The sequence below is a fragment of the Apodemus sylvaticus genome, chromosome 1 (genome assembly GCF_947179515.1).
Source record: "Apodemus sylvaticus chromosome 1, mApoSyl1.1, whole genome shotgun sequence".
NCBI classification, from domain to species: Eukaryota; Metazoa; Chordata; class Mammalia; order Rodentia; family Muridae; genus Apodemus; species Apodemus sylvaticus.
The window spans coordinates 86,175,834-86,247,922 of record NC_067472.1 but is presented as its reverse complement, the minus strand read 5'-3'; the positions used below and the strand labels follow the sequence as shown (position 1 = coordinate 86,247,922).

The window sequence follows — 72,089 nt, the reverse complement described above, 5'->3', positions numbered from 1 at the left end:
TGTATGATAGTTGGAAAAGGAGTCAGGCCAGCACTACTGGACTAGAGGGTGGGAAGCTTAGCCAGGTGGACGGGGCAGTTAGCCAGGTGGGCGGGGCATGGGGGGAAGGCAGCCGGATCTTAGTTGGTGGTGAGTTTGTGGGCAAAGAACACAGAACACATGCCTGGGAACAGCTTTGGAGAACTTAATTCAGTTTAATGGTGGAGTGAGGTGGGGTATTTATGTCCCTGGGGAGGTGGCAAGGGTCTCTGGGGCAAGGTTTGTGTGGCTGTGCACCTTTGACCACGTCAGGGGTGTTGGAAGATGCTTTATCTAAATACTCAGGGGCTGTAGAGTCTGGGGATCGGGGGAACCTTATAAGGTCAAACAAGGAGTGAAGCCTGGTAACCTTCAGGGTAACTCATGCTTACTGGTGTTGATGGTAGCGCAGCCATTTTATGGCACCAGGTTGGGAGAGGGGATGGTTAAAACATGCTGGACCCTTCCTCCACAGTCCTGGGCCATTATGGTCCCACAAGGGAGAAGTAAAACACTCTCTAGTCCCAGATATAATCATGTACATTCCTAGAAAACATAACAAGCGTTAGAGCTAACGAGGAAGTTTATCAAGGTTACAGTAATAATAAAATGATTTAGAATCAGTTCTATTTCCGCATACTATGAATGAAGAACCAACAGTGAAGCTTTAAAACATCTACCATAATAGAACTGATTTTTAAAATATCATTAAAATGCCTACTTACTAAGACAACCTTCTCAGTTTATTAGATTTGGTACTGCTTGTTGGATTTCTTATCCAAAAAGTAAAAATGAAAGTTTGCTTTTTCACTGGAAAATTTACTACCATTAAAGAACACGGGTCTGGCCATGCTTCTATAGTGGGTCCCAAGCAATCAAAAAGAATAATAAGTTTAAAATGTGTGGTGTGCTATTGGGAGGTGACACAGCCCTCAGACTTCCCGGAGTTCAGTACACCATTTCAGGGTCCTGCCTTGATTGTATGTAAATAATAAAATACCTCAGCTAAAATGGCTCAGAACTTTTCAAGATTTATTTTATTATATGGGTGTTTTCCTGCATGTCTCTATACCACATGCATGGCTGGTGCCTATAGATGCCAGACTATGGTGTTGAATCCCTGGAATTATAGCTACAGACAATTAATTGTAGCTTCTATGTGGGTGCTGAGAATTGAACCCTGGTCATCTGGACAAGCATCCAGTGTTCTTAACCACTGAGACATCTCTCTATCACATATTTAATATTTTAACCCATGTTTCATTTACTTAGGCCTTCCCTCTATTCCTTAAGAAAAAGAAAATTCTACCTCCAAAATTGTTTTTAAAAAACCACTAGGTCCCTGTTGTGTTTTGTTTTTAATGCCCCTGTTCTATTTCTTCCAAGCATCAGATGAATAATTAAATGTTCTAGCTTAAAAGACTTTTCCTAGGGGCCAGTTTTCTTCCTGCTTTGTACTAAACAGGTCCTGGGGCCTTACCCTTGTCAACCTGTTTGATCCTTATGAAAAGGTGCACTGCACACAACACACTTTCAAACAGTCAAATGGTCAATGAAATAAAGAATTGTTTCTTTGAAAACATACACAGGGGCAAGTAAGAAAAAATAAACTACATAAACGGCCAAATTAAACCAAAAGAAATAAGGCAGGTGTTACTAGCATATAAAAAATGTATGTGCAAATTTGGAAAAATATGAAGAAACAGACATTTCTATACATAACTTACCTACCAAAATTGCTTCGAATGGTAGAGGGGAGGCTAGCATGGCCTGTGATTTCCCCCTCCATCTTTCTCAGAGACAGTGAACAACACTAACTCCAAATAAGTTCTGAACAAGTGTGAAAAGAATATTGGTTGAATGGTGAGCAGGGGGGCTGCAGCGATGGGGAGGGGGGAGGAGTGGGAGACAGAGTCATCACCATCTTCCCCTCACGCCCTCTCTCTTCTCCTAAAAAGAAAAGAAGGATGAAAGTCAGATGCAGATCCTTACCTTAATTATTTCCTTTCTCTGTCTTATAAAGATTGATGGAAGCCCACCATCTCTTATCCATGGTTTCAAACTCTGAAAATCAAGTGTTTTTCACATTTCATCTGACAGAAACCCTGATGTGGTAAAATATGAAACTACAGTCTTTATGCAACTCTATTAGTGAGGACATTCACATACCCCATTACAAAACCTTTTATGTGTTATGAACCAGGATGGTTCCTTGCTTGAGTGACTTGGTTTTGTATGCCATGTGCTTCTGAGCTCTGAAATACTTTAGTCATACAGCTTTTAGATAAAAGGGAAAAAAAAATAACCTTTGAAGATTTGCCCAGTGGTGCAAGTGGGGAAAGGCTCACACAGAACCTCACAGCTCCCTGAAAGCAGGGGATCTGTTTTCACCCCAGGTGAACAAGGAGAAGTTCTCAGAAATCCTCAGGCCGGTGAGCTGAAGCCAGATGCTGTGAATGAAGCCTGGCTGGGAAGTGGGAGCGACTTGCACAACAAACTGAAAGCCAATAGCCCGGTTATATAAGTTCTAAAGGAGGAAAAGGCTAAACTGGGGAAAGGGGGCAAAAGAGATGGCTGGGTGGCTCACAAAGAATGCTCAAGAAATACGCCAAGCATGAAAAATACCAACAAAAAAAAATGTCGATTGGAAAGTATATGCATGAATTCAAAATTTTTGAAAACAGATGTATTTCCTAGTGTTCTGGATTTAAAGGAGCTAGCAGCTATGACTTCTAATGGTAGTGAGCCCATCCAGGTTACAGTTCCTCCCAAGCATCATTCTCCATATAAGGAACTCTTCCGACCAATGTGTTCAAATTATGGCTCCTAGAAAATGCCAGGCGAGCCTTAGTTTCTTGTGTCAAACTGAGGAAAGGCTAAAGACTTTCAGGGAAATGGCCAGAGAACTCAGTGTGGAAACTGACATTATAAGGTGACGCTATTCCTGGGGAGACTTAAATAAACACCTTCTTACCCCAGACAGAGAACTGTTGTCAGACTGTGGTGAACAAGTTTACAGGGTTACTTCAAGAGCATAGATAACTGTGTGACTCAAAGCCCACCGCAGTGTGGAGGACACTCTTGGAAGCCAGAGGCCTGGGGCACTCTGAATGACTTGCAGGTAGCCCCGCAGGTCACAGAGTCTCTCCCTCAGCAGTCTCTATGGGACCTTGTCAATCTGGAAACCTCCAAGATTGACCTCCATTCTGTTGACCTCCAATCTGTTGACCTCCTGAGACCTCATGAGGGTGAAATGCATTGCTTCAGAGAAGACTGCTACACAGTGACCTGCTGCAACTCCTACAAAAATTATAACCAAAACCTGTGTCTGAAATCATTGTCACCAAGTAGGAAATTGTAATATCATTATTGGCTAATCTCTATGGACCTTACAGCAGCATTCTGAGTACGATTATGTCAATATCTTCAGACACAAAAGGAGGGACTGAAGCTAGAAATAAGGGAAATCAAAAATGCTTGAGAATGTCCATGAGAATGTAGAAGATGGAATTTACTGTAAAGACAGACAATATGGGACACAAATAGACATACATATTAAAGAATAGAGAGGTGACATGAACCCATGGATGCCAGGATGAAAACCTCCATTCACAAAAATGCTCCTGAAGGGAACAACAAGGGAGGCAATGTGTGGAGCAGAGTCTGAAGTAAAGGCCACCCAGCGAGTGCCCTACCTGGGATTCATCCTATAAATAGTCAGCAAACCCCGACACTACGGCGAGAAGCATGTACCAAAGGGAGCATGCCATGGCTGTCTCCAGAGGGGCCCTGCCAGAGCCTTACAAATACAGAGGCAGAAACTAGCAACCAAGCTTGGACTGAGCTTGGGGTCCCCAACGGAGGATTTGGAGGGTGGTCCAGAGGAGCTGAAGGGATTTACAGCTCCACGGGAAGAACAATGACTTCGGATACCCAGACACCCCAAGACTCCCAGGGACTGAACCATCAACCAAGGGGCACATATGGTTCCAGCCAAATATGTGGCAGAGGAATGCCTTGTTGGGCATCAGTGGGAGGAGTGGTCTTTGGTCAGGTAAAGGCTCAATAGAGGCCACAACAAAGGGAAACAGATGGGGGGCATTTGGGGGGGGGAGGTGAGACTGTGTTGGCTAGAGGGGCATATACATGGAGGCAGGAGGTGGGAGGAGGGGTAGAAAATCGTTGGAGAGGGGGGCTTTTGGGAGGGGGAAAATTGGGAAAGATTTTACCATTGGCAATGTAAATGAAAGATACTCAATAAAAAAAGAAAGAAAGAAAAAAGAAAAAAAAGGAAAATAAATGCTCCTGAGGGAAGCAGAATGTATTCATTTAACCAACGTTACTAATCGCATATGTGCTTGAAAATGTTGTGGACTTTAGAGACACAGTAATAAACAATAGCAGCTAGAATCCTTCTCTTGTGCAGAGGGGTATATGGGAGAGTTTGGAGGGAGGAAAGGAGAGAGAAAATGTTGTAGTTAAACTATAATATAAAAGGGATGGAGAGATTGCTCAATGGTTAAGGGCACTGCATGCTCTTTCAGAGGTCCTGAGTTCAATTCCCAGCAACCACATGGTGGCTCACAACCATCTGTAATGGGATCCAATGCCCTCTTCTGGTGTGTCTAAAGACAGCTACAGTGTACTCACATACATAAAATAAATAAATAAATCTTTCTTTAAAATATAATTTAAAAATAAGATATTAATTAAAAAATCCTCTTCCTGAGTGATCATTCTAAGAAGTGGAGACTAAAGAAATCCAAGAATCATTCAGATGAGTTTTCAGCATGCTCATTGGCTGTCTGGATGTAAATAACCAGGAAGCAGGTAGAGTCATGGGTCTAAACCACTGTCATAATATAGAAGTTAGAGATAGTCCTCGGCACACTTCTGTATATAAGTAGCAACTAGATTGCTGAATGATCGGCCATGGAGAACATGGAGAACAGGCTGAAGATGAAGCCTCAGGAATCAGAAACATTTAAGAGAAGTCAAAAAAGTCATACAGGCAAGAGAAAGCCTGTATAGAAATGATGGGCACTCTCATCATTTGAATGTGAAATATTCTCATGGGCTCATTACCAGGGACTTGGTCTACAGAAACAGATAATGGTAGTGGGAAGTCTTTTAGTAAGTTTTGCCTCACTGAAGGAAATAGGTCAGGAAGACTATGTGATTGGGGTTATAGTGACCCCACGCCCTTCCTCTTTCTTTGTTTTCTATCTGTTATGAGTTGGAGACATTTTCTCTCATAAATTGTCTCTGCCACTCATTCTGATATGAGAAAGCTGATGGGAGAGAGAAGAGTTGCAAGAACAGGTCAAGATGCAAGAAGAGGTCAAGAACGTTCATCCGGCATTGCTGATGTGAATGAAAATGGATGGGAAAGTAGTGAGTTCAGCACAAAGACAGTCTCTATGGTTATGGCCAATGCAGTATCAAGAGAGTTCTGGGGCCAGAAGGCCAGCAGTGGGCAGGAAGAGCAAGGGATGGCAAGAAGAGGCTCCATTCAACCTTCCAGTTTCAAACTTAATGCAAAGAAATGGAAGCAAGAAAAGAGCCAGCTCAGGGTTAAGTCAGTTTTGAAAATCAGGAACAACTCAAAGTGTTGGTATGTTCACTGAGGGAGGAGTGGGGTACAAGGGAGATTTTTAAATGCAAGAGTCATCTGTGGAGACAAAGAAGCAGGAGCCCAAGCAACAACATCTTGCCTCTTCTTCTGACTCTGGGACAGATTTTAGAAAATATCAACTCAAGGACACATCTACAATACAGCTCCCACACCCGAGGCTAAAGGGTCATTATGGAAGAGGACACCGAAAAATTGTTAGAGCCAGAGGATCAGGAACATTGTGCCACAGGCCCCCAGACCTTAGCTGCAGCTGACTCCATGGTAGTAATATCATTCAGGCCCCTAAAATTCAGAACATATGCAGCATCATCTGGCAAAATAGAAATTAAGACTTACTTGATCAACCCTATTCTCTGGGAATGTCTCTAAATATACTAACCTTGATTTTTGACTTCTGTAGTTTCATTTCTGGTTCACTGTGTTTTATTAACTAAAGTGTGTCAACCCAGGATAAAATTTTTGTGCTTAAAATCTCACCCTGAGAAAGGCCCAGGACTACACTGGAATCCAGTGTAGTCACCAGCTGGCTAATAAAGATTCTCTGTTGGCTTAACCCCTTGTTTAAGTAGTCTCCTCTGTTGAGTGCCCCCACAACATTGGATGCAAAACTGTGTTTGCTAGCAATGCGAGAAGTTTGACCACCATGCCTGCCTAATCATGAGCTCAGCAAGGACAACAATAGGTGTGCTAACGTGGATACGGGAAAGCCTGCAAGGCCTCAACCCTTAGTTCTTAACACAAAGAACTTCCAGTAAATAAGAAGTAATGAGTGGGAGACCTCGTCTTCCTTAGGGAAAACACACCAATTAGCTTTCCTCTACCTAATAGTCAGCTCTAAAAACATACATACAAGTAACATTACACAGACTGAGCAGGTTGTATTTATGTATTTAGGGATATGTGTGCATATGTACATATATATAATGCATATTAGATATATTTTATATATAAACAGTTAATGAAAATAGAGGCCACAAATTTGAAAGAGAGCAACAAAGGCTATACAGGAGAGTTTGGATGGATAGAAGTGAAGTGATGTAATTATATTACAATATCAAAAAAATAGAAGAAATTATTTAAAAATTTTCAGCTCAAAACACCTAAATGTAGGATCTTAAACTACTAGAGGGGAAAAAAACATAGAAGAACCACTTTAAGATATTGTACAGACACTGATGTTCTGGTTTGGACCATCCTCCCCAATCACAGGAAACAAAGGAAACATTGAAAAAGGAGAAGGATACATTGAAAACTGAGATTCTGTGTGTCTTAATCAGAGTTTTAATTCCTGCACAAACATCATGACCAATAAGTAAGTTGGGGAGGAAACTGTTTATTCTGCTTACACTTCCACATAGCTGTTCATCACCAAAGAAGTCAGGACTGGAACTCAAGCAGGTCAGGAAGCAGGAGCTGATGCAGAGGCCATGGAGGGATGTTCCTTACTGGCTTGCTTCCCTTGGCTTGTTCAGCCTGCTCTCTTATAGAACCCAAGACTACTAGCCACCCACAATGGGCCCTCTCCCCTTGATCACTAAATGAGAAAATGCCTTACAGCTGGATCTCATGGAAGCACTTCCCAACTGAAGCTCCTTTCTCTGGGATAGCTCCAGCCTGTGCCAGGTTGATCACAAAACCAGTCAGTACAACTGACCCTTTGTCAGCTTGACACAAAAACACATCACTACTAATCCTCAACCCTTACTTTCTTATTCATCCCCAAGATCTAAATAACTTTAAAAGTCCCACAGTCTTTACATATTAAAAGTTCATTCACCTTAAAATGTCTATAGTTATTCCCTGACTAAGACAAAGTGGTACCAGGAGTGGGGTATTCCTGTGACAACCTGACCATGTTTTGGGAAGGACTGTGGAAGGACTTTGGAACTTTGAGCTAGAAAAGCCATTAGAATAATTTATGAGCTCGGTGGAAAGTTCTGTAGGAGCTTGGAAGACAATGTTAAGAACAGTGCAAAAGATGGAGGCCTGACTTGTGAAATTTCAGAGGGAAGATTAAAGACTCTTACAGTGGCCATGTTTTGATTGTGAAGATTCTGTGGTTTTGGTTAGCTGGGGCTGAATAATCAGCTGTGAGTAACAAGATACCAGAACCACTAAAGCAAACCTTTGTGTTACTGGGACTATTAATGCTGGTTAGCTGGAACTAAGAAATTAGCGGTGATTAAGAAGAGACCAGCATCACTGAGATGAAATCTTCTTGAAAGTGTTTTCTGAGGGCACAGAAATTGTGTTCCAGAGATAGCCACAGTTGTATTTTGTGCTGTGGCTGGACTTGGTACTTTGTAAGAGTCACCCAGATGGTACTAGCTTTGGAGGCATAAAGGGGTCATAAAGAGCAGCTGAGGCTCTTGGCACAATGAGAGGCCAGGGAAGGCCATTGATGAAGGTGCAGCCTCAGTTGCAACTGGTGGCCCAGGACTTGAAGGGGTCGTGCATAGGAGCAGAGGCTTGTCACCATGAAGAGAGCCTATGAGAGGCTATTGGTGAAGCCTAATTACAGTGGAAGATAGCAGAGTTTTGGAGATGGCAGTACCATGCGATGATCACCAAGAACAGCAGCAGCAGTGGAGTGCAGGCAGCTGGAACCTAGAAGACAAGCTGTGTGCTACAAAGGGCAGAGTTGGAGAAGTGACCCAAGCCCTTGGAGGAGCCCGGAAGATTGTGAGTTGGATCCCAGACATTGAACCATTGGAGTTTGAGTTTTGCTTTTGGTTGTGACTGTGCCCTGATATGTTTCCCTCTTGAAGGAAGAAGTATTTTAGTGGAGCCCACAGTTAAGAGACTTTGAATTTTTAAAATACTTTGAATTTTAAAGATATTGGACATTTTAAAGTGATTGAACTTTTAATATGTAAAGACTGTGGGACTTTTAAAGTAATTTAGATCTTGGGATGAATACAAAAGTAAGGGTTGAGGCTTAATAGTGATGTGTTTGTGTGTCAAGTTGACAAGGGGTCAATTGTACTGGCTAGTTTTGTGTATCAACTTGACACAGGCTGGAGTTATCACAGAGAAAGGAGCTTTAGTTGGGGAAGTGCCTCCATGAGATCCAGCTGTGGGGTATTTTCTCAATTAGTGATCAAGTAGGGAGGGCCCCTTGTGGGTGGTACCACCTTTGGGCTGGTGCTCTTGGGTTCTATAAGAGAGCAGGCTGAGCAAGCCAGGGGAAGCAAGCCAGTAAGAAACATCCCTCCATGGCCTCTGCATCATCTCCTGCTTCCTGACCTGCTTGAGTTCCAGTCCTGACTTCCTTTAGTGATGAACTGTAATGTGGAAGTGTAAGCTCAATAAACCCTTTCCTCCCCAACTTGCTTCTTGGTCATGATGTTTGTGCAGGAATAGAAACCCTGACTAAGACACCAACTGAAACTCCTTTCTCTGTGATAACTCCAGCCTGTGTCACGCAAAACCAGCCAGTACACTGTATAACTAAGAAACTCTTGACAGCAAAGAAAAAACCTCAGGTGAGGAAAGAGACACCAGAGACAGAGAGACATCCGCTGCCAGAGTTGATGCTGAGGAGACGATGGCCCTGAGGAGTCCAGAGGCCCTGATGAAGCCGTAGGTGATAACAAGCTCCTGGGCTCCAGCAGAATCTTGGTGCCTGGACCCCCACCACCCTCCACACACTGCCCAGGCTGGAAACAGAGACTGAGCCTTTCTAAAGTGAGACCCAGACTCAAGTGTAATTGAAATCTCCGTGGGGGTGGAGGTGGGGGTAGATTATTTGGCTACTGAAAGTTGATAGTCTCCTAGTATGAGACTTGCAGAGAGTCTGTGGTAAAGGCATAGGAGAACAACCATGTGTGGACTCAGAATCCCTGAGAGTGAAATCATTTCAGAGAACATTCCCCTGCAGAGAAATTTGAGCAACCGTAATTGCGAGACCTCCTGAGAACATAAAGGCTTTGCTTGCCAAGAAAACTTGACCCAAGAGACTCCAACTAATAAGATTTCAGTCTTTTTATCTTCCAATCCAGCAAACATCAGCTGGAGCTGATGGATGTGCCCTGCTGTGTGTGCTGTATCCATCTTCTCTTCCCTCCAACTTCATCCTGTGGTGCAGTGGAACCAGCTTAGAGGTCCTGCTCTACCTGGAGACATGCGTGTCCTCACTTAGGCCTCCTGGCTCTATTCCTCTGAAGTATTAGGGATACAACTCTGAGCCCAGGCAAGCATTCACCCCCTGAACTGCACAGATTGAACTCCAATCTGCCACACAGTCTCTATTGCACAGCTGGAATTTGAAACAGGTCTCCTGACTCCTACAAAAGCCTACAATCATAGCTGCTGAACTGTATGTAGGACTGAGGTTGCTGAGGTTACAAAGACCACTTTGAGGTGTTAGGTTTTAATTTTGGCTTTTTTTCCTTTTTAATTGGGATCCAACAGGACTTAACACTATGTTCTGCCACTGACCTATATCCTGGGCTCGACTGTATAGTGGTTTGTTTGTTTGTTTGTTTTTAAATACTGCCTCTATAGGAAGTAACTTTTATATCCTATTATGAGAAACTTCTAAAAACTTTAATGGACCTAGAACATTTGGTGAAATTCCCTTTCATAGTTATCAGTTGTCTATACTCCACACAAAGTGGTGGAATTCACTCCCGGGCTATACAGAACGCCTTAACTAATGAGTTGTTGTTACCTGGAGCTGTGAGGTGCACATAGAGCTAGAGACAGTTCTGAGCTGTCACTCCCAGCAACCAGAGGCCTTCTCTTAGTCATTAAGGTATCCGTGGACTCTGTGCAGATAAGAGTTTCCTGTGGAACCAGCATAAGGCAGAGTTTGGAGATATTAAGAGAGAGAGAGAGAGAGAGAGAGAGAGAGAGAGAGAGAGAGAGAGAGAGAGAACACGTGTGAATATGCTTTGACAGTCAGTGGACAACCTCCAGACCTCCAGTGCCATTTCTCAGGTGCCATCCACCTTGGTTTTGTTTTACTTGGTAGTGGGGGTTGGTTTGGTGGGTTGTTTCATCTTGTTTTGTTTGTTTTGAGGCAAGATCTCTACTTTCCTAAAGCTTACCAAGTGGACTAGCCCAGCTGATGGAATCCCCTATCTCTGCCTTCCCAGGCCATCATGTTCAGCTTATTCACTTGTTCAGGTCCTCGAATGCTCACACTGACTGAGGTGTCTCACCCAGTCCTAAATGGCTCTTTACATACGTGTTTTAAGCATGAAAGTTAAGGGAAAGGAGGTACCTGGGAAGAAAGTAAAACACTTCTGAGAACATGGTCTTCTCCAAGAGAGAGTGGCATTCCATCACCTTACAAAAGGCACACGCACTGGTTAGGTAAGCCTGAAGCTATTTTTTTTTATTTACTTTCTTCCTTACTTGTTTATTTGTGGAGGGCATGTGTGTTAGGGATCAAGCGTGGAGGTCAGAGGACCACCTGAGTGAGCCAGGTCTCTCCTGTCATGGTGCCAGGGATTGAACTCAGGTTGTCAGCTTTAGTGGGAAAATGCCTCTATCCAGTTACTCATATTGCTAGGCCCTGAAGCAATTACCTTTAAATGGTTGCCAGGGAACCTGCGTGAGAGCACTGAGATCACAGGGTCGTTCTTGGGAAACAGCAGGATTGACAAAGGTAAATGGCACAAGGGATCCGGGAAGGTAGGGCATTGACACAGTGAAGTCTTGTTTGAGATTCCCAGACAACATCTAAGAGAAAAATGCAATCTAACTCAACCATGTCCATTCTGGTCTTGAACCTGGCTCACTGCTATTTCAACACAAACCACCTACATATGAGCTGAGGACCACCTCTGTGTCTGTAATGTTGTTAATGGTGCTGGAATTCATATCAGCTGAAGGTCCAGACAGACCTGGGCTGTAAGGCAGTAAGAGCAAGAAGTGTGTTTTATAGATCACAAGCATCCAGAGGCTTCTTTAGTTTGCATCATAGAATGATTTATTCTGACTGATACACTACAACTATAGACACTTCCCATATGTGACCCCAGTGACAGAAAAAGGAAGGTCCCTCAAGAACCTACACAGATCAACATTAGTGTGTTAATTCAATTAGTGAATAGTACTTGAGGGCTCTGTTTTGTGCATTTTCCAATGTGTTAAAGATAGAATAATAAACAGAACAGAGAAAAGCCCCTCCTTTCTACTTTGGGTTCCACGGAGAGAGAAAACATGATAGCACAGCTCTGGGTGTGACTATGGGGCCAGGAGAGGCTCTACCTATTTCTCGTGAGCTGAGCATCTAGCTGAATAAACATGAAATGTGCCAAGCCAATAGCCACCCTCTCAATATTCAGGGTAATGCCTAAAGCAGTAACTGTGGTAATCCAACCTACAGCACCTGGTGCCACGGAATGCAGAGCTTTTGGTTTCCTTAAATACTTAAATACTGGTTTTTTAATTTCCATTCATAGGAAACAACAGCCCTTTCTTCTTCTGGTTGCACCTGGAATACTGCCCGTGGGCCTGGAAAAGAAGTGGACTTGGGGTTTTGATGAATTAATGTAGCATCTCAGAGTTCCCTCCCCCACCCCGTCCATGAATGTCTCTGTCCTGGCCAATCTATCACTAAGGCCAAGAAGGCTCACCAGACAGAGCTGGAAGTCTGTGGTACCACAAACCTTGACTCAAGTTGATCTATCTGAATAAAAAATACCACTCATATACTTGACTACTATGTGTTACTTAGTCCCAGAGGAGACATATACAAGCTTTGAAGATCTTCCCATTAGTCCACTCGCGGAGAGCTGTTATTCCTGCCTCTGTGCATCTCCGAAACTCTGCACACAGTCTGATTCAATGTATATTATTTTTTAAATACTTGAGGGGCAATGAATCCTAAATAAGATAAATCTGGCCAGGTAAACGTATACAGACATGGAGCACAGGCAGCTGACAGACTGGAGACCACTTGACTCAGTGTCCTGTGGATCATTACTACCGTGGACTAAAATGTCACTTGCCTAGCTGGATATGGGGTCACATGCCTTTAATCCCAGAATTCAAGAGGCAAAGGCAGATGTATCTCTGTGAGTTTGAAGCAAGTCTGGTGTATATATTGAGTTCCAGGCCAGCAAGGGCTACACAGACAGACTGTCTCAAAAAGAAAAAGAAAAGTCACATTCCTAACACTACAAGACTTTCATTCTTTTCATTCATTTTGCTTGTTTTGTTTGTTTGTTTGTTTCCTTTTGGTTTTTGAGACCAAGTCTCATTATATAGACTAGGTGTCATTATATAATCCAGATCTACCATGTAACAGGACTTGAACTCACAATTCTGCCTCTGTCTCCTAAATGCTAGGATTATATGATGTGAGCCACCATGCCAAGATAATCATTCATGTATAGAAAAGCACTACAACAAATGATAAATATACATATTAATGAGCTCAGAGTCACAATTTAAACATTCACTAATTAGAGGAAACCCAGTCACAAAAGAACACACATGGTATGCACTCTCTGATAAGTGGACATTAGACCAAGAGTTCCAAATACACAGACACAATTCACAGACCCATGAAGTTCAAGAAGAAGGAAGACCAGAGTGTGAGTGCTTCAATCCTTCTTAGAAAGGGGAACAAAATACTCACTGGAGCAAACATGGAGACAAAGTGCAGAGCAGAGACTGAAGGAAAGGCCATCCAGAGACTGTCCCACCTGGGGATTCAGCCCAGATACAATCACGGAAAATAAAAGAAAGTCCTTTCCTATACCTATATCATAGAGAGTATTCCTTATATTTTCTTTTAGTAGTTTCAGATTTCATGGTTAGGTTATCGATCCATTTGGAACTAGTTTTGGAGCAAAGTGATAGACGGGGTTCTCATTTGCTTTTTCTGCATGTGAACATCCAGTGCTTCTTAAACACAACAAGAACACTGTTTCATTTTATGACCACGTAAATCTTAGAGTTAAGACAATCTTTTTGTTTGTGAGCTGTTTTATATGATTTTAAACAGCATTAACATTATCCTTGATATCTCATATTAAATCATTGTACTTTATACATAAGAAAAATTTCACTAATTAGTACTGGAAAGATTGCTCAACAGTTAAAAGCATTTTTTGCTCTTGCAGAGAATCTAGGTTTAGTTTCCAAAACCCATATGGTGGCTAACAATCATCTGTAACTCCTGTCTTTGGGGATTTGATGTCCTCTTCTGACTTCCTGGACATCAGACACATTCGTGATACACATACAAACATACAGGAGAGACACTCATGTAAAATAAATGAACCCCTCCCCCAACCACTTATTATTATAAGCTGCAGGAGCACCAACTAACTGAAGAGAGATGAAGATAACAAAGAGAAAGAATCAAGGATTAAGATAAGACATGTCTCCAGACAACGTATGAGCCTCTCAGAATCTTCTTAAAATAGTATATCTGTGTATAAAGGATAGCTGCTATTTCTATGTAGATACTTCCTAAGTGAGACGGGTATTTAAGGACTGGTTAATGCCGCAGCACTAGGTAGGGGTGACTCAGGCCCTCAGTCCTTATCAAGGAGATGACTCATCTACAGGGTGAAATATAGATTCTCTATCTGACATAACTTGTCATCTTCCCCTTGAAAGCTGGAGATCCACCCTTGGCAGAAATGGAGGACACTCCCTAGAGCCCAGAGAATGATCTAAACAGTCTGTTCCCTAGGCTTTGCTGCATAATTAGATCCCCGTGGCTCACCATCGCTGGGAGAAATCTCAGTCTTTCAGATGCTACCTTGAAGGCTGTGACTCATTATCTTACCTTCTTACTTGAAGTAAGAAGTCCCTGCTCAACAACCATGTAGAAACAGAAGCCAACCTGTTTTATGTAAGGAAGGAGAATCAAGTCTTAAATCCAGAGGAGTCATTCAAAGATATGAGTCACAAAGAGTCTAGAAGATACCAAGCAGCCTCAACTCCAGGGCTATATGGAAGTGAGAAAGTACACAAGGAGTTGAATATTTAGGAGCAAGTTGCCCAAATATTAGAAATATTTTCCAGATCACTCTGAGAGAGAAAATGGGGCCCTATCTCAAATCCTCATCTCTTTGACCTGAGTGTGGCATACATCAGTCAATTACTGAGACATAGGCCTGTACAGTAACCAAATCCTTGAAATAGTATGTTATCAACTATATAATCTCCACAGTAGCATCTGCACTCTGTCTTCATCTCATCCTTATCTCCTGCTCGCCTCCTCTCACCCCTCATTTTTTGGACTGGTCTTGTGAGTGGCACTTAAACATATTCCTATGTCTTCTCCATGCATATGTGTGTGTGTGTGTGTGTGTGTATGTGTGTGTGTGTGTGCATGTATGTAGTAACAAGAGCTTGTGATTTTTGCTATGTAAGGAAAAGCAATTCTCACAGAAAGTCAATTTAGTCAAGCTATATGGGAATAAAGGAGGCCCAAATGGACTCCTGATGATAGCTGAGTTCTGTATGTCCTAAGATCTGCCTGTACCCTGATAATCCTCTGATGTGACTAATTAATACATTCTTGAGTAGGCAAGCCAGTAAGTCTCTTTTCTTTTCTACACCATAGGGTTTGAAGACTAGGTTGCTATAATTTATAGCCAAACAAATGTAATTAATAGAAATATATGTTTTATTTATGTATTTATTTTCTTTAGTGTAGGTGATGTTTTGCTTTCATTTATGCATAGGCACTGTGTGATGCCTGTTGCCCAGAGGTCAGAAGACGGTGTCAGGTGCCATGTGAGTACTGAGCACCAAACCCGGGTCCTCCCCAAGAGCAGCAAGCATCCTTAATCACTGAGCATCTCTCTGATCTCATCAGTAATATGTTATTCATTATTAGATGATTGGAAATATCATTTGACAGGGGCAGAAACAGGACAGAAATGGAACTCACTAGCCAACTAACCTTTCTACATCACCTTTGTAACAATTCCTAACTCTCTCCTTCCCTCCTTCCCTCCTTCCCTTCCTCCCTCCTTCCCTTTCTCTCCCTCTCCCTCTCCCTCTCCCTCTCCCTCTCCCTCTCCCTCTCCCTCTCCCTCTCCCTCTCCCTCTCCCTCTCCCCCCTCTCTCTCTCTATATATATAAATATATATATATATAAATATATATATATTTTCTTTCTCTCTCTCTCTCTCTCTCTCTCTCTCTCTCTCTCTCTCTCTCTCTCTCTCTCTCTCTCTCTCTCTCCCTCTCTCTCTCTCTCTCTCTCTCCCCTGAGTACCCCTGCCCTGCTCCAGGATCTCATCTAGGAGAAGACATTACATCTGTCAGGCCTGAAATCTTAGTATCTTCCAGTCTGTGACTTTTGATGTTTCTGATGACCTCTAATGTTTTGCAGAAGTTTGGTTTTTTTTTTTTTTTTTGGAGGGAGGGATTAGATTTCATTTTTATTTTATATGTATAAATATTTGACTGGATATATGCCTGTTTACCATGTATATTCAGTGACCTTAAAGGCCAGAAGATAAGAGGGTGTTGGATTCCCTCAGACTGGAGTTATAGGTCGTGAGCCACCATGCTGGTCCTGGGAATTAAACTCTTGTCCTCTGGAAGAGCAGCCAGTGATCTCAACCACTAAGCTATTTCTCCAGCCCCAGTCTCTGTTTTGAAGTAGAGTTGGCTTTGTATTTTGTACAATATCTCTTGATTTTATATTGCCTGCTGTTTCTCTCTTGTTCAACCTGACTTGACACTAATAGTCTTTAAAACCTCCCTGTCCAGTCCATGAGACCACACTCCAAGCCTCACTGTAAAACTACCTTCTCCTCCACCCCCACACTCTACCCTTCAGAAACAAATCTTCATGCCCTGGAGTAGGAGTTTCTACCTCCTCTGGAACATTACTACACCAGCTGTTTGGGACCCATGAATTCATGACTTTATTTTCCTTACAAAACTATGTTGATTGACAACACTGAAGATCCTGACTGAGATTGCTAGAGTTCCAAAATGTCCTCCTGAGATTTTAACAGTATCAATCACTTTGAAAATAAGGCTTGCAATTGAAGAGCCAGCTTTGTACAGTGTGTCTTTGCGACACAAGGTATGAGAAGACCATCTAGAAATGTGGCTATGAATTGGAAAAAAACACAGGACTCTGGATAACTCAGAGCATAAGGTGAGGGAGGATGGTATAACTGTGTAAAAATATTTATTCTGCCCCAAGGAACATAAAGGTGGTGTGGGATCGTCCAATCACCTGAATATAGAGGGTTTTTGGTTTTGTTTTGTTTTTTGTTTTTTGTTTTTGTTTTTTTACAGAAGACGGTCTGAGAAAGGACTCTGTCCCTAGATATTATGCTGTCTGACACTCCTAAAGATGATGAAAGAATGAGCAAGGAGTGAAAAGCTCTGTGCCTCACTTGTGGGGTGAAGACCAAAAGAAACACGCCAGGATTCAGGCACTGCATTACGAAACGTACCAAGTGGTGTTCAGAAGTAGCTTAAAGAGCATTGGAGGATTGAGGCTGCCCTGAAGAAGGTTTGACCTTGATGGCCCTGGAGTAGGTCATTATACAGATGCCTCACCCTGAATACAGCCTGAGGGTGCAGGGACCACAGGTCATCAGGGTTAAAACATCTCAGTGAAAGCCACCCATGGACAGATATTAGTAACTATGGACTAAAAATATGATCAGATTCCGTTCCATGATCCCAGCACAATGTATTGGCCATGCGAAATATATTTTATCGCACCTCACTTCCAGAAGATCCTGCTATACCACTCCTGGGCATATACCCAGAGGATTCCCCACCATGTAATAAGGATACATGCTCTACTATGTTCATAGCAGCCCTATTTATAATTGCCAGATGCTGGAAAGAACCCAGGTATCCCTCAACAGAAGAGTGGATGCAAAAAATGTGGTATATCTACACAATGGAGTACTATTCAGCCATTAGAAACAATGAATTCATGAAATTCTTAGGCAAATGGATGGAGCTAGAGAACATCATACTAAGTGAGGTAACCCAGACTCAAAAGGTGAATCATGGTATGCACTCACTAATAAGTGGTTATTAACCTAGAAAACTGGAATACCCAAAACATAATCCACACATCAAATGAGATACAAGAAGAAAGCAGGAGTGGTCCCTGGTTCTGGAAAGACTCAGTGAAACAGTATTTGGCAAAACCAGAACGGGGAACTGGGAAGGGGTGGGAGGGAGGACAGGGGAAGAGAAGGGGGCTTACGGGACTTTCGGGGAGTGGGGAGGGGGGCTAGAAAAGGGGAAATCATTTGAAATGTAAATAAATTATATCGAATAAAAAAGAAAGAAAGAAATATATTTTATCTCCAAGGGTATGAGAAGAAGAAAAAGATTTTTTTTAATGGATTCATTTGTCTTTAAATTTTAATGTGATGGAGCCTCCTATCAGTGGCTACATCAAATCATCTATTATCAAGAGTGAAAGTAAAATCTCCATTGCAGAGGGGAAAGACTGTATTTTTCACATGTATGACTATTAACTATGTATTTCATACCCACTAGAAATAATTTATAATTTTATTTTAAAAATTAGCAATTTGTACTTGTGATAGAAAAGATACACCATTTTGAAAAATACAAGATATGAAAGTCGTGCATTCATTCACCAGCCGATAACATTGTTTAAAGGTGATTTTTAGGTGAGTCAGTATCAGGACATTTCATAGAGGCTAGCACACAGTAAGTGCTCAATAACATCAAGGAATTTAAAATAGTTCTTATAATTTATCAGTTGAGGGTTCTGATAAAATTTTTTTGAGCTATAATAAACTGGCAGGTTTCTTTGTGTGTGTGTGTGTGTGTGTTCAAAGTTTTATTTTATAAAATAAGTGTGTTTTATTTGGAAAATAGTATTTTATAAATAATAGTACTTTCTAATCTTAAATTAATATTAGCTATAATTCAGTATGTTAGTTATAGAATTGATTAAATTTTTATTTTTATTTTATTTTTATTTTTTATCTTTTTTTTAGTAATTCTTTTTTTAAATTTTTTTTCTTTATTGATATATTTTTTTATTTACATTTCAAATGATTTCCCCTCAGACCTAGCTATGTCGATGTCCTGAGATGCTTGGTAATCAATCACATCAAGGGTTGCTCTGGGATGGGCATTGCAGATCTAGATATCAGCTCTGGGAATGAGAATAATCCGCTAATGAGCAGGTTTAGTTTTTCTTTGGCACTGAGTCAGGGGAGGAGGGTGCCCTGCATTTGTCTTCTTTCTCCTAGATGTGTCCTATAGGCGTCTGTCCCTTTAACCACAGGTTGTCCAGAGAAACAAGAACTCTCCTCCCAAGGGATTATGTCCCTCCCAACTGTGCACCAGAGGCTTGGGGCCACAGTGGCATAGACACCATCAAAAAGAGAGAAGGCAGGAAGGAGGCAACTTTGTGGCAGAAACAGCCTTTGGGAAGGAACAGGAGACAGTTCCGGGCCGGCAGGACCATTTGCTGGTAAGACAGGTGCTTGTGGGAGCATCAAGGGGATTCTAGCGGAGCAGCAGCATGGGCCAGGGATTTCAGCACGGGGCACGACAGATGGCTGCACGGCCAAGGCCAGGTGACTTCCTTCGATAGTTTCACTTAGTATATCAGCCATGCAGCACAAAAAAACAAAAAACATGGGAGTTCCCTGGACTGGGCCACAGGGATAGCCACTGCAGCTAGACTTGCTGCTTGCTGGATAAATGGCCACTGGTAAATTCTTCTCCTCTCAATGCCTTTATTCCTTTGTGAGCAAGACAGTAAATCCTGTAACTGTGAAATAAAATTCAGAATTCAGCAACATATAACATAGAAGTTCACCTGAGTGGCCAATTGTTGCTCAGTAATCTTCCCAACTATTAAGTTTTCGTCTTAAACTCTGGAAATCACAACAGTGTTTAGAAATGGCTCAGTTCAACTCTCTCACTTTCACAGAGATTTTTTTTTCTGGAGATATTTTTTAAAGCATGTTTAAAACACTCGGCAGCTTTCAGCTTTGACCCTGGGATTGCATACGCTTGCTCCCCAACCCCAGAATCCCAAGTCAGGAAATGTCTCCGTTCAAAACAAAATGGCGATCCTCAGAGTTCTGTGTTTGCTTCAAAGGCCCATCTGTACCAAAGACAACTCCAAAATCAAACATAAACCGAAAAGACCAGAACAAAGAAATGTTGCTGGCCAAAGATATCTCAAGGTCAATGGAGAGACCTTCTTGATCACGTGGGCGCTTGCCAATTGTGTGCATCTGTAGCATTCACTCTGCTTTATTTGTGCTCAGAAAACATCAAGATAGAGAATCAGTTCAGACCTGTTTACAGCATGTAGCTTTAGATTTGCCTGGATATTAATTTAGTGATTAGTTGGGATGCAGGAAATTGAGCATGCCACAGGAAAAAAAAATCATTGTCTTTTAAATTGGAGGAAGGAACAAAGATGAGAATGAGTCTTTTAAGATCAGCACTGTTCATAGAGTTCATAGACAGCAAGAGGGTCTACGTGTCTGGGTGTCCGTGAATGCTCTGGCAATCCATGTCTTGAAAGGCAAAATGGAGAGGAAGGTGGGGGTGTTTGGGGGTAATGGAGCCGGCGTAGATCCCAGAGTTCAGGTTCAGCAGTAGGAGAGGAAGGGATAAATGGGAGTGGCTCCAATTCATTAGCTTTTGCCTTTGTCGATTTTTGTTGTTGTTGGGTTTTTTTGTTGTTTTTTTTGTTTTGTTTTGTTTTGTTTTGTTTTGTTTTGTTTTACTGAATTCTTCCAGTGTGAACGGTGTTGAGGGTCAAATTTTGTTTTGTTATGCTTTTGGTTTCATCAAGGTGGGGTCTCAAATAGTTTCGGCTGGTCTCAAATTCATGAAAATCCTGCTGCCTTAGCCAGGTGCTAAGATCAAGACATAGGCTACCATATCTGCATGATGTTTGATTGTTCTGATGCAGCACTTTTGAGTCTTTGCTATCTGTGTCCCAGGCAACAGGCAGGAGCTCCCAGAAGCCCTACAACTAGCCAGAAATGACATTATTATCATTACTGTGTGCCTCAGAGGACAGTGACAAGTGAATAGGCTATGTAATTTGAAAAACTCAGTCAGAAAAAAAATTGTGTGTGTGTAATAAAATTGTGGATGCAATTGTGTGTGTATGTATACATGTGTGTGTGTTTGCACATAAATGTGCATGTGTGTGCACATCTGCACATGTATGTTTGGAGAGGGAAAAGCAGCTCAATTTGGCTAAATTTGTGCTAAGCCCTGAGCATAGCCCACTCTGCTTCTCATTTCCACTCATCTTTACTCTGATAACTCTATTACATCTCCAGAACATTGCTTGAGGAAAGCACAATCTCTTGTCTGTTGTTGTTTCTTCTCTTTTTAAATTATTTTGATGGTTAGCAACACGTGTGACTTGTACAGGTTAATGAGTTTTATTATAATGTTCCTGTGTATGATCTCTCTTTCCATGTTGACACAGAGAGTTTAATGCCAACATTACTAACAAACATAGCTCTTCAAGACTGAGGCGAACCTTTTTTTGCACCTAGGAAGTCAGACATCTCTCTGAGCAGCAAAGGGTCAGGAAAGCACGGAGGAGAAGGGGCAGCACCCCGGGCCCTCCTTTCTGTGCCTGTTGTCGCCATGCTACAGGCCCAGGTTCTCTTTGCACCTGCATATTTTTTCCACTCTATGTAAACTAACTTTCTAGAACAAAAAGGCAGAAAGGTAGGGGTGCTCACCATTCACAAGAATGCCTATTGAGAGGGAAACCCAAGGGACATCGTCCACAAGGTTGAGGACCCACAGCACAGGAGCGCCTAGCCTTGTTTCTGCTGCCGTAGGCCAGACCATCTCAGGCAAGCTCCTTCAGTCTGCATCAGAGTCCGTGTCTTCCCTGCAAGTGGAAACAGCAGCAGCTCCAGCTCTACAGTGCTGCCCCGGCTAAGCAAGAGCTTTGTGAACAGCAGCTACTTTTTATTAACACTAAGTCGAGCTTGGTGCTAAAAATGGAAGACACAGCTATGGAGCTTCTATTCACGGCAGTTAGGTTAGACACCCAAGGCTCGTGTAGAGAAAAGATAGCACTCGGCAGATTAACAACAATACAGGGCGCAGGTTACAGAAGGTCAAAGGAAGAACAACTATAGAATTAAAAACACTACAAGTGGAAGAAAAGGTGGGCAAGTTCACTGACATCACAAGTTGCTTGGAAAGAATGGGAAATAAACTCCAGGCATCCTGACCCACATGCTGAGAGCTATCCATGAAACCGTGTCATGGCACTACCCAAAAACTGCAGTAATTAACAACAAGAAAGTCCTTTTCTATGAGTTACACATTTCACATGCATTATTTTCTTAAATCTCCATAATAACCAGGAGTGAGAGGTTATATTTTCTCCTCCATTCCAATAAGAACATTGAGATATGTGAAGATGAATAAATTTCCCAAAGTCTTACGGCCATAAAGTATGTCGTCCGGGGGCTTCAGTGAATTGCAATGGAAGGATAATGGGTAGAGGGGAGCAGGGTAGCTGGAATCAAGAGGGTGTCAGGCTGCCTCTTTGTGGATGTTCTCAAAAAGAAACAGGCTGGTGTTACTGGAAGAGGAAACCAAGCAGAGGAGTTGACATAAACGATAAGAGTTTGAGGTGATGGAGGGAGGCCTTGGAAACAAATCCAGATGGCAAATGTTCCCTTTGTGCTTTCCTTGGGGAGGAGGTAGAAGGAGAAGCTGAAAATCTGACAATTTTATAGTTGGTCAGGTTGTTAGAGCTAAGCTGGTGACACTCGGAGTTAAGAAGCATTCAGGAGCTGGGACACGGATCAGTGGCTAATGGTGACAGATCTCTGTGAGGATGGGGCATTCTTCAGAAATCCACTTCCCAGTCTTCGGCTGACACTCCCCATTCCTCACTCTTTCCTACAGGCACATCCCACTTGGTATCAGAAAATAACGTTTTTCAGGAATCATGAAGGTTCTCCTCCACTGTCAGAGACTTAGATTCATCTGGCTTGCCAAGCCGGCCGGCCGGCACTTCCACAGAGATCCCGGGCTCTGGGCACCTCTGACACTGGATGACTTTGAAGCTATCAATCGCTGTGAGAAGTCATTACCTAAGAACTTTAACTTTGCTGCAGATGTACTGGACCAGTGGTCCCTAAAGGAGAAGGTATGACAGAGCAGGTCTCCAGTGTTCCTGTTGCCCACTCATCTCTGTCTTCCGGGGCCTCTCACTGTGCCCTACCTGCCAAGTTTAAATCAGTTCTTTATCTCAATGAGGGCAGGGACCTAGATGACTCCATGGAGACTCATAAATACCAAGAGCCCATAAGTCATTCCAATTTCTGTCTTTTGACTCGTCTCAGCAAACTTAAAGTCTAGGGAGATGAATTCAGATTAACTCTACCTTGGTATATGCTTATCCCCTCTTAAAAATGGCAAACACCATGAAGAGCTGAGTCTCCAAGACTATTCAACTGGAGAGGAAGATTTCTCCCCCAGGCACACTGGGGAAGCCCATGTGGAGAAGGAGTAGCAGTAGATATCCTCTCTGCCTTCGGTGTTAGTCAGTGTTCCATCACTGTGGCAAAACACCTAAGACACACAATTTCAAGCAAAGGAAGGTTTGCTTTGCTTCATGGGTGCAATGATTTGAGCTTATGTCCACTTAGCCCTGTGGTGGCCCAGGGCATCACGGGGAACATGCATGTGAGAAAGGCTGCCTACCCACTCCACTTCAGGGCAGCTGGGGGTGGGGGGAAGAATGAATAAGAGGAAGGGCCTAGGATCTGATTATTGTCTTCTTTAAGCTCTAGAGCCACAGGATAGGAGACCATGACTTTTAACATGTGCATCTTCAGGTGACACCCCTTAAACCATAATACATTATCTGTCCTTTCCCATGTGTTCCTGGCCAGTCTGGAGAGAGGCCAGCCAACCCAGCCCTGTGGTGGGTGAATGGCAAAGGAGACGAGGTGAAATGGAGCTTCCAAGAACTGGGCTCCTTGTCCCGAAAGGCTGCCAATGTGCTCACCAAGCCCTGCGGCCTGCAGAAGGGAGACCGGGGTGGCTGTGATTCTGCCCCGCATCCCTGAATGGTGGCTCATCAATGTGGCTTGCATGAGAACAGGTTAGTATTACAAATGTCACATGAAAATCATGCGGAAACACAAAGAGACAAAAACTTGAAAATTGTGTGGAGTGTCATCTTTGACTAATGCAGCCCTTACAGAAAGGAGAGAAAGTTAAAATTGGGAGCAGTTGTGATGTAATAATAATAACAAATTTAAGAAATTAGGGATTAGTGTGATAACCATTTTGCAAGAGAGGAAATCAAGACACAGTGATGTTAAGACATTTGCCAAAGGTTCACACCACTCAAAAGTTATGTAATTGGGGATCTGGGGAGACAGCTCTAGTGCTTGCTGTGCAAACATGCGGACCTGTGTTCCCACATCAAAAGCTTGGCGTGGAGGGACAGGTTCCTATGATCCTAGCACTGTGGGGCAGAGACAGACACATCCCCAGGGCTCAGTGGCCAGCCACATCTAGTCAAGACAGAAAGTCTCAGGCTGTCCTGAGACTGGCGCACTGAAAGTGGCCACACACACAAATGAAATTGAAAAAGAGAGTTGCAGTATTTAGAGTTGCACAAAAAAGCTCTACAAAAGCAAACTCAAGTGTGCATGCTTCTCCACAGTGCAGGGTGTGTGGGTCACCTCCCCCCAACCCACAGTTCTCTCTTCTGGGTGTATATCTAGATTATCTGCAACATAAAAAGACAGAAGAAGAGGAAGTCTTTGGGATGTAAGAACATAAGAGACTCTGGACTCAAGTTGGGAAAAAAAAAACTCCATTCAGAAGAATTAATATATCTGACTATACATTGTCTCCAAAGTAGTAACATAATGTATCCCAAGTAAAGGCATGTCTTTCAGATAGGTCTGTATGCCATGAACTGTGGCTCACCCTGTTTGGGTAAATAGACTTGTGATGGAACACAGTTGGCTCCATTCGCTCCACAGCAAACATGCTGACTGAGACCAAGAACAATCCTACAGTCCAGAGTCTAACACATGCTCCAGGTCTTTTATCAAAAGATTTCTTACCTAAAAAAAAACTTCAGACCTCCATTAAAATAAATAAGAATGCTTAAATGTAGACTACTACAGAGAACAGAAAGATATTAGTGCAATGTTATTAGCAGGTATACAAAACCAGAAGCAACTTAAATAGAAATGATTAAATAATGTATAACCTAGATAAGGTGTAAGTTTAGTTGAGGTGTTGATTGATGATTGAATGGTTTGCTCTTGCTTAAAAAGCAATTTATATTAGCAATATATCATCAGGAGAATTTCAGTGAATTTTAGATGCTTTTACTGTCAATAAAATAGATGAAAGCAGGAACATAAAAAATGTGTTAACTCACTATATATAAAGGGAGATATAAATTGGAAATCAACTGTGATTGGGAGAAGATTAAGGATAGTTTATCTGTTATAAAAATATTCCCTTAATATTATTTAATATAAGTTACTTAGATTAGGAAACCTGTGGGTACAAATGCACAAGCTAGTGTTCAAAAATACAAACAACAATAACAAACAACAATAACAGAACAGCTCATTAAGTGAAGAAAAGCAGCTTCAGATCTGTTTATTTGCCAAAATGTTAAACCCTTTATGTGAATTTTTTAAATTGCCTTCACTCGCCACATGGCAAACTGTTTTGATTTTGCTGGAAGGCATGTGCAGTGAAGCCTGAGATACTGGCCATCCCACAAACATTTGCTGTCTAAAACCCATTACAACAAATCTTCCTCTGACTCCCAAGGTGGTCATCTATCCATTGATTAATTCATAAATCCACCATGGAAGCTGTAACTGGGAATCGTTAAGAGCAAATGACTTGTAAGAGAAATCATTTTGTATTTTTATATTAATTGACCATTCTAAGACCCTCTAAAGTCTTTTCTTAAGCTAACTCAGTGAAAAACAGTCAGTAAAATAGCCTGGGATGGCAAGATGGCTCTGTAGGGAAAGGTGCTTGCTATGTAAGTCTAGTCAACTGAGCTTAGCCCCTGAGGCTGACCTAAAGGTGGAAGGGGAGCACTGACATTGCAAAAGGTGTCCTCTGCCCACATGCACACCACAGCATAGAGCCCCCCCCCCCCACAATAACACTAAGAGCAGTAAAGAAGAGCCTCCTTGCTAGGAATTCAACTCCACAACTTCCTAGTTAGCTGATTTCAGAATACCCAGCAAGAGTACACTGCCATACAGCACAGGTCTTGGGAATAATGGAAATGGCTCTGGGGACTGACTTTGATAGTGCCATCGCCATGTATTGGTTTTGTGGCCCCTAGGTGAGTTATCATTCACTGGCGTGTGATACGTGCTCAGTGAAAGGCGGTGGCTATCTGTAATGTTTTGAGTATCGTTGTCCTCCCACGGATTCACTTTTGAGAGTCAAACCACCTGCTTACATCTTATCCTTACATCTAATCCTTACACCTTACATGTAATCCTGCCCCGCGCATTCTTCTCATAAGGAGCTTTGAAATCCTGTCTCTGGCTAATGTTTGGAATGAAGAGGGATAAATTAAGCATGACCATGGTCATCTAGGAAAACCTTGCCGGTGCCAGGCCACTACATCAATGATCTGCAGGCTGGCTCTGCCACTCACCAGCTATCCCCAAAGACTGCATGCACCTGCTGGGGATGCTTAGAATAGTAGTCTCAGGTTATTGAGATGGCTTTGTTACTAAAGATGCTTGCTACACAACATGGGCCTACTAGCTACATGAGTTCGATTCCCAGAACCCACAAAAAAGGTACAAGGAAAGAACCATGTCCACAATGGTATCATCTGATCTCCATGCAAAACACAACACACACACACACACACACACACAACACAACACACACTCACAAATGATAGATGAATAAATATATCTTTTTAAGTTTTTGAAGAGTAGTCTCTAAGAATCTAGGGCTATGCAATCTATCAAAAAGTAATGAGCAGGCATTTTCCTATCTGCATATAATTTTTCACTCTGTCCTGTTGCGCTGATGTAGTATGTATCTTATAAAGCATTTGAACAAAGGAGATAACACATGAAAAGAATTCTAGTATCTCCATACCTCTTACACTTCTATTATTTTCTTCTCTCATTTCCAGTGGTTTATCTTGAAAAACTCATCTTGGTTGAAAGATTGAATGAGATAATGTTCACAGAAACCACTCCATAGAATGTAACACGATGATTAAGTATCACATAAGCATTACACAATCACCTTTCAAGCATGACATGAAAGTGGTTCTTACTACTACCCCATCATTGTCAGCCAGGTGCTGTCATTATCCCTGTGATAAAAGTAAAGAAGGGAAAGCCAGAGAGACACAAGTCATAAGGTTAGCAATTTGCAAAGCCAAGACTAGACCCAAGGCCTCTCAGATTCCAAAGCCACTGGCTCCACTGATCCCTCATGCCAGAGTACAGTGGGATAGCCCAGTGGGATAGCCCAGGGAACCAAGGCACAGGTGGCTGAGGGCTGAGATCCGAAATTCTTACTCATCCTACAAGACCTACATTTCCCAATAATCTCCAGAGCTGTTAGTTCAGGAATCATTTTCTGTTCCAGGGCTTGTATTCATGCCAGGGACGATCCAACTGACCAGAAAAGACATCCTCTACCGGTTGCAAGCATCCAAGGCCAAGTGCATTGTGGCCAGTGAGGAAGTGGCCCCTGCAGTGGACTCCATTGTGTCAGAGTGTCCCAACCTGAAGACCAAGCTCCTAGTGTCTCCACGCCGCTGGGACGGGTGGCTCGGCTTCCAGGAGTTACTTCAGTGAGTATTTGGGTGGGAGGCACTAGCAAAGGCTCAAATAATAGCTACAGCTCTGAATCTGTTGGTCCAAAGACTCAGAAGTAGCCAGAGCTGATACTAGGCTCCTTCCCAAAAAAGAATATTTTTAAGTGTATGAACTTATGAGTACATGTATGTCTGTGTATCACATGCATACAGTACCCAAGGAGGCCAGAAAACAGCATCTTAATAGTTGTGAGCTGCCCTATAGGCACTGGGAATTGGAGCTATGTCCTCTGTAATAATAACAGGTGGTCTTAGACCCTAGACCATCTCTCTAGCTCCCTAAAAACATCATTTAAAGAAGTTACTTACAGATGGAAGAAAGAAGCGTAGCTCTGCTCTGACTCTTCTGTTTCCTCTGTGGCATGTGAGGAGTGTGCTATAGAGACAGACCTTTGGGCCACAACTATCACAGTCTCTCTTTTATTCCTTGAACATCCACTGTCTCTCCTGCCCCGATGTTCTTTCCTGGTCCTTTCTATAGTTGTTCTATCTTGTCAGGTTTCCATTCAAATGTTTTGTCATAAGTGATGCTGCTCCTGACCACCTTGTTGGAAGGAAGCAGTAAGGCAGTTTTCCCCTTCACGGACTGTTTCTTCATGCTAGGCCTCTGAGTGATCAGACTAGCCTCATGTCCTCTCTTAGATTCGGTTTTTCTACTCTGAGGTTGGGACTAGAAAATTAGGCTCCAAAGCCAAATTAGATCTACCACTTGATTTTGTAAACAAAGTGTCATTGGTACACAGAGGTGCTCTTTTGTTTGTATATTGTCTATGGCTGCTTTCATTTAATAATAGCATGACTGCTATCTGCCTTTGCAGAAAGCATTACAGCCCCTGCCTTAAATTAAACTCTCTAAGGATGCCAAGGCTTTTCCTGTATGTTTGGTTGATATCTGTATCTTCAACCCCTAACAGAACACAGCTGGGTGCTGAAGGAATACTTAGTAAGCAGACAACACTTATCCTCTGTTTTCTTCATATGTAAATGAGAATAATTATACTGCAAGTATTCTGTGACATTTGAGGACAAAATAAGCTAATATAAGAGAAAGCATTTCTGAAGTTATTAAAAAATAAGAAAAATGTTCACTGACAGCATAACCATTATTTAAATGGCTGATGTTTTATAAAAATAAAAAGATCCAGCTTATAATTTTTATAGGTTGTAAACTCAGGTAAGCTATGTGACAGTCTGAAAATCTGCATCTTAATCTATGAGATCAGGATAATGACAGTATAGTATTGCAGAAGAAACAAACAGGATAAATCAATGTGACATGCTGGGCATAATGGCTAGAACAAATGGCACAGTAGTTGCAATTGGATTTGAGGCTGACTCACACAGCAGATGAAGGAGCAGGACTTGGGGCTGGTTGACTTTTGGTTAGGACATCGGTGGCTGGTACTGTCATTTGAGAGAAGATGAAATTGGTGATATAGCTTGTCAGCACAATGCTTGGTACTAACTGAATGACAAGATTGGTCTCCAGTCCCAGCATTACAAAATGAAAATTAAAAGCAGGCATGGGGTATATCCAGGTCAAAGCAGGAGAGTGAAGAACTTAGAGGCCAGTTTAAGGTACACAACAAGACACTGAAAAGAAGGAGAAGAAAAAGAAAAAAGGCAAGAAGGAAGGAAGGAAGGAAGGAAGGAAGGAAGGAAGGAAGGAAGGAAGGAAGGAAGGAAGGAACAGAGAAATGGACAGAGAAGGGAAGAGAACCAGCCTATAAGATAGTCAACTTAGATTTAAGGGCTGTTGAGAGCACTAATTACTCTTCCAGAGGACCCAGGTTTGAGTCCCAATACCCATATGGCAGCCCACAACCATCTGTAAGTCAAGATCCAAAAAATCCAATGCCCATTTCTGGCCTTCATGGGCACTGCATGTACGTGGTACATAGGCATACATGCAGGAAAAACACCCATATACATTAAAAAAAAAGAAAGACAGACAGTGAGGCAACCATATGGAGATCAGGGGTCTGAGAAGATCCAGATGTCTAACAAGTGTGGAATATGTGAGTCTCAGGTATAATGATAAAAATCTGAAAGTTACCAGGCAAGATCAATTGCTGAAACATCTAGAACTTACAACTTAGGGAGCCAAAAAGACAGAAAAACCAGACTTCAGCGTCACCCCAGGCACATCTTTCTCCCCCTCAGAGATTCTACTGTCTCTTTTTTCAGTGAAAAATAAATAAATGGATGAAAGCCTTGTATTAGTAGGTCCTCATACTTAATGGAGAAATGCCCAAAGACAAGAGATGTCCTCTAACCTAGGATGTTAAATAAAGTAACTTAATCACCCTCTCTGGAACCCAAAAACTCAATGATCTTTTTCTATTTTAAAGAAAGAAAGCTGTCAAATATATCTCAATATTTTGTGAAACTATTTTTGGCATTACGGACAAAGTATGTTTGTTATCTAATGATCTCTATCTTATTTTTCAATGGCATTCACTCATCATTAAATTATCTGAGTATTAGAGTTGTAATTCAGATGATAGAATTTGCCTAGCATGTGTGAAGCTCTGGACTCCTCCAGCGCCTCGTAACTTGGATGTGGTGGCACATGTATATAATCTCAGCACCCAAGAAGTGGCAGCAAGAGAAAGTTTAACATCATCCTCAAAGGCAGTTTTCAGTCAGCCTGGGTTCAATGAGACAATGCCTCAAAATAAAATGATAACATGAAGTTCACTGAAATAAAACCTGTTATTTGGAGTTTTTTCAAAATGAGAAATTTAAAAAATATAATACACGAGGCATACAGATACACATAATACAGAGCAGGGTGATGCATGCCACTTATCCCAGCACCCGGGAGGCAGGGCAACAGATATCATCAGTGAGTTTAAGGCCAGGCTGCTCTACACCGGGTTCCAGGCCAGGCATGAGCTACAGAATGACTACCAGCAGAAGTGTGTCAGTTCACCTCATATGGCCTCCTCTGTCACACAAGACAATCTGAATCCCAGAATCCCTGCCATACAATGTGCACCAGAATAAGACATAAGCCTCACCCAGATCCTTCTGTGTGAGAATGGCATGTTTGTCTAGGGAAGGGAGGAACTGGAGAGCTGCGTACACTAACAGTCTTTCGCTGTCACCTAAGATACACTCTTTCCACCTTAGTAATCCAAGTACAGATGATAGAAACAGTAATGAGGAGTGTCCAGGTAGCTTGCTGAGGCACAGACCCCAGTTCAGATATCCTTCATTGGCCAACCTTTGGTGTGATGCCAGCATGACTAGGAGAATTCCAGACATGCGCATTGCATACATTTTATACATGGACAGTTTTCGTGGGCTGTGACACAGGATGAATGGGCAGGTGTCAGACAAAGGCATCCTGTCTTCATTACTCTTTTTTTCTCATGAAGGTGTGTGTGTGTGTGTGTGTGTGTGTGTGTGTGTGTGTGTGTCTGTGTGTGTGTGTGTGTGTTCCCATGTGTATAGGCACATATTTAAGAGTACACGTGTCCATGTTTGCATGCAAAGGCCTGAGGCTGATGTCAGCTGTCTGTCTTGATCTCTCTGCCTTACTCACTGAGTCAAGGGTTCTCCTCAAACCCAGAGCCCACCAATGTCTCTAGTACAGGTAGCTCTCTTGTGCTGGGGATCCGGTCTCACCTTCCAAGCAATGGACTCATGATGGGCCACTGCAGCTGCCTGGCATTTACATGGGTGCTGGGGTACAAACTTTAGACCTCATCCCCAGCCCACATCACGTTTCTTAAAACAAGCAGATGTCTCCTGTAGGACTTCATATCTGTTGACTATAATTCTCCCAAGCCTTTTCTTAACCAAACACTGAAAAGGGAAGAAATGACCCCGATTGGCTTAACTTAATTATGACTAAGTGAGATGCATGTGGCTACCTAGTACCTGAACAAAACCGACTTTTGTTAGTTCGGGAAAAGGATGGGATGGCCATTTGGTCAGTTATTAGCTGTTTGTGTCAGATGCTGAAGATACTGAACAACCACAACAAAGTTTTGAAGCTTGATCTCAATGAATTTGGCTTTTAAATCTAAAGGTCCGTAAATCATGAAATGGTATTGACTTAGAAAGATTCAAATCTGTTTTTAATAGTTTTATAAATTATAGAGACATTAAAATAAAATATATGCACTTTTGATATTGACATGTTGAGTTATCTTGGTTATCTTTTTGGCCTACAAAGAAATGAGTTTAAAAATGAGGACTTTATCCTGATCTTTAGAGTCCCTCTAAGATTCTTGGGAGTTTCTGCTCAGGGAAGCTCTGCAGCAGATTCAATCCATTATTCCCCTGTAGTAAATGGGAAGCTAACACAGAAAAATGCTACCGAGTCAACTCAGTCTCCTCAGTCTCTATCTTTGGGTTCATCTGCAGATCGGCCTCTGAAGAGCACAATTGTGTGGAGACAGGAAGTCAAGAACCAATGGCCATTTACTTCACCAGTGGGACCACAGGCTCCCCCAAGATGGCTCAGCACTCACAGAGCAGCCTTGGCATTGGGTATGCCCTTTGTGGAAGGTAGGAAAGAAAACTACAGTTTTGTTCTTATTTTGATTGTAGCCTTGTCTCACACTGTAGCTGGCTCTGGACTGTAACTCACTCTGTAACCTAGATTGGCCTCAAATTTACAGCAATCCTCCTGCCTCTCTCCCCTCCCCCACAAAAAAGGTTGAATTTGCAGTAGTGTACCACCACACTGCTTCTTTGTTTTGTATGCAGTCTCCCAGGTTGCCAACGTGAGTGTCCAACTACTGATATGACACCTCTCCGTAACTGGCTATTAAGATATTTTTACATAGATCCATAAGACAGAACTCTGGATGCCTCTACCCCACCCTAGCTAAATGGTGCCATTGAAATAACTGATCAAGTAAAAATGTAGCATTAGTTCATGATTCATAGCACAACTGCTTCTCTCTCCTTATTGCCAGGTGAATTTACCTACCCAGAAGGGTCTTTGAAACAAGTCTACCTAAAACTACCACACTGCTCTGTTTAATTTTCCTTCTACCTAAAGTTAAAGCATTCAATGATCACTCTTAATCATCAACCCAATAAGGTCTAGGATACCCAGGGGATTGTCTTCTGGGTAGGCCTCAGATATTGCTATCTTGATCATGTTGACTGAAGTGGTAAGACCTGCCCACTGTGGGTGGCACCGTTCTCTGGGCTGGGATCTTAGACTGTGTGAAAAAAGAGAAAGTGAACTGAGCACAAGCATTTATCAGGCTCTGCCTCCTGACTACGCACACAGTGTCATCAGCTCCCTCAGGCTCCTGCTGCTACCAATTTCCTAGCATGGCGGACTCTACCCTGGAACTGTGAGCAAAATCAACTCCTTCTCCTTCAAAAGTAGATAATGTATCTATCTTCCTGTAACATTTATTTACTTAGTTCACATTATTCTGTGTTTGTTCCTACTTTGCTTTCCTAAAATAAAAGCAGAGATCTGTCTTGTATGCTTTGTGATACCAACACCTTCTATGCAAACTTTCTCTCTGAATATTTGTTGTATCAATGGACAAAGTCAGAAAAGTACATCAAACTCAGCTCCCCCATTCTACTCCCAGATGACATAAGAGTCAGAAAAGTCCTTCTAAGAAGAGGGAAGTAGAACCCTGGCTTGTGAAGTGAGGCTTGCTCCTCTGTGGGGTAGGGCAAGACTACTCCTCAAAAACTACTGTTTGCTTTTCACTTTGGTTTTGTTTATTTTGTTCCATTAATTTATTTATTCACTTTACATCCCTGTCATTAACTTCCCCTCCTCCTGTTCCCCACTTCACACTGCACCTCCTCCCACCTCCCCCTTCCCCTCCCCTTCTCTTCTGAGAGGATGGAGCCCCTGGCCTGGGTAACGCTCACCTTAGCACATCAAATCTCTGCAAGACTAGGCACATATTTTTATGTTTTATTTTTGCTCTGTTCTATTGCTTTTCTGTATGTAGGTACTGGATGGACTTGACATCCTCAGATATCATGTGGAACATGTCAGATACTGGCTGGATTAAGGCTGCTATTGGTAGTGTGTTTTCAACATGGCTTCGAGGTGCCTGCGTTTTTGTGCACCGGATGGCCCAGTTCGACACTGATACCTTCCTAGATGTAAGTCTTGACCCCACAAAACTATAAAGAATGGATTCGTCAGACTCCAGGGTTTCCCAAGCTTCTGGAAATCAGGGTTGTTTTGTTTTGTTTTGTTTTGTTTTGTTTAAGCAGCAAAGACTCAGGGAGTTGACTTCTGAATGCTTGCAGGTGAAGGGGAATTACCCACCACACTCTCAGCAGGAAAGCCAGGCTACAGCTGTAAATCACTCAGGGCTCACTAGTGGATAAAACATGGCTGCTCACTAGTGTGGATAAAACCTGGCTGCTTAGGAGCCTAGTTCTAAACAACAGAAGACTCCAATTTGAACCAATATTTTGTTTCTGACCTAATGATAAAAGGACAATAGCTGATCTCAGAAAGTTGCCTCTCAGAGTATCCCTTTCCATCCCCTGTCTCTTCCCCATCCTGTGTTCCTCATTGTAATTCTTATACCCCAATACTCCAGCAAACTAAGTCTGCAGATCTTCCACTGGACATGGCTACATTAAGATATCTGACTTTCAGGGAGTGGGGGACCAGAAAAGGGGAAATCATTTGAAATGTAAATTGAAAAATATATCGAATAAAAAAAAGAGAATAAAAAAGAGAGAGAGAGAATAAAAAAAAAAAAGATATCTGATAGCACAGCAAGCTAACTGTAGCCTAAAAGACATTTCAAAATAACTAGAGGTTTGGATATTGTCAATACATGGAAGTGATTATATTTGACAATACGTACGTACATGCTAATTACTTTGATTTGGTTATATACAACACACACACACACACACACACACTGGAGTTATTATGCTCCATAAATCAGGGCTTCCTAATCATCAACATGAAGACATTTCTTCACCCAGGAAATTTTTATATACCCCCACAGTTTTACAAATCCAACATTACTCACAATAAGTCATAAAACTTTTATTTTAAAATATTTTTTCTTTTTTTATTGGATATTTTCTTTATTTACATTTCAAATGTTATCCCCCTTCCCGGATATCCCCTATCCCATTCCCCCTCCCCCTGCTTCTATGAGGGTGTTCCTTCACCCACCCACCTACACCCATCTCCCAACCCTCAATTCCCCTATACTGGGGCATCTATCGAACCTTCATAGGACCAAGGACCTTTCCTTCCATTGATTCCTGACAAGGCCATCCTCTGCTACATATGCAGCTGGAGCCATGTGTACTTCTTGGTTGGTGGTTTAGTCCCTGGGAGCTATGGAGGTCTGGTTTGTTAATATTGTTGTTCTTCCTATGGGGTTGCAAACCCCTTCAGCTCCTTCAGTCCTTTCTCTAACTTCCCCATTGGGGATCCCACACTCAGTCCAATGGTTGGTTGCCTCTGTATTCGTATGGGTCTGGCAGGGCCTTTCAGGGGACAGTTATATTAGGCTCCTTTCAGCAAGCCTTTCTTGGCATCCACAATACTGTAGGGCTTTGGTGACTGTATATGAAATGGATCCCAAGGTGGTAAGTCTCTGGATGACCTTTCCTTCAGTCTCTGCTCTACACTTTGTCTTCATATTTGCTCCCGTGAGTAGTTTGTTCACCCTTCTAAGAAGGATTGAAGCACCCACACTTTGGTTGTCTTGAGCTTCGTGTGGTCTGTGAATTGTATCTTGGGTATTCTGAGCTTTTGGGCTAATATGCACTTATCAGTGAGTGCATACCATGTGTGCTCTTTTATAATTGACTTACCTCACTCAGAATATATGTAATTTCAGAATCCATTAAGAACAAAGCAAATTTACATATTAATAAAATATTTGGCAGCTTTGTCTTAATGAAAATGTGATTAAAGCCAAGTATTCTTTTAGCAGTAAAAACAATGATTTAATCTTTATGAGATCTGTAGTATTAACAAAGCAGCACACTTGTGTGTAGATAAAAGCTGTGTTCAGTCTGTGATTCTTTTAAGTTATTTTGTAAATTGTTTTTTGCTAACTGGTCTAACAGCTAGCATGACGGCCCTAAGAGAAATACAATGAAGTATTGGAAGAAGACCGTCTGCATAGTTTAGCAAGTGCCTTGAGAAATAAACTGTTCACTCCATGATTTGAAAACTGTCTTTTGCCTGCTGGGTGGTGGTAACGCACATCTTGAATCCCAGCACTCAGGAGGCAGAGACAGGAAGATCTCTGAGAGCTGGAGGCCAGACTAGTCCACAGAGTGAACGCCAAGACAGCCAGGGCTACACAAGGAAACGCTGTCTCGAACAAACAAACTAAACTTTTATTTGTAGCTGTAAACTTTGTATAGGAGTTGTGCTGTTCTGAAAAGTACCCAGTACACACTGCACTTACTAAGAAGAATTGACTCTGAAGCAGGTGTCAAGAGAGAGAAAAGCTACTGCAAGAATTAGGAGTTATTCTTGACCTTATGACAGCCCAGCTGGCCTGCATGAATCTGGACAATGTTGTCCAGAATATTTATGTTTAATACCAGCTGTGAACACATTGGACAGGACAGTGAAGCCTGTCCCTCCATTACGGATACCTCTAAGGCATGATGACTGCACAAGACTTGAAGGTTTGACCCAAGGAAGCAGAGGTGGAGTTAGCCTGGCAAATGTTAAGTCCTTTAAAGCATCTGTTTCTGCCATGCCTCGGTGTTCTCTGAAGGTGGGCTATTCTTCCCAGGAATGGCACTAAAAGGTCCTGGTAGGTTAGCTCATACAGCCAGGCTCAATGCAACACAGAACATATGGGGAAATAAGGGTAGGAGTTTCTAAGAGTTCATCATACAAAGTTCTGGAGTTGAGGAAACCAGTTCACACTTCTGATTGTTCTCAAACTCAGCAGTTCCACTACTAAATTCAACAGTAGATACCTGTTTCTAAAATATGTACAATTCTCCATTAACTAGTAAACCCCAACATGTCACTGATGACAACTGGTAAATATTTACTTTTCTTATTCCATGGGATTAGCAGGCAGTAATGGAAAAGAAAGCTTGTATATGTCATGTATAGCCATGGCCTCTACCTGACCACTACTGACATTATCTGTCTTTCTCTGTCTTCCAGACACTTACCACATATCCCATCACGACCCTGTGCAGTGCTCCTACAGTGTACCGGATGCTCGTACAAAAGGACCTTAAGAGGTACCAGACAGAACTCCCCATTTGAACCACAAGCAGAAGCTGTCATGCAACATTACAGAGCTTCCTTTACCACACAGGGTAGCCCGAAATCTGAATCTCACTGTATAGACATTCTGGACCAAATAATTATTCTGTACACTGTATGATACTGGGTAGATACCATTAGCATTGTCATCTCCTTTCTCTTCATTCACAACAATCAAAATGTTCCAAGATATTACCTAATACATTATGGGGACAAAATCATATGCCACCTTAAAATCCAGGGGAAGGGCTGGGAGACAGATCAGTCAGTCACATGCTTACCACCCAAGCATGAGGATCTGAGTTTGATCCCCTGAACTGTGATCTTCCAGGTGCTGTAGTATGTACTTGTAATCTAACAGTAGAGGAACAAAGATAAGCAGACCCCTGAGACTCACTGACAAGCCAAAATAGCCTGTTTGAGGAGTTTGAGACCAGGGAGTGAGCCTATCTCAAAACACAAGGTGATGGTATGTTCTGGAATCACATCTGAGACTGCCTTCTGACCTACACAGACATATAAACAAGGGCACCTGAACACACACATACACCCTCACCTATAGGAACACACACACACACACACACACACACACACACACACACACACAGCCTTTAGAATAAGCCCCTTCAAAGCAAATAGGAAAAAGGCAAACAAAACCCACACATATGCATCCTTGAAGAGAAGTGAATGAAATTTACAACTCAGGATTATATGTTTTAGCCAAATCATCCACCACCTGTCAGGTAAAGCTGTGATACATTTTTATACAACTAATTAAATTTTAGCACATGGTGTTGCTTGACAAAACTTTTCCTGGAGAAACACAAAACACACATTTTCTCACCCTAGATAGGCAGCCAATGACAGATCAAAGTACAAATACCACCAAAGTCCAACTTGGTGAACCACTAGCTAGTGAACCACCGGCTTGTATTGGTGTCACTTATTAAATTTAGTATGGGGTGAGTGGTTACTTGCAGGAGCAGAAATGACTCAAAAACAGCAGCAGCACCAAAGTTTATTCCGACATCAATGACAGCTCACAAAATCTGGGAACCTAAAACTCACTGCACAGCCTGCAGGCAGCTCAACAGATTTGAAGAGTTTTAAACCTCTTACAAGCAGCTGGGCTGTTTTCTTCTACTTACTTTCAGTGAGCTGATCTAGTTTCCGGAGTCTCATTTGCAGATTTGTTTTTTTCTGAGCCTTCTTTTCAATTTATATTGCTTACTCTGGCAAGGAGGGGCCTAGTGAGATCTAGTTAGTTTCAGGGACTTCCTGAAGATATTTTGAGTCCTTTACTTCCAGTTTAAAAAAGCTTTCTTGCAGGATAGGAATGGTTCAATCTTGTTACACAACACATGGAAAGAGAAAGAGGAGGAGAATAATTGAGCCCTGTAGGCCTGACCATCTTCCTTTCCTACTAAGGTCTGGATGCCCAGGGGAGGAAGTGCTTTGAGACAGTGACACAGATAGCCACCTCCTCTTTTCTTGTCAGCGTCATCTCCTTGTGGCTGTCCATGTGAGCTTCTTGCCTCACATTTCAAGTGTAGTCCAAAGCTATACAAGGGTTGCTTGAAGACACAGAGAACATTTTGCCCATTTAGCTGCCTGCTTGTTTGGGATCCCACTACATGTGAGAGTCAGACTGTCCCAGGCTTCCAACTCTTGATTCACATAGGTCACCCATTAAAAGAGCAAGATCTAAAGTCAAACAGGCAGGGCTTTGTTACTTGCTTACTTGACCTTGCTAAGCCCCCATTCATTTCATCTATGACACTGTGACAAGGATTCAGTGTAGATGACATGCTTGGGACATTGGTCCAATAGGTTCACAGAGCAGAGCATCCTACTTGGGGCTCTATTACTGTGAAGGCTTTTGCAATTTCTTTAACCTCCCTAGACCTTAGTCTCCCCATCTGTAAAATGGGTGCTCTGAGAAATCTAAGAGGGTTCCTAGAGCTGTTATTGCACAACCACCACCTAGTCTGTTGTATCATTTATTCATAATTATAGTACTTTCTATTTTTAGTGTTCTCATCTACCCCTTTCCTCACTAAGCCCCCCCACCTGCTAAAACATAGTTTATTCAGAAATATTCTTTTCATCACTCATGTGCCTCACACAACTAGAAGATATCCAGCAATACAGGAGCTGTTCAGAAAACACTTAGGTCGTGAGTGTTTCTACAGCCTGTTCTTCTAGCGCTTCTCTTGCTTGAACATCTGAACTTGTGATGAAATGCCCCCCACCAAAGTCCATGCAACTCTGCCTCTCCAGATATCAATTCAAGAGGCTGAGGCACTGCCTGACAGGAGGGGAGCCACTCAACCCCGAGGTGCTGGAACAGTGGAAGACGCAAACTGGGCTGGAGCTGTATGAGGGATACGGACAGACTGAAGTGGTATGTCCGAGGGACAAAATTTGTTTAGAATGTTTTCCTCAGTGGCCATGGGAGATTGGGTCCAAGACCCCAGACAATACCAAAATCCTCCAATGTTTATGCTCCTTTATGTGAAACAGGACAGGATTTGCACAGAACTTAAACACATCTTCCTCTATTTTTTAAACTGCTAGATAACCCATGGTATCAAATACAATGCAAAATTACTATTTAAAACTACCAATTAAATAGTTGCTGTCTGTGTTACTGGGATATAATGGGGGAAGCAATGCTTGTATATATAACACAGGTCCAGTTTTTAAAACTACATACTTCAAAGTCCTTGATTAGTTGATCCCAAGGATACAGAAACTATGCATATGGAGACCTGTGTGTGTGTTTGGGGCTATTCAGCCCTCAGATTGAGCACTGAGTCCTTAAAGTGACCCACTCATGCTAAAAATCTTTGTAGAATTTCTCACAACACCTTGCTGTAAATAGTTATTACAATATGTGAATTGCTTAGCTAGGTATGGCTTCAGAAGAAATATGATCGGCCTCCCTGCCTGCTCCCTGCACAGCAGCTAGCTAGCTCCAGAAATTTAGAGATTGATGAGTCTAGAACTGAGTGGCTCATCTTTCCACTGCAGTAAGAAAGACCTCCCTACCCCTGAGAGCCTCTGGGAGAATCTATTCCAGTGTGCCTCCAATGGAACCTAGAAGGCATGGTTTTCAGCTGAGTTATCCTCAGCTAGATGCAGGATATGTATGTCTGTAATTCCAGTACACAGGCAACTGAGGCAAAAGGGCCACACATTCAAGGATAGCCTCATCTATGTCTTGGGTCTAAAGCTACCCTCCACTATATCATAAGATCTTTAGACCTTGTCTCAAAAGTCCAGGCAGCAACAATAAGAAAGAAGTATGGTCCTCAAAACAGCAGAGTGGATGCCATAGGGAAATGTAGACTGCACATCCTTGGATCCTATCAAACATCACTGGATCAGAACCTTGGGGGTGAGGCTCAGTCATTAGTGTTTTAACAGTGCATTTGTTGACTCTGATCAACTACTCCCAAAACTTCACCCCAAGAATGACCCTGCATTCTGGGAATATCAGTAAAAACTGAAGAGGGGAGGGTGAGGGAAAGGGAGAGGTAGAGAGGGAGAGGGGGAGAGGGAGAGGGGGGAGGTAAAGGGGAGGTTGAGAGGGAATGGGAGGGGGAAGGGAGGGGGAGGGGAGAGGGAGATGTGTATGCATATGTGCCTGCCTGCCTATGGGCAAAACACTACATCTCTCAACCCCTCCACTATACATACATATATACATATACGGATACGTATCCATATATGTATATATACCCAGAGCACTGGGCTTACATCTCATAACTAGCTCACCTGGCTTTTTGTCTGAGTGCTGGGGATCAAAACTCAGGTCCTCATGTTTGATGACAAGCACTTTATTGACTTAGCCATCTCCCTAGCTCCCAAACTGAATCTTAACTCATTGTCAGAATTTATACACTTATATAAAACTTGTCCTCTTTATAGGGAATTATTTGTGCCAATCGCAAAGGAGAAGAAATTAAACCAGGCTCCATGGGAAAAGGAGTAGTGCCCTACAATGTGCAGGTGGGTTGAGAAAACATCTGATTGGTTCAAGAAAGAAGAGTGCTTTCCTTTTCTCCCCATTCATAACCTGTTTTTATTTTGTATATTAAAAAAAATGAAAGGCATAAATTATTTCTTATTCCAGATTATAGATGAAAATGGAAATATCCTACCACCTGGCAAGGAAGGGGAAATTGCCCTTAGGCTGGAGTCTGGTCGGCCCTTCTGTTTCTTCTCTGAATATGTGGTATGAATAGAAAGAACATGCTGGCCATGCCCGGGTTCAGAAATGGGTCCAAATTTCCTAACTACCGTGTCTTGCTGACTCTTGGGCAGGTGTCCAATGCAGGTCTATTTCATCAGCTGTAAAGTGGGGAGAATAACACCCATTCAGTGAGAGTACTCCTAAGATAAATTCTACAAGTAAGAAGTCATTTGTAGTGGCTGTCCTCAGAGAGGAAAGGTGGACCAGCTAAGGCAGAAAAGGTTGCATGCAAGCACAAGGTTCATAGGAGAGGATTAGTTCTTAGACCTTAGAGTTTGTGGGTTCTTTTGTAGGAACTGCCCTATCAAAACCCTGACTTCTTTTTAGGAATATGATGTATAAGTCACTCATTGGGTGTCACGCCCCTGTCTGTTCTAGTAGACAAATCCCCAAATGGCATCTTTGATTGGCAGGACAATCCAGAAAAGACTGATGCTACAATAAGAAGAAATTTTTATGTCACTGGAGACAGAGGAGTGATGGATGATGACGGATACTTTTGGTTTGTCGGCAGAGCTGATGATGTCATTATATCCTCTGGGTTTGTATGTTTGCTGCTCTAAGAAACTGATGACATAGCAGAATGGGAGACTTCTGATTTGGAGAATGTGATGATCAAAGTATCAAAGGCTTCCTCCCCTCTGCAGGTACCGAATTGGGCCATTTGAAGTAGAGAGCGCACTGATAGAGCACCCAGCAGTAGTTGAGTCAGCTGTCGTCAGCAGTCCAGATCCGATCCGAGGAGAGGTAGGGTGGATGTCAGAACTAAAGAATTTCATTTTCAAGTCTTGTCCATCTGTCTACCACAAAGGCCAACTTAGGGTACTTGTTTAATTCTCAAAGGAACATGTATGCCTGGTAATCTACTTACAAATGAGTTCCACCCCAAAGAGGTCTGGGATTCTTTGTGTGGCCTGGGTCAGAAACTCCCCTTAATTCGGGGATTCAAGCTTTAGCCAAGCATACCTTTGATGTTATTGAGGCTCTGACTCAATTGTCTGCCTGAGATCTTAAGCTCTATTTCTCCTATCACATAGCAATCAGCTCAGGACACAAATATCCCCACACTATCATGAAGAAGTGAATTCCTTTTGCACCCGTTTCAAGTAAATTCTACCACATCTCTACCCAGTGTAGTCCAGCAACTTGTATAGGCCAACTAGCCAAACCTAGATGATATGATGGTCTTGGGAAGTAAATGCTGGTAGCCCTACTAGAAAGACATGAGGGGAATATTGTTTAGATAGCTCATGCGGCTGTTGTTCCATGGGGATCAGACACTGTGTAAGCAAAAGCATCAGATTTCAACTCCCATACAACCATTATAGCTCAAAATACATTTCTTACAGAAACAAGAACAGGAAATTGTACCCAAGATTGGCCCAAACTTCCCATGGGTCTATTTAGGAAGCACATTTCCCTTTCCTCCTGGAAGTTTCCTGACTTAGCAAGCAGAAAAATGTCGAGCAAGTGTGGCTATCAGTACACTCTATCCCTGTTTCTGTGCTTCCCTCTCACATACCAGTGGCCTTTCACAGCGTACTCTCTAAACAACATCTTTCCCCCTTTTGAATCATCACTTTTGATCTATTCCAATCTGCAATATAATTCTTCTCCTGCCACTACATCATCTTTTCAATAGAACTGATTTCAAATGCCAGAAGCACCTGCCAATTAGAATCAATGCACCAATTAAAATACTGCATCTTTAAGCAGAATTCCAAGTGGAAGGAAATATTGGGAGGCAACAGCCCTGTCCAGATAGATCCTTCCTGATCTGTACTTTGTCACATCTACTCTTTAGAATCTCATCCTGTTCAACATGCCTCTAATTGTGGAGGTGCCGTGGCATAATGTGCACCTCGAAATCAAGGGCTGCCTCATACAATCAGCTAAGCAGATATGCTAAGTCCATGGGACATATAAACAGAACTCAGCACTCCTTACATTCACAGTCCATTCCTCTGGGAAGAAATCCTCAAATATACTTTATAATTTGTAGCCAAGCTTCACTCAAGTGTCTCTGGAGTCTGCACTGCTATGGACAGTCAATGCCTTCATCCAGCAAGAGTTCCAAATCCTTGATATGTCTTACAAGCAAATGGTCTTTCCATTGCAGGTGGTGAAGGCATTTATTGTGTTAGCTGCACCCTTCAAGTCCTCCAACCGTGAGAAGTTAACTGCTGAACTTCAGGATCATGTGAAAAACTCAACAGCACCTTACAAGTACCCAAGAAAGGTAGGTTCAAGTTACCTCTGTTGGATTTTGACTTTACACTTGCTGTGTATACTAGAAGATAACTCTTGAATTTTACACTGAAAGCTTTTGTTTAAAGTGTTTTATATTTAAGATACAAGTGATCCTTTGCTGCAGGGGCTGGGAGTATGACTAACGTACTTGGCTGTGAAAGTATGAGGATTGGAGTTCAGATTCCCAGAACCCACGTATATTCGTGGGTGGGTGTGCTGGCTCAACTGCCTTGAAAGGCAGAAGTAGAAGAACACCAGAGCAAGCTGGCTAGCAAGACCAGTCATATTTGAGAACTCTGGGTTTGATTAAGAGACCTGGTATCTTAGGTGGAAGAGTTAACCAAGGATATGTGTGTTTGCCCAAATAGGTGTGTTCACACACATGCAAAGAAAATGCATAGAAACACAGACGGAAAAAAAAAAAGAAATAGACTGCAATACTAAGAATGTTTTCAGAACTAATAAGGGCCATTTTATATGGGGAATGGAAGTTAAGAATCACCAAGTTCCTAATTTTTAATGTTCCTAGTTCCTAATGTGGCACCTGATCTACAGAGTAAAACAGGCTATGATACTTCTTTAACCCCAAGATGTTCAAGTAGTCCTATTTAATCCTCAGAAGTGTTCATGCGCATGCGAGAGACACACACACACACATACACACACACACACACACACACACACACGACTCTTCCTGAACCTTTCTTCAAGGTTAAAGGACAGAAGAACAAGCACATAAAAGACAAAGATGGTTGCACTACCTTCTGACTCTCGAGTATTATCAGCTGTTACTGGTTAATTACAAGACCATTTCATCATTTGAGCCAAAATGTAGTCCATGTTAGTGATCAGATCCAACTATCTTCACACTTTCTCCATTAAAAATAACTAAACTGCTAACTTTGACTTACAGAAGAGAAAGTGAAGACATTTAAAGATGTTTGAGAGAAAGAATCAAAGACAAAAGTGGCCAAGTCAGGGTGTAACGTGAAATCTCTACTAACTCTATAAATAATCCCTAAGATTTTCCTCAGACTGTTTAGGTCCCAGCTCTTGAAAGACATTTTAAGAGGTCTTTTTCTGAATCACATGTAGTAGAAGGCAGTTGTGTTCTAGGTGTAAACAGAGGGAAACCAAAGGATAAAGAGATTTATTTTTGGAAGGATATCCAAAGCTGGGAATCTCCCATTTTAAGCCTTAGGCCAGGGTTCCTGCGATTGTACTGACTGTTAGCTATGATGAGACACCGGAATCAAGTGCTTCTTGTTGTCTTTCTGTCAATCAGGTGGAATTTGTTCAAGAACTCCCAAAGACAATCACTGGGAAGATCAAACGCAACGTGTTGAGAGACCAGGAATGGGGACGGGTATAGCTGGATAAGAACCGAGATGGAAATAGTGATGTGGTTTGGTCCAGTACTAGCTTCCTGACAGTTCGACTACACTCTTAAAACACTTAAACATCTTTTCCTATTTCAATCTTAAAATGCTTTAACATTTGTTTTTTCCTGTTTGAAAATAGTTGTACCTAGGAAAACAATAAAGAAAAAAGCAAATTCTAAACATATTTGAGAAGGGTACTGATGTGATAAACCAACAGAGAATGAAGTGTCAAAGGTCAAATAACACCAGAGAAATGGACAGCATACTGTGAATCTGTTTCATACATCTTGCGCTGATTAATCCAAAGTAAAGACGAACTGTCCTAAGAGAAATGCTTAAGACCTCTGCATAACAAGTCTTTATGAAATCACCCTTTCAAGCAGATTAAAATACTGTTCAAATCAGAAGTATAAATGACTCAAAGGCCAGTTAATGAGTTTAACAAAATCCAGTATGAGGTCAGTACTTGAAGTAAATCCTACAAAATATTTTAAACTTGTATTTTTTGAGTGTTAATTATTCAGGAATAAATTTAGTATCTTTACTTTTTAGGTACAATGAGCCCAGATTTTTGATACATAATCAAACATAAGCATTTTTACAGTAAACTGCACATATAGAAAGCCATTTGCATAGTAAACATACTATAAATATAGACATTTAATATGGGGCAGAAAAAAAAGTAAGAATGCCAAAAGTTACAGAACAAATTCATTTTTATTTTTTAAAATATCAGGAACTTTGAAAACCTGAAAGTTCAGCTGTACCAAAAGCAAAATGCAGTAAAAATATCTGAAAACTGTATTCAGCTTTGGAGGAACATGTCCTACAGGAGCAGGCTTAACTCCTTTGTCTGCAGAGCAGGACAGGGATTTGGTTTCTGCTTTTTTATCTTCTGTCCTAACTGCTATAGAATTAAACCAACCTCTAAGTTCCTACCCTGGGATCACCTGTAAACTAGCACACTGAAAAGTCAGTGAAGACAAAGTTGGCAAATCTGAAGACAGAGCAAAATCTGAGACTGAATTTAAATCCCAAGAGCACACAGCACTGTGCAACTGGCAAATAGCCAGTCACACTTGGGACTCACCGAAAATAAATAAAAAGGCAATCAAAAGCAAAGTATAGATCAAAATCTGACGTACAACTTGCCGAGCTCCAGAACTTCCTGTCTGAGCAATGAGTAATTTATCCTCAGGCCTTTTGTCTTATACTATCAAAAGGTAAGTCCTTCTACCTTGGAGCAAACCACAAGAAGTCACCAAGATCGTTTCCTCCTGTTCCCCTTAAGTGATACTAAGGCCTATCCTTTCAAGATGGTTTCGATCTCAGACCCAATTTTACGTGTCAAAACTCCCGAGGATGGTCTAGCCCCATCTGCATTAGCAAGGTACTGCCTATTCTTGGCTTCTCCCATATCCTGTTGCTCACCAAGCAAGCCTCTAGCTGTGTGACACAAAACATACATTCTCATGTCACTAGCTCTTCACTTATCCACCTTAGCATTTATACTACTTCCTAACGTGCATTAAGATTTAAGCAAACCCATCCCCCAACCTAATGTTAACAGTCCCCACCTGGATAGCTGTTTTCACTCACTGGTCCTTCCACCCTTCCAATCTGACTGTGAGGAACACCTGAAAGCACCACAAGCTGACAGTCCAGCTTGCGTAGCTGGTCCAGTGGCTTTCTTTCCTGGTTTTTGTACTAGGATATGGAAGTGACCCGGCAGCATTCCTAACCTTATGAGAAACACCTGTGTTTCACCTAGAGCAGTCCTCTGCTACTTCATACCTTCTCTAAAACACCTGCAGCAATGAGCCATCAGATTTACTCTTAACATAAAACAAAACAAACAACAACAACAAAAACCCCAAGAAAAGCAAAAAGTAGAAAGCAAAAAGTAGAAAGCATCACGAAGTGATTCCCACAGAATCCACAGCGCCATTTCTCTGTGTCCAATGGAGACAGCTGAGACACAGCACACACCTTCCTCAGAATGTCCTGCCATTTCCCACTCAGACACTGTTGAGTTCCACACAAGTTGGCAGTGCTTAAGAGGAAACTAGAGAGAGTAATGAGGAGGCAGAGGCCAACACCATCCTCCTCGCACCCTTCCCTAGGAAACAGTACATGGTTCTGCACACACTGACATACAGGCCTGGAAAGGCTCTAATGAAACTGACAACAGGGGTTGTGAGATCAGATTTGAGCAGCACATAAACATCAAAATATATTATCACAATTCCACATGGAACCCCAGCTGAGACCACCTCCCCACAGAATGACCTATGAGAGCTCATTTTCATTTGTCTTGGGTACTTCTGAGACTTGACTTTCAGGTTCAGGTTTAGCTCCTCCTTCACTCCCAGCCTGGGTATCAGACCCTGGCTCTGTCTGCCCCAGCAACTCACTACTCTCTGGTGCCACTTGTTGGTTATTTTCCCCTTCTGGGGGATCACTTTGATTCAACTTGCTATCGGGTTCCAATTTTGCTTCTTTGCCATTTCCCAGCTTTGGGTGAGGCTGTGAGTCTTTTGCACTCTTCACTACTTCTTGGAGGTTGTATTTTCTGAACAGCACATAATCTTTCACAACACTCAGGCAACACACAGCTTTGATGATTTCTACTACCACCGTGTATTCTGGATTAGTGAGATCCACTTTGTTTTCTGAATTGAGGCTGCCCACTATTCCTGAAACAAAAATAGGAAAATGGGCTAAGAAGGAAGGATATCATTAAGCCTGATAAAGCCAAAACAAGGCTTTCATCCATTACTGTACAGGATTTGTGAAAATGGAGTTTATAAAAATTCATTGTTCTTTGTAACTGTCAATCAAATACTACTGATACTTTTTTGTTTGTTTATTTCAAGACAGGCTCTCTATGTAGCCCTGGCTGGCCTGGAACTCACTATGTAGACCAGGTTGGGCATGCATGCGCAGCTTTATCAATGCTTTTAATAAACAAATATGAATGAAACCTTGAAACATTTAATAAGAGAACAGTTGGCAGAGCAGAGAGATGACTCAGCAGAAATGTGCACGCACTGTTCTTGCAGAAGACCTATCTGTTCCCAGCATTCATGGCGAGAAGCTAAACAATCACCTGTTAGCCCTAGCTCAAAAAGGAAACAAAAGCTTCTTCTGGACTCTGTGGGCACTGCACTCATGTGCACAAACCCAATTAAGTGTGAATCAAAATACTTAGGAAAGAAAAATGATATCTCCACTAAGAACAGACTGATTCTCATTGTCATTATCTCTAAATAAGATAACCACTTTCACATAGGTTACACCAGACTTAGTATTCTAAATAATCCAAAGATGATATAAAATACACAAGAGAACATATGCAGATTATATGCAAATACTACACCAAACAGGCAATTTTATATAAGGCTCACCTGAGTACTCAGTAGGTTTGGTATCCCTAGGGGGTCTAATGACCAATGGGTATGGGCAGAGCACTATATTTTACTAAATATTCAATTCTGATTTGCAAAAAATTCTACCAGAGAATCTGCCTCACATACCAATATTACTTAATCTGATATATGTGCTGAAGAAAAAAAAATGTACTAAAACATTTTTAAGCTTAAGTTTTAACCAGAGCAGGCTATATAAAATTACTAAGAGAACTTACCTGCCAACTCTTTAATAACTTCTTCTCTATTCATATGGCTATTATTTCGAGATTTGTACACAATCTGAAATGTCCCTTTGTTTGGGGCTTTAAACCAGGGTTCCAGAAATGTTTCTGCATATTTTTTCATATCTTCTAAAAAAGCTTTACATGTGCCTGAGATGGGCAACATTCGCAGAATAACCCGTGTCTTCTTTTTCTTGGTTTTGTACATATCCTGGAGAATATGATGCACTAATTTCTCAGGTTCTAAGAGAAAAAGGAAAAAAAAGCACAAGAAAATAAAAAAGCCTCTTTTTTTGTTTTTATTTTCCCACTAGCATCTCTCTGCAACCTACCATACATAAATGTTGATAGTCTCAGAATCAAACTTAAACCACACCTTACTGTTGTTTTCTTGTAATACAAATTAGAGTAATGAGCATTACACAGCATAATTTTACAAAAAAACAAAAATCTGCACATCACTTAACATACTTGTCCATTAGTGAGTCCAGACGCCCAGTTCTGAGCAGGGAAAGAATCCCAGCACCACAGAGCACAGCACGACGCAGTGACTCACTGGCCACACTACTCACTGTGTAGTTAGTGGCAACTACCCACATCTGCCTGAAACAACAGTGCTAACATTTTCAAATTAGTGATCACACTTGAAAGTCAAAGGAATTCCATTTCCAGGTCTTAAGAGGATCAGGCCATCCATTCCTAAATGGTAACTGCCGGGTACTAAGTAGCAGCCGCTCTTTCCAGACAGAATACACATTTTCATTCTCCCTTAAGCTACCAAAGGAAGGATGCAGCACAGCCAGGTCCCTACTCTTAACCAATGCTCTGCTCACCACCCTCCACCTCTCCACATTAATAGGAAACTAAAATGACACTACTTCCAAAATGTGGAGTAGGAAGCAAATTCCCTGAGTTCGGTATATGTCATCTGAAAACCTTTTCAAAACCATGCTAAAACTAATATACAGTTGATGGAATGTGGGGACGATCCACAGAGTCATCAATAGCCACATCCATGAAGCCACTGTCTAGGCAGCATCTGCAAAGAACTAAATGCCCAGATGCTATATGATTGCAGCTTAGGGCTGTTAATCAGACATACCTATCCCAAGTGTCCTGATGAAGACTACATTATTTGCTCCGCTCTCCACTGACTGGAATCTTCTCAGCCTCTTCTCTGTAGAAGCTTTAATGTCACCGACTTCTTTTTTCAAGGCAGCCTCCGCATCATCATCTTCTCCCTCACTTCCAGAGGGCTGCTGGTCCTTGTCTATAAACTGTTTACATAAAGACCAACAGGCAAAAATTACAGAACAGCTCATATTCAAACACTGCAATTAGCTACTTATGTGAAACCCCCAGTGGCAGGAGTCTCAATGATGACAATAAAGTTTTTACTAGGTTAATACAATAGTGCTTCCAAAATGTACATTAAGAAATAAATTCCCTGTGTGTGGTACGTGCCATCTGAATATGCTTTCAGACCTTTCTGGATAGTGGCAGGCAGGCAATGTGGCTGTGACAGGATTAGAACCGAATGTCTGAGAGAACTAAAACCTCTTACTCGCACTATAAGAAAGGGAGCACAAAAAGCAGCGGCCAGTACTTGTAATCCCTACACCTGGGGGTCTGAGGACAACTTGAGGTAGCCAGCAAAGCCTTCTGTCAAAAACAAAAGGGGCTCAACAAAAAGGGAACTTGCACAAGGCACCAGCATAGACAGGGCATGTGCCTGTTGCCCTGTCCTGCCAAGGGAATTTTCAATCAAGTAATAAAAATAACTGTGCACACTGAAGGAGCCTTTACAGATTCCTATTCTGCCCCCTCCTCTCAAGTAATGGGGCCTGCTACACTATCTTTCTCCATACTTCAGAGAGTGAGCAGATGTATTCGGAGTACAATAATAACCACGGCTGCCAAATTGCCATAGGATGAGATCTGGGTTTCACACGTTTTATTTTCTTAAATGTATTTTCAAGTGTACTTGGAAAATAGCATCCCTATCACTACCTCAGAGAGATTTTAGCTCGTAGCAACTTCTCACTGACGCAAGAAGTAGGCATCTGAAAGGTCTCTGGCACACTACCTGGTCCACAGAAGGCAATCAATACGTGGGAGCCACTGTCATTAGTAACGTCAAGAAAGGCTAAAGAGCAAGCCCGTAGGCACACACCCACCAGGCAGGCGACCGCAATAGCAGCCACAGCGGGGGCGGGAAGGAAAGTGAGGTCATGCAAGCACCTTACAGGCGCTCTGAGCAAGTGCCGCCCCCGCTCCACGGAAGAGGCCCGCGGGAGGCTCACTCTCCCCGAGGCCCGTACCTTTTCCGGCCCGTACATCTCGTCGCCGTACTCGTTGAGCAGGCTGTAGGCCTCCTCCACGCACTTGCGCTCGTTCATGTTGCAGGTGATGAGGATGCCCTGCAGGCCGGGCTCCAGCTGCCGCGGGCCGCCTGCGTCACCGCGTCGGACCCTCTTGGCCGGCAGGAACTGGGATTTGCCTTTGCGCTTTCCGCCGACCGGCTGAGGTGACTGCTGGGCGGTGGTCGCCATGCTACCTACGATCCACGTTCCCTGGCTTCTTCGTCTGCACGGGCGCGGGGTGATTGCGTCACACGTACGCGACAGTTTGCCCAAGCGGTCCCGCGCGCCTCCTTTTGGTGGCTCTGGTCCCTCCTGATCCCCGCACAAAGTGACAACCGCTTCAAAGTGGAGCCAGGACTTAAACGTAGATTTTGGACTCCTGCAGGGTGTAAAACGTGCTCACAAAAAAAAAAAAAAAAAAAAAAAAAAAAAAAAAAAAAAAAAAAAAAAAAAAAAAGGTTTATTTACCCATTCATATTTATTGTTTTTAAAAGTTAAGGTTTATCGTGCTAGTCGCTGTCTAAAGTACCGAGGTCGTGCCATGAGCAGAACATGACATTTATTGTCCTTATAATAAGGTTTCTCAGGAGTCACTGGAGTCTACCATAATCACCATGAGGAACAGAAGGGGCTCAGTGAAGGCAGACTCTGGAGCCATGGGACCATTAAACACTAAGTTGTAAAATGTGTCTATATTAATACTAGAGCTACTGTATTAATCACTTTCCCCATGCTTCTGTTAGACACGGATATCCTAATATGTGAGAATGACATTGTGGTAAGATGTTCTGCATGCCCTTGGTTCTGACAGGAAAGTTACATTGCTTGCTTCTGAACAAAACGATTGAGACAAATGCAGTTTTGTTCCAAAAAGATTATCTAATTCAGACAGACAGACACAGACACACACACAGACACACACACACACACACACACACACACACACACACAGTGGGATGGATTGTAGAAGGAATTCAAGAAGTAAAAAACAACAACAACAACAACAACAACAAAACTCTTTCTGGGCCAGCAAGCCAGCCTAGCTGGAAAAAGCATTTGCTCCCAAGTCTGAAGATGCTGGGACCCCCACTTGGTGAAGAGGGAAGCCAGCTCAGCCACTGCCCTCTGACAGCCATGTGTGCTCATGTACACACATATACACGGGCTTAAATATTCTCTAACATCCTGTTTCTGGGGTGTAGTTTAGCTCCTGTGTCCTTTTTTATCTACTTACATCCTTACTGAGATGGACATCTGAACATGCAGTCAGCTCCCCAGCTGCATAATTCAAATAAAGAACATGCTTTGCTGAACTCTTGTGTCTGCTTAGATTGTTTTCAATTTTAGAATACTAACACCTGCCCTGACATACCTACCTGGATCTTAGTATAGTTTAGATAGTATAGTATAGATCTTAGTTATAGTATAGATATATTTTAGTATAGATTTAGTATAGCATAGATTGATCTTAGTGTTTTGAAGTAATTAAGTGGAAAGCCTAACACCCAGGTCTACACATAGGAAAACTGAAGCCTAGAATTTGGAATTTAAAAAGAAAGCTCAGTCCATCACAGGCGGCCAGCTGGTTGCATTACAGTTATGTTGTCATTTTCTGTTACTGACCCAAGAAACCCCAGATAACCAGCTTAACATAAGGTTAGATGTGTTCCGCTCAGAGTTTAGAGGTGTCTGTTCAAAGCCACTTGATCTCATTGCTTCTGACTGGGTGAGACAATATACATTATTGACACGAGCCAATGCAAGAAATATTCTTATCTCCTGGTGACCAGAAGGTGAGACAGAATTTAGAGTAGGGCCTGGATTTCTATTAGTACCATAAGGTCTCGTACATGTTCAGTGGCCTAACTTCATCTCACTAAGCCTTACCTCTTTTTTTTTTTTTTTTTTTGTACTAGGGATCTGATCTAGGCATAAGTCAGATCACTAAGCTATATCCCAATTTTGTTAATTTTTATTCTAAAACAGGGTCTAACTTAGTTCCCCAGGTTGGTCTGAACTTGCTCTGTGCACCAGATAGGGCTTGAATTTGAAATCCTGAATTACATGGTTACACCACAAGACTTAATTTCTCTCAGCTCTCAACAGTTGCACACTCTCCCAGTAGCATCACATAATGACTTTAATGGTCTTACAAGGTGCTTGGAAGGCACTTAAGACCTAGACCAAGTACAATGCCTTCAAGATTCCAGATAAAGCAATGAGTTGAACATCTGTAGTCATCCAGCAGCGAACTGGATTTACCTGAAGGGGGTGGGGGCTAGAAATGAAAAGGTAGGGGGTAGAGACAAGAATGAAGCCAAGACAAAGGTTCTGATCAAGTCTCAAAGTTTAAAATAAGCTTTGCATTCATAATGGGGAAAACCACAAAACCCACCCCTTGCTTCAGCTGGAATCTGTTGTGGAGCAAGGTCAGCGCAGGCAGCCAAAACATCTGAGTTCCCATGGGAAGCTGCAACTGCAGTCGAGACAGATGTCTCTGTCCAGGTTGATAAAACCTGTCACGGCAAATGTACAAGGTTTGCTTAGCCTGCTCAAGGCTGGGAAGGTTACAAACAATAACCATGAAAATAATCTCTTTGCTTGGTTTCATATTTGCCAAATAAAAACTTTCCACTCATATCCCTTGGGGGTATGAGGAAGACTTAACAACTTGCCGTGTGAACCAGCCCTATTCAGAAAGTGCTGGTAGCTCACATAAACTTTAAAACTGGGGCCAGAGAGACGTCTCAGTGGTTAAGAGCATGCACAGCACTTGCATAAGACCTGAGTTCCCACAGGGCAGTGGTGGTGCATGCCTTTAATCCCAGCACTTGGGAGGCAGAGGCGGAGGCAGGTGGATTTTTGAGTTTGAGGCCAGCCTGGTCTACAGAGTGAGTTCCAGGACAGCCAGTACTACACAGAGAAACCCTGTCTCGAAAAACCAAATAAAATAAAATAAAATAAAATAAAATAAAATAAAATAAAGACCTGAGTTCCTAGCACGGGAATCAGGTGGCTCACAACCCTTTACAACTCTAGCTTTGGGGATATCCAGTGCCTTCTCCTGGCCTCCATGAGCCTGTCTTATGTACACATCATCTCTCTCTCTCTCTCTCTCTCTCTCTCTCTCTCTCACACACACACACACACACACACACACACACACACAGAGAGAGAGAGAGAGAGAGAGAGAGAGAGAGAGAGAGAGAGAGAGAGAGAGAGAGAATTTTTAAAATTAAAAAAAAAACAAAATAAAATAGTTATGTGTTTTAGTTGATCTTTTAACAGGTATAATCATCAAGTTCAGTCCCACCATTAACATCCTGAGAGCATTTCTCCAGAGCCATGTCAAGCTTCTTTGGGAGGTGGTACTATCACAAAAATGGAGGTCACTGGGAGAAAGGAAATCTCTATATATATGGATTGTTCCTAGACAGACACTGTACCAGATATATTGAGAAAGATCAGAGTGTAAAATAATAAAAAATCTGATTAGAATAAAAATGCACACATTGTGCCAGATATGATAGAGAACAAACACCAGCAAACCATGCCTGGCTGACATGAGATAGTAGCATAAATAAAGAATTACACAATGCTCAGGCAGGTGAGTCAGTCTAGAATACTGCAATACAACTCAGTTCTTACACTGTTTAGAGATTGCTTTAAACTCCACAGCTTTAAGGACACATTCCTCAACAAGATTGAAACTACAGACTGGCTACAAGTTTCCCAGCCATCCACTCATCTGACCAAGAGTTGGATGACTCTCAGAAGAACAACTCACAGGACTCCAAAAAGTGTAGATATTACTATAGTTTTGTTACAAAGATTTAAAAACAAAACACAAAACACCCAAATAAAGAAACACATAGGACAAGATCTGTAAAGGATCTGAAATGCAGGGCTACGACATCATGTCCTCCTGGAATCAGCTACTTCACCCTCCAGGAGCATCGTGTGCTCACTAAGCAGAATGCACTCCTGAGTCTTAATTGGATTTTGATTAGATGGGGTTGATTGGTTGAATAATTGGCCTGTTGGTTACACTTCATCTTCAATCCTTTTTTCTTACCAGAGGTTGGGCTGGCAAGAATATCAGGAGAGTATTACACCCTCTAATTATACCCTATAATGAAGCAGCAGTGCAAGGGGAGAATAACAAATAGAATGAAGTCCAGGAATGAATTACCCCCTTTGGAGCTGTTTGCCAGTGAGGTCCCAGAGTGCCCTAAACACTGCAAGCTATTGCTCTACTATTGGTTGCTGGCTTAGATTGCTTTCTGGTGCTGGGGCTTGGGGGGGAGGGTGGGGGGGCTGGATAAAACACTGTGCTCAAAAGCAACTTGAGAAAATGGTGTATTGGGGGGGGGGGGGACACTGCACTTACCTCACACTGCCCCCAGGGCAGTTGCAGGGCTGTAGGGAAGCATAAGGCACTGCCATGGGGGTAGGAAAGTGCTATCTGAGATGTGCGAAAGCCAGAGCTGGCTCAGAGGTTCCTAAGCCTGCAACAGGCCAGGGCAGTGGGGTTCTCAGACTCTTGGACATCCAACAGCAGCTGGGAGTCATGGAAGAACAGAGAACAGAGTCAGGGGCCCTCAGGCTGGGGACAGCATCTAGCTCAGGACCACGAGTAGGCTGGGGAGGGGAAGCTATGGCTTGTCCCATGAGCGATTGTCCTTAGCTTGGCAGTGCCAAGCTTGGTTGCAGTTGTGGCTAGGAGCACAGAGAGACCATCCATGGTAGAATAAAGCTGTAGCTCTGTAGACATAGGTCTTCCCCAGGTTCCTCATGGTGGATCTTGACAGATCTTGATGAAAGAGACAGTCCATGAGTCTAAACAGTTTGTCACAGCAGAAAATGGATGCATAAAACCACACCCAACTGAGATTAAATACCTTTTGCAGGGAGGACTGTCTGGGAATGGAAGCTTATAGGCTAACTCCTCCAGGCCTCTAGGTTTGGGCCTCTGAGACAATAGGACCCTTTTATGTGAGAAGCATGGCGTGTGTTCTAAGTCAGGAGTCTGGCAGGGAGCTGGGGAGCTGCCGAGGCCTCAGGTGTGTGCCCACCAAGTCTCCAGGTTTCAACCTGCTCTACCTTATCAAACTTCCTGGCAGGGTTTCACATCCCACAAGAAGCTACTTTTTTTTTTTTTTTTTTTGAGCCAGCTAGTAGGTTTGGTAAACAAGAATAGCATTATCCACATATTACTAGCACATAGATCCTTTTAGGAAAATGAATCCACTCAATGAGATTTGCAGACTAAGATAAGAGGGGCTGTGTAAAACCCTGGAGAGTGACTGTATGTGCATTGATGGAAAAAGCAAAAGCCATTGGCTAAAAAAAGGCACTCTATTGGTCTACTATGGTTAATATTGTGCTTATATCTATGAATAGTAGGTAGAAGTATATGAAGTGGGCATTATTGGGCCCAGGGACAGTCTCTAATTGCCCTTGGGTACTTAAGAAACTGCCAACCTGTGCAATTTGGCTTGCAAATAGTAGAGTATTGCAAATATTACAGGGACTGGTGTGAGGAATAATAAGATATGTTCAACATCCTTAGTCATCAGGGAAATGCAAATCAAAACAACCTTGAGATTTCACCTCACACCAGTCAGAATGGCTAAGATGAAAAACTCAAGAGACAGCAGGTGCTGGCAAGGATGTGGAGAAAGAGGAACACTCCTCCACTGCTGGTGGGATTGCAAGCTGGTACAACCACTCTGGAAATCAATTTGGCGGTTCCTCGAAAAACTGGGCATAATACTACTGGAGGACCCTGCTATACCACTCCTGGGAATATAACCAGAGGATTCTCCAGCATGTAATAAGGACACATGCCCCACTATGTTCATAGAAGCCTTATTTATAATACCCAGAAGCTGGAAAGAACCCAGATGTCCCTTAATAGAGGAATGGATACAGAAAATGTGGTACATTTACAAAATGGAATACTACTCAACTATTTGTTTTTTGGATTTGTTTTGTTTGTTTGTTTGTTTGTTTGTTTCAAGACAGGGTTTCTCTGTATAGCTCTGGCTGTCCTGGAACTCACTATGTAGACCAGGCTGGCCTCGAACTCAGAAATCGCCTGCCTCTGCCTCCCAGAGTCCTAGGATTACAGGCATGTACCACCACCGCCCAGCTTACTCAACTATTAAAAACAATGAATTCATGAAATTCTTTTTTTTTTTTTTTTTTTTTTGGATTTGGTTTTTTCAAGACAGGGTTTCTCTGTATAGCCCTGGCTGTCCTGGAACTCACTCTGTAAATCAGGCTGGTCTCAAACTCAGAAATCCCCCTGCCTCTGCCTCCCAGAGTGCTGGGATTACAGGCATGTGCCACCACGGCCCGGCTATGAAATTCTTAAGCAAATGGATGGAACTAGAAAATATCATCCTGAGTGAGGTAATCTGTACAGAACCATGTTGGGGTGTCTTACCAATTGGTGGGAACTTGACATTGGCCAAGGACAATCCCTGGCTTCGGGCAGGAATCTGACCACAGGACAATAGGGAAGTAGGTTACAGTAGGAATTTATCCTAGGGTGGAGAAGCTCAGAGTGAAGGTTAAGATCTTTGTTCCTCCAGGTCTACGAATTCCTGAATTAAGCAGGTGACCCACCCAGTTGCCTGAGCAGTCCAGCCAGATGACTTTGCTGGAACTCAGCCCCAAGTCTGGGGGGAGGGGCTTGCCAAAACTGTTAAAAGGTCTGACCCCCTTTAAAGTTGGGGCCTTGGACAGTAAAATATTGTCCTGGCCTCTTTCTTTTCACCCCTTCCCCATACATCCCTCAGCTTCTGTTCCAGGAACCCAGTTCGTAGTAGCTGAAGGCAGCTATGGAATACAACAGTAACCCAATTACAAAAGAACACACACATGGTATGCCCTCACTGAAAAATAGATATTAGCCCAGAAGCTTGGAATCCTAAGATATAATTCACAGACCAAATGAAGCTCAAGAGGAAGGAAGATCAAAGTATGGATACTCTGGTCCTTCTTAGAAGGGGGGAACAAAATACCCACAGGAGGAGATAAAGAGACAAAGTGTAGAGCAGGGACTGAAGGAAAGACCATCCAGAGACTGCCCCTCCTAGGGATCTATCCCATATACAATTGCAAAACCCAGACACTATTGTGAATGCCCACAAGTGCTTGCTGACTGGAGCCTGATATAGCTGTCACCTGGGAGGCTCTGCCAGTGTATGACAAATACAGAGGGGGACACTCTCAGCCAGTCATTGAACTGAGCACAGGGTCCCCAATGGAGGAGCTAGAGAAAGGACCCAAGGAGCTGAAGGGGTTTGCAGCGCCATAGGAGGAACAACAATTTTAACCACCCAGTACCCCCAGAGCTCCCAGGGACTAAACCACCAACCAAAGAGTACACATGGAGGGACCCATGGCTAGAGAGATATATGTAGCAGAGGACGGCCTTGTTGGACATCCAGGGTAGGAGAGGTCTTTGGTCCTGAGAAGGCTAGATGCCCCAGTACAAGGGAATGCCAGGACAGGGAAGCAGGAGTGGGTGGATTGGTGAGCAGGGGGAGGGAGGATGGGTTAAGGGATTTTGGAGGGGGGAAATCAGGAAAGGGGACAACATTTGAAATATAAATAAAGAATATATCTAATAAAAAGAAAGAAAAAGAAACTTTACTTTATATTTTTACCCTCTCTTAGTAAAAGCTTGGGGACCCTAAAAGATTCCGAGTTAAAAGAATGAACACTCTTTCATTTATCTAGAAGACTGGTCTACATAGATTGATTGGACAGAGATGTTTTAGCACAGTGAGAAGCACTTTTAAGTCTACACTTAAAAAACAATCAAAGAAAATTTAAAACATTTTTTAAGACCTTTGTAACTTGTATAAACTTTAAACCTTTCATATCTCATCATTTGCCATGAGACACAGGTGTTTGATCATTGCGCAGTCACTGTAAAGTAAATTCCTTTAAGTGATGGGATAGGGAAACATTACTTTGAAACCTGTTTTTTGAGTGTATCTCCTTTTGGAGGCTTGTAGCTATCTTTCTCATCTTGAGGCCTGGGAAAGTGGGGCTTGAGGCCTGGTTCTTCCCTAAGAGGAGAACCAAGAGGGCCTCTGAAGCCATCCCACCTGACCCCACCCCACCCCACCCCACCCTACCCCACCCAACCTCACCCCATCCCACCCCACTCACTATGCTTGCAGTAAAGAAAACTATCAGTCACTATCAGAGATCTGAGAAGGAGAAATTAAAGCCAGAAGTATAATCCAAATGATATCTATCAATTAAAATGACAGACTTCCCCCTTACCTAGAGCAGTTACATTAGGCCTGTCTAGGTTCATTGGAACAGAAATGGTTGGTCTTTGGCTGTGATAAACTACATTTAATCTTCAGTTGTTATACAGAGCTGTATAGGCCTTTGCCTGTCACACCCAGGTCTGAGGATTTTTCTTGTAGTGGGATTTGGGGAAACTGTTGACCAGGCAAAGTACAACAATCAACCCCCAAAATGTCCACTTTGTGCAGAGCTCTGGTAGCAGCTGAGGCACAAAGGCACCAAAAAAACAGGGTAGTTTTGGCATTACCACAATTCAGATGGGGTTGTTGTGCCCCATCTGTCTTATTAAGGGTTTCCACTAGGAAGGGGCAGTTCTATTATGGGAAACTTTTTTATTAAGTATTTTAATATGCTTTATTCAGCAGATATCTGAAGAGTTTAAGAACCATCTATCCATTAAATATATCTGATAGTAGGCTTAACCTTGACGAGATGGCTCAGTGGTTAAGAACATTGAATGCTCTTCCGAAGGTCCTGAGTTCAAATTCCAGCACCCACATGGTGGCTCACAACCATCTGTAACGTGATCTGACACCCTCTACTGGAGTGTCTGAAGACAGCTACAGTGTACTTACATATAATAAATAAATCTTAGAAAAGAAATCATATAGAAAGCTAAAGTTTGCCATTAAATGAATTATATAATAGTAAATGAGTTAGTAGCTTTTATAAAATTAGGAATTTATACCTTTATTCCTGCTAAGTTTGAACTTTAATTTTTTTTTAATTTAAAATATTACATGTATATTTTCTCACAGTTCAGAAGGCAAAAACTCCAAAATAAGGTACCAGAAGATCTTTGTTTTCTTTAAAGGTTTGCAGGAAGAATCCTTTCTTTTGCCATCAGAACTTTAAAATTTTGAGTTAAGATCTAATTGAATTACCTTTAGCATCAAAATAGAATATCATAGTTTTCTGAATGACTTATTTTATCCAAATAGCTAAAGCTTAACAAAGTGAACAGAGATAAAGAAGCTGGACAAATATTACTGTGAACCTGAGTAGGTCTTAGGAATTATAAATCTTATTTATCAAATATACCTTATTTATTAAACATGTTTTGTTGCTTATCCAAGTTTTATAGAAGTCTGGTGTTGAATAATTAGCAAATACATAAGTAATCAGATATATATCTTAAATTGTCTTTTGTTAATTTGAGTAAACCTTTATAACATGACATTTTTATCATCATACAAAAATTCATATCAATCCAAAATATTTGAGAGCTGCTTTTGTGTCCTTAGTCTAAAATGAGACATTCCTAAGCCCTCCTAAGCAGAGGGCTCAGGAAATGTTATAATTGTTGCTTTATAGAAAATGGTCATCTTAAGATGGTGAAGTCACATGGCATGCACGCTTCAGCCTTAGGAAAGTAGGTAATCAACCAGGCGGCTGGTGTTTAAAATATCTAGTTTCCTAAACAAAAGTTGAATCTAAATTATATATATAATATAATCTAGACAAGAGATCAATAACATATATAGTAAGCCTTTAGTTACAAGTTTTAAGATAAATTTTGTTACAAATTTTATAGATTTTTAAACCACACCCAATAAATTTACAAATCCTGAGATAGAGTTTATAGCACAATCTTAAGAGATTATTTTTTGAGAGCAGAGTGCAGAAATCATAGAGAAAAAATCATAGAGATAAAAGACTTTTTAAGAGTGGGAAGCAGAACCTTAGAAGAGACTTTGGAAGGGCAGAGCAGAGCCGGTTCAGATATGAGAGATTTGGGGCTCACTTGTGTGTGCAGTGGCAGAAGTTATGATGCTTTGTGAGAATTGATATGTACTGAGGTCATGTTGTTGTAATAAAACATGAGTCCACAGCAGAAGAGACAGAGGAGGCCAAATGGAGCCTGTGTACAGGGAGGGCGAGTTCCTCTAAGTTTCCAGAGGGAGCTGAGAGCAGAAGCAGGCTGAGGAGATGGCACAGGGGACTGCAGTTCCTAGTGGGAGGCAAGGGAAACCAGCTGAGAGCAGGGGAGAGAGAACCCGTGAGTGACTTCAGTGAAGCCACTCAACGAGGAGCAGCAGGCCAGAGCTGAAAGATGATGCAAGTTCAAAGTTGCCCTCATGGTGGGCACACCGAGGGCATAGCAGTCTCCAGGAGCCTGAGAGGTGCCTATTTTTTTTAAATTTTCTATATTCTTTATTTACATTCCAAATGATTTTCCCTTTCAGAGTAAAAGGCTGGAAAACAATTTTACAAGAAAATGGTCTTAGGAAACAAGCCGGATTAGCCATTCTTTTTTTTTTTTTTTAATATTTATTTATTATATGTGAGTACACTGTTAGCTGTCTTCAGATACTCCAGAAGAGGGCGTCAGATCTCATTACGGATGGTTGTGAGCCACCATGTGGTTGCTGGGATTTGAACTCAGGACCTTTGGAAGAGCAGTCGGTGCTCTAAACTGCTGAGCTATCTCTCCAGCCCCAGGGATTAGCCATTCTAATATCAGATAAAATTGACTTTCAACCTAAAGTCATCAAAAGAGACATGGAAGGACATTTCTTTCTGGTCAAGGGAAAAATCTACCAAGAAGAACTCTCCATTCTGAACATCTATGCTCCAAATGCAAGGGCACCCTCATTCGTAAAAGAAACTTTACTAAAGCTCAAAGCACACATTGCGCTTAACACAATAATTGTGGGTGACTTCAATACTCCACTCTCCTCAATGGACCGATCAGGAAAACAGAAACTAAACAGGGACACAGTGAAACTAATTAAAGCATTGGACCAATTAGATTTAACATATTAATTATATATATATATATATATATATATATATATATATATATATATATATATAAAACATTTCATCCTAAAGCAAAAGAATATACCTTTTTCTCAGCACCTCATAGTACCTTCTCCAAAACTGACCATATAATTGGTAACAAGACGGAGCTCAACAAATATAAGAAGATCAAACTAATCCCATGCCTCCTATCGGATCACTATGGAGTAAGAGTGGTCTTCAATAGCAACAAAAACAACAGAAAGCCCACATACACATGGAAGCTGAACAATACTCTACTCAATAATACCTTGGCCAAAGAAGAAATAAAGAAATCAAAGACTTTTTTCAATTTAATGAAAATGAAGGCACAACATACCCAAATCTATGGGACACAATGAAAGCAGTGCTAAGAGGAAAACTCTTAGTTCTCAGTGCCTCCAAAAAGAAACTGGAGAGAGCATCCACCAGCAGCTTAATGACACACCTGAAAGCTCTAGAACAAAAAGAAGCTAATTCAGCCAGGAGGAGTAGAAGACGAGAGGTGCTTATGACATAGAGACAAGGAGAGGAATGGTTAAGGGACACCGACAAACAAGCAAGAACTCCACCTGTGGCAGGGTTCCACTAGCATAAAAGCCCAGGGCACAGAGAAGATGCAGGACTGCAGAGGGAGCTGAGAGACAGGAGGGACAGGCTGACAGGCTACACGAACTTAAGGAAGCTGTGGGACTTAGCAGATCACCCCTTGGAAGCAAGGAAAGTAACACAGGTCCAGGAAGGCACAGAGAGGGGGGGGGGGGGAAGGGAGAGGGAGAGGGAGAGGAAGAGAAGAGAGGAAGAGAGGAGAGGAGAGGAGAGAGAGCAGGTCACTCTGAGTGAGAGAAAGCAATGAAAGGGTCCCAGGATGTCCTGACAGGACCCATCTGGGAGCTGCTCGGGGAGGTGAGGAAGTGGATAAAGTGTTGTGTGACAGGAATTTCCATCCAGGGCATCCCCAAGCAGAATGAGAAACCTGTCAGAGAGAAAAATGTCCAGCTTACAGAGAAAAGGTGTCCCTTGTCCTTGTGATTGGCCCAGTGGGGGCAAAAGGAGCTTCCTGGCATACTGGTGTAGCTTTTGTAGCAACAGTAAACAAAACAAGTCATCTCAGATGACACTTATCCAGTATGAAGGAGAAGAGAGAGCAGGAGAGAAGGAAAATACCCACAGGCCAGAGTCATAAACATGTAGATGCGCACATGGAGGGCGTAGCGGGCCTGATACCAGAGAGATGAAAGACAGGTAGTTAGGAAGCAGGTTGAGAGAAGCAGCGACTGAAATTGGACTCCAGAATTTGGCATCGACATTTGTGGATGGCAGAAGCCAGCAGAAACAAATGATCTGTCCGTACCTCAGGAGAGTCAGACCTGCAGCTGAGGTCCTTGGGAGAAAACTCTTTTACACGACTCCCAGGTCTTGGGATTTACATGAATCAGAAAAGGAAACCAAAAGGATAGGCCATAATTGGTCTCTGGTAATGGACGAACGAAGAAAAGAAATAAAAAAGGAAGGACAGGACTGCCCCGAGGTATGGTGGAGAAGAAAGTTTATGGTAGATAGAAGAGAGACCTAGTCCTAGGTAGAACATCTGGGAGAGTCCAGAGTGGACAGGACCCTGAGTCCTGTGAGGAGATCAGGGAGGCGGAGGAGGAGAGGAAAGAGGACCCTGGTGCTGTAGGCAGGAGGTGCTAAGAGCAGACAAAAGAGACCAGGTTATCCAAAAGGTTGGACTATATAGGTAAGGACAGATGGGAGAAGGGCAGTCTCGCCCTTGGGCAGGAGAAAATTAGGGTGGGGATGGTATGCCAAGCAGGAGGACCCCTTAACAGATAGGGGGTGAGGAACGCTGAGAGAACCTGGCGGCCAGAGTCCGCTTTGATATGATGAACTGGCACCTCAGCTGTTTCTGGGTTTGAAACCTAACAAACTTCACTTTCTTTGAAGAGACAGCCCCAGAAGTTTAAATTCCTGATTTCTCCAGTGTGTCTCTGTGAGCACAAGACCCCCTGCGCCCTCTACTGATATTGAGAATCATATTCAAATTGAGCCCCAGCAGGCTGGGAACGTTGCCTGCCTCTTGCTTGGCTAACTCAAGCCTTTAAACAGAAGAAAACAGTTGTACTCTCAAGCTGTAAATTGGTTGTCATCTTTATAGCTTAAAACTACAATAAAAGGAGAGAGAGCAAAAGCACTTTCTGCTGCTGGACACATTTGGTGGGCCAAACGGGCTCACTAAGTTAGGGCTTGCCCTGCCAACCTCCCAAGTGATCTGACTAAAACTCAAAGCCCTTGCTCCCCCACCCCCTCTCACCACATCCCTCCCCATCCTCCCCTGCAGCTTGTCACTGGGGTCTGGCCTAGATCAGAGCTGGGAACAGTGTCTGGTGCAACACCTCAGTTCCAAGTAATGTCCCCTCATGTGGAGCTCAGCTGCTAGCATCACGAGCACGAGCTAGATCTCAGCTGCCCGAAGTTAGGTGTTTGTTTGTTTGTTTGTTTCCCTTCACATGGGGAATTACTCAATACAGATTGGCCAATAAGTCTCTTCATGGGAGAAAAAGTAAAAACAGGCCTAACTTCTAACACAGAGACAGTTGCAAATAGGATATAAAGCACCTAAGCTAGGCAGCTGGTTACATTTCCTGAGGTCATTTATTACAAGGATTATTATATGACATTCTCTTCTCCTGCTTACCTAACCAATATTCAAATTAATGCTTAATTTTCATGGTTAATAAACTAAAGAGCAAAATTTTGGGCCATGTCAATTAGATACATCCCTATCTGCTGAGTCCTGCATGGCCATGGAAGGGTCAGTGTGACAGTTTCCCAACCCCGGAGCAGAGCCAGCAGGACACAGATCTCCAGAGTGCTGAGGGTTGCTGTGGGTGTGAAGCTGGTTTGTATGATAATGTACATAGTTTACTTTATGTTCCTCCTTTGGGAAACAGTCTCTGTGCCAAGGTTAATGACAACAAGATAATTAGAACTGGCAAGAGTCTGGGAGGTGAGGGTGTGTCTAACGTCCTTAGCAAAAAGGTAAATGTTGTGACCTTCAAGACAGCCCTTAAGGCAGTGGGAAAGACCTCTAAAAACAAGAGTTCAAGAACATATAATTTTCAATTATACCAAATATAAGGATACAATATGAATTATATGAGGGGCTTCACAGACCCAAAAGAATAGAGGCAGCTGTACTATATGCCAGCTTGTCAGAAAGATACAAATACAGGCAGATTCCTGAGTTCAAGGTCAGTCTGCGACAAAGCAAATTTAGATGCAGGTGTGGTGAGAGTGGAGATCTCAAAGCTAGGTTCCACCCAGCTAGCTTATTGTCTATGCTTACAAAGGCAGGCAGATCTTTGAGTTCTTTTGCTATGTCAAAAAAAAAAAATGTACTTGCTGTCTCTTTCTAAGAAGAAAGGAACTAGGTTTATAAAATGCTAAGTTTATAAATTTTTGACTCATGGATAATCAAAAGGGAACCTGGGGTAATGATTGACTTGATATGTAAATAAAAGATGGGGCTTTGGTTTGAAGGAGCTGAGCAATCTACACAGCTCTCTGGAGAGCCAGCTCAAGCAGAACATAGAAGCTGTCAGCTTGTACCCAGGGTCAGGACCCTTCTCCAAGCTGAGGTTTGTCCTTGGCACTTATCTGCCTATCACTACTGAGGATTTGGGTGGGCTCTCTAAATGGTTTTCTGGAGACAATCAGTTAAATTCTACCAAGAATGTAACTGTCAGGTTTCAGACCCAGGGCAAGTGGCTGAGATGCATATTTAACATTCCAAAAAGGACTTGGTCTCCAGGTTCTCCCAGCGTCTCTCAGTCCCTGCCTTCTACCCCCACCTTCTATGTGAACTTTCCAACCCCAGAGCTGGGCTTCTCACCCAGTGGCTCTTCACTATACAATCCAGACACTTTGGTTCTCTCCTCTCTCTGCATCTCTCTCTTCTCTAACTGTATACATCTTCCTCTATTTCTCTTCTCCCTTCCCTGTTTTCCTATGCATAGCCACTTCATTGATGCCCTCTCCTGTGTAATCTGTGAACTTGCCTATAAGCTACCCCCAAATAAACCTGCCTTGATACTTTAATTAGGATTGAATTGGCTCATTTTGTCAGCCAAGATAATTTATCAGTAACCCCTGAAACAGAGTGTGATATCAGTTTTTTATATAATACTAGTGTTTAAAGCAAGAGCTCAGAGAATTAATCCCTTACTCCTTATCAATTACTTATCCCTCCTTCTTCATCTCCTCTTGGAATTACATACTAACAAGATAATGGTATTATAAAAAATGCAAGCATGTCAACGATATTTAAAAGAAAATATATATTTAATAATGATGAAAATGATGTCTTAACTTCTCAGTAAAGAGCCTATAGAAATTATTATGCTACTAAATAAAAGCATGTTGATTATTTGTTCTATACTGATAATAATTAGCTGAATTCCAATTCAAAAACACAGAAAATACTTTCAACAAAACAATAGAATATAAACTTCATAACATAAAAAAGATGACTATGAAGGTACAAGAAGCTTACAGAATATCAAATAAATTTTGCCAGAAAAGAAAATCCTCCTGCCACATACTAACAGTAAATATACAGTACAAAGGAAGACTATTAAGCTGCAAGGAGGAAAGGCCAAGTAGCATATAAAGGCAGAGCTGTCAGAATTATACTAGACTTCTCAACAGAGACTCTAAAAGCTAGAAGGGCCTAGACAGATGTCTTGCAACTTCTAAAAAAAAAAAAAAAACAAAACACAGATGACAAACTAGACTATTATACTCAGCAAAACTCTCAATCACCATAGATGGAGAAAACAAGATATTCTGTGACAAAACCAAATTCAAACAATATCTATCCACAAACCAGCCCTACAGAAAATGCTAGAAGGAAAACTCCAACCCAAGGACGCTAACTACACCCAATCTCACACCAGCAAAAACAAAAGAAGGGAAGTACAACACACACATACACACACACACATACACACACACACACCATTACCACTACCACTACCACCACAAACATCAAAATAACAAGAATAACAAGAATTAACTTCATTAGCCATTAATATCTTCAGCATCAATGGACTCAGCTCCCCAATAAAAAGATATAGGCTATGACAGAATGGATGAGGAAAAAGAATTCATTGTTCCACTACATACAAGAAACATACCTCAGCATCAAAGATATTTACTCTGAGATAGAGTAAAGGGTTAGAAAAAGATATTCTAAGCAAATAGACCTAACAAGCAAGCTGATGTAGCTATATCTATAGCTAATATCTAACAACATAGACGTCAAGCCAAATTAATCAAACAAGATGGAAAAGGACATTTCATAATCATTGAAAGAAAAATCTACCAAGATGATGTCTTGCTTCTAAACATCTACACCAAATTTGTAAAAAAACAAAACAAAACAAAATAAAACAAACTTACTAAAGTTTAAATCATACATTCCTAGTAAGAGACTTCAACACCCCACTCTCACCAATGGACAAGTCATCCACACAAAAACTCAATAGAAAAAGACTGGAATCAATAGACATTATGACAAAAATGGATATAACATATCTACAGATCATTTCACCCAAACAAAAAGAATGTACCTTCTCCTCAGCACCTCACAGAACTTTCTCCAAAATGGAACACACACTTGGTCAAAAAACAAGCCCTCAACAGATAGAAGAAAACTGACATAACCCCTGTATCCTATCAGACCACAATGGATTAAGGCTGTATTTCAACAATTACAGAAACAAAATAGTACTTACAAACTCATGGAAACTGAACAACTCTCTACTGAATGATCACTGGATCAAGGCAGAAATAGAGAAAGCCTTCCTAGAATTCAATGAAAATTAATGCACAACATACAAAACTTGTGAAAAACAATGAACATGGTGCTAAGAGGAAAGTTCACAGCTGTAAATGTCTTCATAAAGAAAATAAAGAAATTTCATAAAAGTAACTTCACAGCACACCTGAAAGAACTAGAACAAAAAGAAGCAAACATACCCACAAGGAGTAGAATACAGAAAATAATTAAACTGAAGGCCAAAATTAATAAAATAGAAACCAAGAGGATGAACTAAAAAAAAAAAAAAATCAGTGAAGCAAAGAGTTGATTCTTTGAGAAAAATCAAAAGATAGACCAACCCTTATCCAACTTAACTAAAAGGAGGAGAGAGAATATCCAAATTAACAAAATCAGAAAAGAAAGGGGGACATAAAAACAGATATGGAGGAAATCCAAAGAAGTCTATTCAGCCATTAGAAACAATGAATTCATGAAATTCTTAGGCAAATGGATGGAGCTGGAAAACATCATACTAAGTGAGGTAACCCAGACTCAAAAGATGAATCATGGTATGCACTCACTAATAAGTGGATATTAACCTAGAAAACTGGAATACCAAAAACATAATCCACACATCAAATGAGGTACAAGAAGAACGGAGGAGTGGCCCCTTGTTCTGGAAAGACTCAGTGAAGCAGTATAGAGCAAAACCAGAACAGGGAAGTGGGAAGGGTTGGGTGGGAAAACAAGGGGAGGGAAGGGGGCTGATGGGACTTTCGGGGAGTGGGGGGGTCTAGAAAAGGGGAAATCATTTGAAATGTAAATAAAAATATATCGAATAAAAAAAGAAAAAAATTAGGTTATACTTCAAAAACATGTACTCCTCAAAATTGGAAAATCTAAAAGAAATGTACAATTTTTATTGATAGACATCACTTAGCAAAATTAAAGCAAGAACAGATAAATAATTAAAATAAACCTATAGCCCCTCAGGAAATAAAAAATAGTCATCAAAAGTCTCCCAATCAAAAAGAGGCTCAGAACCACACAGTTTTGTGCAGTATTCTACCAGACTTTCAAAGAAGAGCTAATACTAGCATTCCTCAAATAATTCCACAAAATAAAAACAGAAAAATACTGACAAATTAATTTTACAAGGCCACAGTCACCCTGATACCCAAACCACACAAAATATAACAAAGAAAGAGAATTATATACCAATTCTTCTCGTGAACATAGACGGGAAAATACTCAGCAACTGAATAAAAGAACACATCAAAAAGATCATCCATCATGACCAAGTAGGCTTCATACCAGAGATGCAGTGTCCGTTCAACATATCAAACTCTGTCAATGTATTCCATCATGAAAATAAACTGAAAGAAACATGCATGCTTGCACACGTGCACATGCACATGCACACGTATGCACACAAACACACACACACACACACATACACACACAAGATCACCTCATTAGATGCTGAAAAAGCCTTTCACAAAATCCAATACCCCTTCATAATAAAAGTCCTGAAGAGATCAGGGATACAAGGTATATACATAAACATAATAAAGACAATTTACAGCAAGCCAATAGCCAACATCGAATTAAATGGAGAGAAACTCAAGTAACTCCACTAAAACAGGAACAAGACAAGGCTTTTGAGAGAAGGGACACTTCTTCGAGCTGCAGAGGCACTAAAAATGGACACCCAGAAAGATATTCAACCATCAAAGCAACAGCCAATGATATGTATTTGTGGAGAGTATCGCACAAAAAATGAGATAAAATCCAGAGATCCAATCAGATGCAGAGAATGTGGATACAGACGAATGCACAAAAAAAAAGGACTAAAAGATTGATGGTTTTTGATGCTCGATGAAAAGTTCAGGCGTGTCTTCATTCATACATTTGCTGTTGTTTCTCTTTAATGTAGAGCATTTAACTTAGTTTATTTAAGGACTACAACTGTATACCTATGATTTCATTTTAGAAATGCAATTGCATTTTAATACTTTGTATAAAGGAAATTTTGGTTCACCACATGGCTTAATTTGTTGTTCTTATAATTCCTCACACAGCGAAGATTAAAAGTGTTTACCCTCCCTGTACCCCAAAGTAGACAAGGCTGTCCACTCTCTCCATATCTATTCACTATAGTACTTGATGTTTTAGCTACAGCAATTTAAAAAAAATAAAAATGAAGAAGGAAAAAAATAGGAGAAGTGGTGTCCCCTCTAAAAGGCCACTGGAATCCTGAAAAACTCAGAAGAGCGCTATAAACATACAGGTCAAGGGTTGCAGCTCAGTGTGAGCCTGCTTACCTACCATGGGGGAAGCCCAGGGTTTGACCTCCAGAGAGAGTTTGTTTTACAGAGCTCATTTAACTCACTGTCTTTTATTTCTATGAAACTTTAGAGTTACCAGCCTAGTTTCTGTTACCATGGTGATTTCAAGTCTGCACTACTTCTTGCTGTATGTGTTAAATCTTTTTACTGGATAAACTTTGTCAGTCAGAACCTCCTCTTTACTCTGTCCCCCACAGTACAGAGATGTAATAAATGCTCAGTGGCTCAGAAGTTCCTTTGTTGGGTTCTGATTTTGTGGCTCTCTTGTCAGGCTCAAGTTGATGAAGGAGTTTCCCTGAAGATTTGCTTATCCCGGTTCTGTAAATGGGTCCATAAGCTTCAGCAGCAGAAGAAGATCAGTTTTGCTACTGGGGATCCAGAGCCTTCTACTTCTCAAGTGAAACTGTGTGCTTTTGTTACTTGGTCAGGTAAAGCATGACTTATGCCTGTAAATCACACTGGGTGGTACTGAGGCCTAGGAGGTTTTTAAAACAGGTACAGTACTCATTGCACAATCATGAGGACCAGAGTTGGCATCCTCAGAGCTCTTGTAAAAGCCGCATGGACATAGTGGTCTGTCTGTACTCCAAGTACACTAGGTAGAGACAAGAAATGCCAAGAGCAAGCTGGCTAGTCAAACTAGCTAAAACACCAAATCCTAGGCTCAGTGAGGAGCCAGTCTCAGGACATAAGGTGCAGAGTAATTGGCTCAGTCATGGACTTCTGCATATGTGTACACATGTCCACATATATGTACACATGCATGTGCCCACAACCTTCACAACCACACTATGAATATGTGGTACATACATATGCCCCACCCACCAAAAATGGAATACAGTAGCACTTCCACTATTTAGTGCTTTAGTTCTGGTTTCATTCTTGTTACCCTAGAATTATGTTTGTTGACCTAATTGACCAGAGAAAGAAAATGAAGGGCCACACAGATCCTAACCAAGAAAAGCCAATTCACTCCTACTTTTAAAATCATAATTCTCCAGGCAAATAAGAAACACAGTCTCAAAATAAGTTGGTTGGCACTTGAGTAATAACATCTGAGGCTGTCCTCTCACCTGCACACCAACCCACTTGTACCAACACACATGCACACCCACACATATGCACCTGTACATATACAGAAGATCTTATCTTGAAACAGTCATCAACATCTTAATGGTAAGTTCTATATGATGTATAAGATAATATAAACCATATGAACATGAGTTATTAGCACAGCAATTAAATCTTACTGCTCTACTATATCTCATTTTGTATAATTTAAATGTAGTATACATAAGTAACCCCAAAATATCTACCAATGAACTCCTGTAGTTGATAAACACCTTCAGCAAAGTGTGTGGATACAAGATCAATTCAAATAAATTGGTAGACCGCCTAAATACAAGTGACACAAGGACTAAGAAAAAAAATCAGGGAAACAACACCCTTTACCATAGCCAGAAACAATATAAAATAGCTTGGAGTATTCGTAATCAACCAATTGAAACACTTATATAATAAAAATGTCAAATCTTTGAAGAAAGAAACTGAAGAATATATCAGAAGATGAAAAGATCTCACATGCTCAGAGATTGATACAATTAACATGGTAACAATGGCCATCATATCGAAACATAAAGATCCAATGTAAGCAAGGCAGTGGCAGCGCATGCCTGTAATCCCAGTACTCTGGGAGGCAGAGGCAGGCAGATTTCTGAGTTCAAGGCCAGCCTGGTCTACAGAGTGAGTTCCAGGACAGCCAGGGCTATACAGAGAAACCCTGTCTTGAAAAAACTAAATCCAAAAAACCAAAAAAAAAAAAAAATCCAATGTAATCACTATCAAAATTCCAACACAATCATGTACATACCTTGAAATTACAATACTCAATTTCTTATGGAAAAACAAAACACTCAAGATAGTTAAAACAATCATGAACAATAAAGGAACTTCCAAAGGTAGCAGTATACTACGGAGCAGTAGTAATAAAAACTGCATGGCATTGGCATAAAAACAGACACATTAATCAGTGAGTTTGAAATGTGATTCAGACAGAAGTCAACACACCTATGGACACTTGATGTTTTATAAAGAAGCCAGAAATACACAATGGAAAAAAGAAAGCATTCCACAAATGGTGCAGGTCAAACTGGATATTGGCATGTAGAAGAATGCAAATAGATCTATAT

At 41.8% G+C, this 72,089-nt stretch overlaps 2 protein-coding genes and 1 pseudogene across 2 annotated transcripts; 2 read left to right on the top strand and 1 right to left on the bottom strand.

Moving 5' to 3' along the window:
• Positions 1-22,565: 22,565 nt before the first annotated feature.
• LOC127697267 (acyl-coenzyme A synthetase ACSM4, mitochondrial-like) lies at positions 22,566-44,585 on the top strand. Its single transcript, XM_052200290.1, is given in 14 exon segments — positions 22,566-22,766; positions 23,515-23,661; positions 23,663-23,726; positions 27,245-27,452; positions 31,854-31,997; positions 33,425-33,581; positions 36,601-36,680; positions 38,986-39,109; positions 40,639-40,719; positions 40,844-40,945; positions 41,377-41,504; positions 41,611-41,710; positions 43,083-43,202; positions 44,499-44,585. Coding segments are annotated over 14 exon segments (1,743 nt in total).
• Positions 44,586-45,293: 708 nt separating this feature from the next.
• On the bottom strand, positions 45,294-50,917 carry Thumpd1 (THUMP domain containing 1). Its single transcript, XM_052200303.1, has 4 exons — positions 50,569-50,917; positions 49,350-49,524; positions 48,242-48,490; positions 45,294-47,291 (listed from the first exon to the last, which is right to left on the bottom strand). The coding sequence occupies exons 1-4, from the start codon at positions 50,797-50,799 to the stop codon at positions 46,885-46,887; spliced, it is 1,062 nt and encodes a 353-aa protein (XP_052056263.1). The 5' UTR covers positions 50,800-50,917; the 3' UTR covers positions 45,294-46,884.
• Positions 50,918-69,226: 18,309 nt separating this feature from the next.
• LOC127679302 (DNA-directed RNA polymerases I, II, and III subunit RPABC4-like) lies at positions 69,227-69,434 on the top strand (annotated as a pseudogene).
• The last annotated feature ends 2,655 nt before the right edge of the window (positions 69,435-72,089 follow it).

Coding starts and splice junctions, on each gene's coding strand:
- Thumpd1 (XM_052200303.1), bottom strand. CDS start 50,799: ATGGCGACCACCGCCCAGCAGTCACCTCAGCCGGTCGGCGGAAAGCGC. Junction 49,525..50,568: donor AGATGTACGGGCCGGAAAAG/GTACGGGCCTCG, acceptor TTATGTAAACAG/TTTATAGACAAGGACCAGCA. Junction 47,292..48,241: donor AGTTATTAAAGAGTTGGCAG/GTAAGTTCTCTT, acceptor TTTTTGTTTCAG/GAATAGTGGGCAGCCTCAAT.